Genomic DNA, 72,089 nt, shown 5'->3' on the forward strand with positions numbered 1-72,089 from the left:
TTCGTGAAGTAGTGTTGGTGTGTTGACACTACAATAGAGTCACAGTGAGTGTTCACAGAGAGAAATATTTCATGCATTCACTGGACTTTGCTTTACAAAAAACAAAGTGCAAGTGTCAGAGACAAGAAATATGCCACAGCCACATATACATACGTGTATGCTGTGCAGCGAATGTTCGTGGAGAAATCTATTGTGTGGATCGCATGTGGTTTAGGCAAATATATCGCAAGGAGAGAAGAAAAATACGCAGATGCCACAGACACACACACACACATGCACACACACTCACCCACACCCACACGCTCATTCACATGCACACGCACATGCTCACCCACACACGCTACCACGCTCACCCACACACGCACACGCTCCACACACTACATAACTCCTCATCTTCAAGCTACTGCCAGCATCTCAACACCTCTGAAGGAAGGTGAGTTATCTGTATTTTTGTTGTTCATGTATATTGACCTATTTCTATAGTTCAATATTTTTTACACAAATAAATAATGTTTTTTACATAAACACATATGAGATGGAAGAAAGTTCCCAGAAACTTCTTTGTCAGAACCAAGCAAAAAAGACTAGTGGTCATGTCGAGGTTTCTGACAGCACTATCCAAAAACCTTATGATCACTTTACGTGTATACTTTGAGTAAAAAAAGAAAATAATAAAACGATAACGAGCGAAAATATGTAGCAGTGGGTGAGGTAGGGAAAGAGTGTATTTTATCTCGCGTGCGGGTGGGGAAGTGTATTCTATGTTTGTCGTCCAATTACTCCAAACCTATTGGACGTATCGATTTCCCGTAAGAACCATGATAAAGAGCAGTAAATTCTACGTATGTTCATTTGCAGTATATAAGTTTCCTCTGGGAGCATTTTCTGTTGGAAAAGTTGGGGAACAAACTTTCGGTAAAGTCAAAAGTGCTTGGAGGAGTAATCTCACTTTGTCGGCCAATTACTCGAAAACTATTGGACGTATAGATTTCCTATAAGAACCATGATAAAGAGCAGTAAATGCTACGTATGTACACGACATAACAATGTAATATCTATGATAAGAATTCGTTGTTATGTAGGCGGGAATATTGCATATGCTGTGCGCACATCACAAAAGTGACGTAAGGACGTGAGTTCCCAGTCGTTTTTGGCGATTTACTCGAGAACTATGAGGCGTATGGAAACCAAGAGGTGCTCATTAGAAAGCTGGTGAAATTCTGCATAATATTATGCAATAAAAACATAACATCTGCGAGAAAATTTCCATATTAGAGTTCCTTGATTTTTTTTTTCAAAATGGCTTTCAGTTTTTGGCTATTTTCTTGAAAACTACAAATCATATCAACACAGGATTTGTCTCTCTAGAAAGCTGATGAAATTCTCTATCAAAACTTCTAATAACATTTTCCTATATGATGGAAAACACTCGAATGGTGATCTTGGGAAGCGAACGTGACGTAGCAAAATTTTATTCACGGCCGCCTAATGTTGTTATATTCATGTTTTCCTGTTTTTTTGTGGTGCTTATCAGCTAGAACAAACATCGACAAATAAGATGACATAGGTTTCATGGCAGTATATTGATGTTTGGGTGACGAAAATAAGGAAAGAATACGTGTTATTTGCTGCAACGGGCAGCCGGGTCGGGCGGCTTAGCAGATAAAGTCGTGTGCCGGAAAACTTACTGAAACTTATCGTGCACGAGAGGGTTAATATAATTACAATCAAAAGTTGAACAGCAATTCTTTACTATCTCCTTTTTGAAATGTAATGAGCCCTTTGGTGTTTATGGGTCCGGTGCAAATTTCAATTGCTCGTTACCAGATGACGCAGGCTGCGTCTGTGCACATTTCAATTGCTCGTTACTATTCGACGACAGTTGTGTCAAATAAAATGGCCCTTATTTTTTGGTAACAGAATGATTTTGGTCCAAGTCTGAGAGAGAACAATGAGCTACTTGAATCCCTGTGTATTCCTCCACCACGCTCAACCCATGCTGCAACGACCGTCACCTCACTGCCTCATCAGTGAGCTACGACCCTTGCTCTCGACCGTGTCCAGAAGTGTTTTTTGCTGCATCCTTGCAAGTATCCTGGCTGTTGTTTTCTGCGGTATTTTGGAACTATAGTTCACTGTAATTGTTAAACATTGTTCAGTCGATGTGCTGGAAGCATAAATTCCATAAAGAACAAAAATGGAAGGTGAGATGGAAAAGACAACTTCGGTTATGGAGAAGGTGGCAAGCACGAGTATTAGGTCTAAGATCATGAGTGGCAAAACGAGAGATCGGCCTGTGTATTTAACACAGTCTGTCCCCCTTTATAAATACAGAAGATGAAAAAACAAAATAAGTTTCAAAGAGAGCCTGAGGACAGTAAATCACCCATGGGGATGAGGATGGGTTCATGGAATGTGGGAAGTTTGAGGGGAAGAGCAGGGGAAGTCGTTGAGGCATTCAGCAGGAGGTGGGTGGATGTGGCGTGTTTGCAGGAAGTCCGGTACAGGGGTGGATCAGCCAGAAAGATTGTTGGGAAGGACTGTTGCTATAAGTTGTTTTGGCAGGGGGGGACAGACGGATAGGGAGGTGTTGGTGTGATGGTTGCGGAGAAATGGGTGGAATATGTTATGAATGTTTTGAGAGTAAGCGATAGGATATTGGTAGTGAAAATTCTGTTGGGAAGAAAGATAGCTGCGATTATATCGGCATATGCTCCACAGGCAGGATTGGATGAAGCAGAGAAAGATAGATTTTGGGATGATTTAATACGTGTAGTGGGTGGTATGCGGGATGATGAGATAGTGATTTTGGGAGGGGACTTAAATGGTCATGTAGGTGAAGCAGCACAAGGTTATGAAGGAGTGCATGGGGGATGTGCGTATGGTATAAGGAATGCAGAAGGGGAAAGGATACTCGAGTTTGGGGAGGCAACGGACATGATTGTGTGCAACACATATTTTAGGAAAAGAGACAGTAGGTTAATTACGTATGAGTCTGGGGGAAATAGCAGTCAGATAGATTATTTTCTGGTTAGGAGGGCCAATAGGAGGTTAGTGAGGGATGTTAAAGTTATAGGAAGTGAGGAGTGTGCAGCAGCACAAACTATTGATTTGTGATATGGTGCTTAAAGAACAAGTGATGAAAAAGAGGACTTATGTACCTAGGAGGAAAATATGGAAGCTGAAAAACCAAGTAGTAAGGGATGCCTTCTATAGCGAGTTGAGAGTGGTGGCTGAACAGGGAGCTGTAGACAGAGGCGTTAATGAACAGTACAGAGACCTCAAGAACAATTTCTTGAGAGTTACTGATGTAACATGTGGCTGGACAAGAGGACCACCAAGATATAAAGTAACCTGGTGGTGGGATGAGGGTGTAGAAGCTGCAATTAAGGAGAAAAGAAGGCTTTTCCGGGAATGGAAGAAGGGTGGTAGCAAAGAGGAATATTTGGCTGCCAAGCGTAGAGCTAGAAGAGAGGTATACAGGACAAAGTCTGAGTCACAGAGACAATTACTGTACTTGATAACCTAAATCATGGGGAAAGGAAAAATTTATTTAGGGTGGCAGGTCAGGTGAAGAGGGATAATCGGGATATCATAGGTGAGCAGTGTATGAAGAATGATGAAGGAAGGGTAGTGGTGAACAGTGAGGATATTAAAGATGCATGGAGAGAGCATTATAACCAGTTGTTGAATGAGGAGTTTGACTGGGACAGGGAAGGTTTGGAGCCAGCAGATCCAGTGTCTGGCCCTTGGCCTTTGATTGATACTGCTACTGTGAGTGAGGCAATAGGCAGGATGAGGGTGGGGAAGGCAGCAGGTGTGTCTGGGTTGACTGCCGAAATGTTGAAGGCCTCAGGCGATTTAGGGGTGAGTTTAGTCACTGACCTGATAAATAGAATTATATATGAGTGTGTTGTCCCAGATGATTGGCTGAAGAGTGTAATTGTAAATGTGTATAAAGGGAAGGGTGATGCCCAGGAAAGAGGAAATTATAGAGGTATAAAGCTTTTAGATCAGATAATGAAGGTAATGGAGAGAGTTTTAGAAGGTATGATTAGAGAAAGAGTGAATATTGATGAGATGCAGGTTGGGTTTATGCCAGGTAGGGGGACCACTGATGCCATATTCATTGTTCGACAGCTTCAGGAAAAATATATTGGTAGGAGAAGGGATCTTTATTTTGTTTTTGTTGATTTGGAAAAGGCCTTTGACAGAGTCCCTATAGAGGTGGTGAAGTGGGCAATGAGAAAGCTTGGCTTGGAGGAGTGGCTGCTTAGGGTGGTTATGGCCATGTATGTGGGTGCTCACACCCAGGTGAGAGTGAATGGAGATTTGAGTGATGAGTTTTCCGTGAATGTTGGTGTGCATCAGGGTCAGTCTTGAGTCCCATGTTGTTTAGCATGGTACTTGAAGCCCTTTCACGTGACTTTAGAAATGGACTCCCGTGGGAGTTGTTGTATGCTGATGATTTGGTGCTGATTGCAGAGAATGAAAGGGAGGCAGAAAGGTTTAGGAAGTGGAGAGATGGTATGGGGCAAAAGAGTTTAAGGGTAAATGCAGATAAAACAAATTGATGATATCTAGGGTTGGTGGCGGTACTGTCAAAGACGAGGGACAGTGGCCATGTGCTGTTTGCCACAAGGGCGTGGGAAGTAATTCCATCTTGTGCGGTGTGTGTGATAAATGGGTGCATAAGAGATGTAGTGGTATCGGAGGTAGACTGCGAGATAATGCTGATTTTATGTGTACGGCGTGCCGGGGTGAGCAGGTGGAGATTGTCAGGCGTGAAAGGATTGAACTTGCTGGTGAATCTCTTGAGTGTGTGGAAGAGTTTTGTTATTTGGGAGAAATGTTGTGTGCTGGAGGTGGGGCTGGAGCTAGCTCTGTGGCTAGGGTGAGAAGTGGTTGGAAGAAGTTCAGGGAGCTCTTGCCTTTCCTGACATTGAGAGGGCTCTCCCTACGTGCCTAGGGGTCTTTGTATGCAGCATGTGTTAGGAGTGTAATGCTGTATGGCAGCGAGACCTGGGCAGTGAAGGAGGAAGATATTCGCCGGCTCAGACGTACAGAAATGACAGTGATTAGGTGGATGTGCAGTGCGTCCCTGCATCCAAGCCCTGGAGGGGCTGGGTTTACAATGGAAGAGTTGAGAGGTAGGATGGGACTTCAGTGTATTGGTGTTGTGATGAGGAGAGGTAGATTGAGGTGGTTTGGTCATGTGGAGAGGATGCGGGATGATAATTGGGTGAGGAAGGTGAGAAGTGTTAATATTGGGGGTGGGGTTATGAGGGGTAGACCGAGAAAGACATGGGACGAGGTCATTAAGTGTGACCTTAGGGTTAAGGGACTGAACAGGGAGGCTGCAATGGATCGTGAAGCGTGGAGAGCCGCCATGAGGTGACCAAGGCCGACACATGCAAGCATGTTGGAGCCTTTAAAAACAAAACGAAAACGAAGTATGCAGCCTTACTGTATAAGGACAGTGACAGTGAAATGACCAGCTCGGAAAAGAGTAATGATGCGAAAGTGGCAAGTGCTGTGAAGCCTGGTAAAGTGAGGGTAGGAGCACAAAAAGGGCCTAAGGTGAAAGGCAAGTCCGCCAAGCTTGGCCGCAAGTGTGTGGTAAGTTCTGATGTTACCACAGCTAAAATGCATAATATTGTCAAAAAAGGTGATAGTGAATCTGATTCAGATGAAACACTGCTTGGGGTGAATAAGGAAAGTGATGCTTCATGCAAAACAGTGAAATTTCATATGTGAGGATTGAGTCACCCACTCTTCTCCATGGCGATATCAGGCGGCATGCCCAGCCTCACCTGCACCAGATCCCACCCTATTCCACCCCATCCCCCAGGGAATCCTCTCCCGCCACAAAGGCAGCACCAGGAACCCTCACTCTCTCCCTCTCACCATCTCCATCACGCTCATCTACACCCCGTGTGCCTCATTCACGCACACCGTCCCCACCACAATCTCCATTTTCTCCAATGTCATGGACAGAAAACAGGAGGCCACCACATCCCCATCGTTTCATTGGAAATCTTGGGTTGAAGGTCCCCTTTCCTGAGTCCCCCACAGAGTTCCTTCAACTGCCCCTGACCCAAGAGTTGCTTGAGTACCTGACAGAAGAGACATGTATATATGCCATGCAGCATATTGGCAACAATGAGCGACTAAGACATCAGTGGATTCATGTGATTGTGGCAGACATTGCTAAGTTTCGGGGACTCACAACTCCCACAGGAATTGTGAGGTTGCCGCGCCTTTCAATGTACTGGGCAGTTGGTGAACTGTACAACGTTGCCAACTTCAATCAGTGTACGACCAGGTCCAGTTATTTCTCCATCAACAGGTATTTCCATGCTTATAACAACAAGGCAATACCAAGGGGCAACACTGACAGGTTCGTGAAGGTCCGGCCTGTAATGGAATACCTGAGCAACAAGTCCTGGGAGGTTTATGTGCAGGAGAAGGTGTCAGTTGATGAGAGTGGTATGACATGGAAGGGAATTCTCAGACTTAACATGTACAACTCACATAAACCGGAGATATACTGTGTGAAAATGACAACTGCTACAGAGGCACTCACTGGGCACATGTTCAATTTCGAAGTGTACTATGGAATCGGAAGGAAGACACAAGACACCATCCTGTCCATCCTCCAACACAAGGAGGGCCAAGGTTACCATTTCTACATGGACAACTTTTATAATTTGGTTGACCTAGCTGAACTGCTGTATGACAAGCAGTTTCACGTGTGCGGTACCCCGTACCTGGTGCAAGGTGGTTTCCCTCCAGACCTCAGGTCAGCAGGCAAAAAGACGTTGCCCCTGGACACCACTCTGTTCCGCCGTAAGGGGGACATCTTTGTCATCCTGTGGCAAGATACCTGCCTTGTGTCTGTCATCTTCACTCTCAACAACAACACACAAAGAGTCGACCGATGAGTGAAAACCAAATCCCATGGTGTCACATCATTTTCCATGAGGGTGGGCAACAAGCCCTTGGCCACTGTCGAGTACAAGTATGTGGGTGGTGTAGATCTATATGATCAAATACTACCACTTTACTCGACGAACACTCAAGTGGACCATGAAAATGATATTGTATCTCCTGCAAATGGCCCTTCACAAAGCCTATGTCCTGTTTAAGAAATACAAAGGTGACCAAAAGATGGATCTGCTGAAATTCCATCATGAAGTTATCATGGCATTGGTGCACTTTAACCCAGATGTGTGGCCACAAGCTGGAGATAACATACCCCACGCTCCTGAATGGCACAGGATGAGCAAGAGGGCAGGAATGGTCAAAAGATGAAATGGGGATTGCAGTAATGTCACCTCAGCATCCTCCACCCTCACTTCATTCTCAGTCGCCTACCCCATCTACTGCCCAGGCAGGACCCTAGTCTTCCCAGCCTCCACCCTCATCTCCACCAGCTTGGCATTCATCATGAGCCAGGAAGCAATTATTCAACTCCCCAGAGGAGGTGGATGCTCCTGTAAGAACAGAAGAAGAGGAAAGGGAAAAGGCCATGGGTGAAATTCTTCCTCCACGTAAATGGCGGCTCACTGACCACCCCCCTCCACGTAAACGGCAGCTCACAGACCACCCCCATCGTCTCATGAAAGATCTTGACCACTCCTTGACAGTCATCAAGAAGAGGAGGCAGTGCCGTGTGTGCACCAAAAGTGGGAAGAAGAAAGACACAAAGTATGAGTGTGTCACCTGTAAAATTCCACTGTGTGCCACATGTACCAATGTTTACCATCATAAGCAGGGGTACTGGATGGCCTAACCAGGGGTCTCACACTTCCCATCCACACCGATCATCTTCAATGTTATCTTCGCATCTTGTGGAGGGGACATCATCATCATCCTTCATCATCATTAATGTCATCTACACTACCTTAACAAAAGCATGGAGCTACACAGTTTGGTGAGTACTAATTTATCTCTATTTATCTATAGCCCGACGCCCTAATCCCGCAAAGGGTGGCCGCAGACAAAATGCCTCCAAGTCACTCTGTCAACCACCATTTGACTACCCTCCCCCAGCTCACCCCCCTCCCTCATATACCTCTCAACTCCATCCCTCCACCTCATCCTCGGTCTACCCCTCCCGCTCCCACCCACCACCTCACCTACATACACCCTCTTAGTCAGTCTTTCATTCTCCATTCTCTCCACATGTCCAAACAACCTAAGTGTATTTCTCCTAATCTTCTCAACCACATCCACATCCACCCCGCAACGTTCCTTCACTTCTTCATTCGTCAGCCTGTCCCTCCATGTCACTCCACATGCTCCTCTCAAGTAACTCATTTCCACTGCTCTCACTCTTGACTTGTCTCTTGCAAGGTCCACGCCTCGCTTCCATACGTCAGGGTAGGGATCACAATACTATCATGCAGTGACTTCTTAACTTTCAACTGCTCTCACTCTTGACTTGTTCCCCTCTTGCAAGGTCCACGCCTCGCTTCCATACGTCAGGGTAGGGATCACAATACTATCATGCAGTGACTTCTTAATTTCCATACTCACCTCCCTATTCCTCATCACTGCTTTCAATGAACCAACAACCTTCCTTTCCTGCTGTACCCTTTCACACACTTCCTCCCCCAAAGTTCCATCCTTACTCATCACACTACCCAAGTACGTGAATGCACTCACATTCTCCATATCCTCACCATCCGAACTCACTGTACAATCTGTGACTTCTTTCCTCCTAACCACCCTAACTTTACTCTTGTTTACATTAACTTTCAAATTCCTCTTCCTACACACTGTCCCAAAATCATTCACCAAACCTTGCAACTCCCATTCATCTTCACTCAACAATACTGCATCATCAGCAAACAGCAACACCGGAATCATCCAAATCTCACCCTCATTCATTAGAGCCACCCCAACATCCACTGCCTTGCCTTGCACCACCTTTACAACCCCATCCATGTATATATTAAACAGCCATGGAGACATTGCACAACCCTGTTTCAGTCCAATACTGAGATCAAAGAACTCACTCAGCTCACCATCCACTCGCACCATAGCCCTAGTTCCTTCGTACATACTCTTCACAGCACTCAACAATTTCCCCTCCACTCCATATATTCTTAATACCTTCCCCATACCTTGCCTATCTATTCTGTCATAAGCTTTCTCCAAGTCCATGACGGCAGCATACACTTTCTTTCCCTTCTCTAGATACTTCTCCACTAAACATCTTAGAACAAATATCTCATCTACACACCCTTTTCCCTTCCTAAATCCCCCTTGTTCTTCTCCAACTAGCTCTTCTGTCATATGCCTAACCCTATCAATGAGTATTCTACCATATATTTTTCCAGTCACACTAAGAAGGCAAATACCCCTATGGTTACCACATACTTCTCTCTCCCCTTTTCCTTTGTATAAAGGAACAATTATACCTGATTTCCAGTCCTCTGGAACCCTTCCCTCTTCCCAGGCCAATCAACACAACTTCCATACTCACTCCACAACAATCTCACCCCCATACTTCAGCATTTCACCACATACTCCATCAATTCCTGGGGCTTTTCCCATCTTGATCTTCTTCATTGCTTCCAATACTTCCGCCCTACTGATCTCTTCCTTCCTCCTCTCATCTCTTCTTCTCCCACCCAGTCCCCAACCACTTATACTCACACTGCTCTCACTCTCTACATTCAACAAATCTCCAAAGCGCTCCTTCCATCTCCTCAATTTCTCTCTCTTCTCCACCAACAATCTATTATTCCTATCTTTCACTCCCCTACTATTTCCCCTTTCACACTGCCTTACTTTCTTTACCTCCTTCCAAAACAATTTTTTACTCTCCCTCCATTTCACACTCAGATTCCCCCCAAACTCTTCGTCCACTTTCTTCTTACTCTCCTTCACCAGTCTCTTCACCTCTCTTCTCCTGCTCACATATACCTCTCTCTTCTCTCTCTCTCATCTTCTCCCCTTCCTCTACTCGCTAACCATTCACTATATGCCTTCTTCTTTTGTTCCACAGCTTGTTTCACCTCATCATTCCACCATGCTGTCCCTTGCACACCCCTGCATCTCCTCCTCACTCCACAAACCAACTCACATGCTGCACCTATCTCTTCTGTGAATATCTTACATACATCTTCCACCCCTTCCATCTGCTCTAGCTCATACCTTCCCAATCTTTCTTCCACTATGCTCTTATACTCTGCCATTTTCTCACTCTCTTGCAACTTCTCCCCTCTTCTCACAGGAGCTGTTTCCTCTTGTCTTCCCCTTCGTCTCTTCAACCAATTTCTTTGCAGCTTTACCTCGGCCATCGCTAAGTGATGGTCCGAGACTCCATTCCCCCACCCTCTCCACACTCTTGCATCCAACACTTGTCTTCTCATTCGCTCAACCACACACACGTAGTCTATCATTGCCTTTCTTTCAACAAGTTCACCATCCATCCTCCTCATTACTCTCCATGTATACCGGTGGATCATCTTATGCTGAAAGTAGGTGTTGGCTATTGCCAACCCCTTACCAGCACAGATCTCCACCAAAGCATTATCATTCCCATCTACTTCAGCTGGCACACCCCACTGACCAACCACTCCATCCACTCGTACATTCCCAACTTTGCCATTCATGTCTCCAATCAAAAGCACTCTCTCGCTCCTCTCAAATTTGTCCATACATGCTTCTACTCTCGCCCAAAACTCATCTTTCACTCTTGCCACTTGGTCCCCTGCCGGAGCATACGCACATACAATCGCCCACGCCTGTATACCTACTTTCATCCTCACCCATACAATCCTTGCACCCACTGCTCCATACTCTCTTATATTCTCCTTCCACTTCTTGCTTATCATCAGACATACTCCCTCTCGTGCCCTCTCATTCTCGTTAACTCCCACACATATACCTAAACCATATTCCCATTCTCTCACCCTTTCACCTTCCCATTTAGTTTCAGTCAATCCACATATATCCACTCTTGCATCCTCAAGCACCTGCACAATCTCTCTCTCTTTCACTTCATCATTCATTCCTCTCACATTCCACGTCCCCACCCTCAGAATGTCCTTCATCCATTCTTTAGTTGTCAACGTATGGTCCGTCCTGGTCCAAGGCGCTTTTTTCGCTTGTTTAGTTGGTTCTTTTTACGGGGTGGGGCACTAACCCACCACCACTAATTTATAAAGTAATAAAATATATATGCAGTAATCTCTCTAATATCCGATGTAATACAGCCAAAGCCATGTCCGGGAAGAGGGCTTGTCCAGTTACTGGGACCGTGCCTCCTGGACTGCTACTTATGGACCCTAACCCAGCCTAATACAGAAAATCATCTACATAACTCCCTACTGGACATGCATAGCACCTATTTAAGACCCTATTCACACAAATAAGGGACAGAAAGCATGAAATAAATGAAAAGGAACCACTCACTAAGTGTAGTGGTGTCCTGTTTTTAGGGTGGCTCTACATCGAGTGGCAAGCCAAATGATTTCCTGTAAACCAGGAAATCATTTACAATGCTGGGTGGTAACTTATAACCAACCGGCACATGTTCCCTACCTGACAGCAAGTGGGTTGGTGGAGGGTTAGTGCCCCTCCCAAGAAAACAACTAACTAAAAATACAAACAAGAAGCCTCGGACCAGGACTGACCAAATGATGACGACTAAGGAACGTACAAAGGACATGATACGGATGGCAACCTGGAATGTAAGGGGTGCAAATGATGAGGTGAAAGAGAGAGAGATTGACCAGGTGCTTAAAGGTGCAAAAGTGGATGTCTGTGGATTAACTGAAACTAAATGGAGAGGCGAGAGTGTGAGAGAATGGGAGTATGGTTGGGGTCCCATCTCTACTGGGTGAAAGCAGCAGCCTGGGTTAAGAGCAATGACTGGCTTATTCCCTGATGGCAATAAAGCAAAGATGGTGACAGATGCCATGAAGCATTTACCCACTGAGCTCATCTCTGTAACTTGTTCCTTTGAGCCTCTGATGGGTTACTCACCACTGTAAAGCCAATGTGTCATCCAGGTTGCCAGAGTTAATTCTCCTAGGTGTTATCCTATGTACTCATTTACCCAACAACTGGATGGGTTGATGAACACCTGGATTAAGTAGTACCAGCATCCTCATCAGAATCTGAACCCTGGCACTAACAGGCTGGCAACTTTGTAGTTGGTTATAATTACCACTTGGCTTCATATGATCAAAAAACTTCCAAGAACTTCTTGTGGATCCACGCTATGTGTGGCAAGATATCACTTCAATTGGACAACTTCACTCCTCCTTCCCCTCATGTATCTGATGGTTTGCTGCCTTAAGCAAAGCAATTCTCCTACTGCACACCACCATCATCATCATCATCATATAAACCTCATTTCCCACCTTGGTGCAGGGTGAGGAGTAGCACCCTCCAGCAGCCTAAATTTGCCCAACCTAATGGGGCATGCTTCCATTCACTCATCATTCAAGCCCCCGGAATCCTGGCTCTATCTGATACGCAAAAAACATTCAGCACGTACTGCAGCTTCACATAAACGTATCCGATAGGGTCAATACAGACGCTGTCAAGTTAAAAAGGGGTGCCAAATCCCTGATCATGCACTTCTTCTCACAACATTCATCCAGCCAGCTCGATCTCTTGTCAGTCCCCCAGCTTCATTGACTTCCATACCTCTCTTTCTCACGCACTCATCCACCATATCCCTCCACCTTCTCCTTAGGCTACCTCGCCTCCTCCTTCCTTCAAATTCGCTCAGGTATACCTTTTTCACCACTCTATTGTTATCCAGTCTCTCCACATGACCATACCATCTCAATAAACTCTCTTCGATTCTGGTGTCCACAGACTTCCTCACTCCACATCTTTCACGAATCACGTTATTTCATATCCTATCCATTTTCTGTGTCCCACATACATTCCTCAGCAGTCCCATCTCCACTGCTCTCACTCCTGACTTCTCATTTTCATGCCACACCATAATCTCACATCCATCCATCATCCAATCCTATGTTGCCCCATGAGGAGCGTAAGAGCCCGGGGCTAGGCAAGTTGGTCCTGACATTTAAGATGACAATGACCAGCCTCACTCATCCCTGAGTGGCATTATGTGAACAATAACCCCAACCATCCCTTGGATATAAACCTTCACTGGCTCAATCTGACTGGAACGCTGCAATTACCCACTAAACTACCAGGCGCCATAATCTGGTTATATGATTACCACCCAGCATAGTAAATGGCTTCCTGGTGTAAAGGAAACCATTTGGCTTGTCATTCAGTGTAGAGTCACCCATAGGCTGAAAGAACAGGAAAGAATGAAGGAAAACAAGAAAAAAGAGGGAGTGTAAAGTCACCCTTAGGCAGAAGGACAAGGAAAGAATGAAGTAAAGAAAGAGTGATGAGGAAGGAAGGAAAGGACAGATGAAAGGAAAGGACAGACACGCGAAAGCAGCACTACATCGAGTGAAAGGATGGTACTCACATCCATTTATTAAAGTTGGCACTAACACTCCTTCATGTAAGCCTCATGCAGCTGCAACACTCAAGCCTCTCTTTCTTATCATGGCCTTCATAGCACCAGCTACTGTCCTTCCTTGTGTCACTCTACTTTCCACTTCTTTTGCACATTTTCCTCTCTATTCTATCACTGTACCCAGGTATTTGACCTCTCACCAATTCCAATCTCTCTCCATTCACTGTAATATCACACTGGGATTTCAGCAATACTAACCACCATCCATACTGAATACTGCACATGCTAAGACTGTCTCATACATATTGGTCAGTTTTGTGGATGAACAGTTTAGTCTGTTTAAACTAAATTCAGACAATCAAATTGTTCCCTGCCTAAGCCTGTGGTCAAACTCTCCAGATAAGAGGCAATTCTCTAACCACTGAACGACCACTTCCCCCTTTTTATGCCATGTTACTGTAATCAGGTAAAATCATCCTAAGCACACTTTTTCTAACCTGACAAATATCCCTAATCAATTTCAGCTCAAATGATGGCCACAATGTTGTCAGATTGGAGGGCTGATCTCACTAACAGCCAAGGAGAATCATTCTTATCCAATAACTAAGGCTTATGGATATTCGTGCAACCATGACTTACATCACAGTTGTGGGAGTGACTCAGTTCCATCAGGTGAAAACAAAGCAACTATGGACTACTGCACTGATGGCCTAAATACTGGTATAGGAAATTAAATTCTCTCTCTTTCTCTCTTTGCCACTGCCTGATGATGGCTATGATCCAGCTTTGTTGTGATCTGCAAACCAAAAATCAGAAACCATAGCAATGATTGCCTTGAGAACAACAGCTACATTCTTCATAATGGAGTAAAATCATCTGCAGGCAAGATTATCATCACTGCAACTCATATTCCCTCCTAAAAGATGGCATACAGTGGGATCTAGAAAATAAAAGAAAAGGAAGAGAAATCACAAGAACTGAACTATCAAACAGCAAGCCTAGTGAAATGCGCCACATACACTCATTCACATGTCATTAAAGCCATGGGAACAGCACAGAAACTCTCTTACCAATTCTGAGTGCTCCAGCTTCTTTTGCAGCTCCTTCACCTCTTCCCTTAGAGCAGCCTTGTCCTGCCCCATCACCTCCTTGGCTGCCTCACCTGCCTTCACCTCTGACTCCAGCCGCCTTATCTCAAGCTACAGAGGGAAATAATTTAAACTTATACAACAAATTTCTTTAATCATTCCCCAAAGCTCAGGGTAAATTAAGATACCGATACAACTTCTCCATTACACTTACACACACTGAACTATAATTAATTGTACAACATTCCCATATTATCAAAATATATTTCTTAGAATCCAGGGATGAAGAAACAGAATCCTGAAATACTATGCTGAGAGGACACTGTTCCATGGCTCTCTAGCTAAATGACAAATACATTAACATCACTGTATTCTGGCTTCTGAATCTTTCATATCATCCTGACTCTTTTCTGATCCTTGTTCCCTCCTACAAACAGGATGAGGCTGGATTAAGAAATCAAGAAATTTTTTGTCTGACCATTATCTAGTTGGTCCCGAAACCTATCTTCTCTTCTAGTATTCTATCATTCCTCCAGTTCTGTGAGATGGACGCCTTCAAGTGACGTCACTGACACAACCAGGTGATGATGCTACTCAGTCATATTAACTCAGCTTAATTCTCATCCTAATCCCTCAAAGGATAATGGTGGACTGCAAAAGAAGAGCAGCTTTAGCATGCAGTCCACCAAGTTCACATCCAGATGAGTCTGGTACTACTACTATTTTTCCATCCTTGGATTCTCCATAATCATAGCTTATAGTCTGGAACTCTGGGTATGCTGGGCATTTAATTATTATAATTCAGATATAACTTATTTATGAAAGAAGTGGAACAATAACTAAAATTACACAGACTTAAGCTAAAAAAAAATACAATAATAATTAGAAATAGTAAGGTAAGTGCTCCATGTAGCAATGGAGTGCTGGGAGGTCATTTTGCTAAAGCCATCTCTTACAGGATGAAGCACAAGCAACAGATATATACAAAACTGAGACTAATATTGGGTAGATATGATGGCATTGGTAATACATTATCAATTACAGAAAACAAATAACTACTAATGAGGTTATCCAAACAAAGGACTAACCTTTAATGTGTCTATCAATTGGTGTGCCTCTCGCACTTGCTTCTTGTGCTGCTCCAACGATCTGGACACCTCTTCAAGGCTGTTGATCTTGCCCTCCAGTTTTGCTATGGATGCCTGGAAAAATCATCATCAGTAACAATAACATCTAACCCATTTCCCATCATTTTTCTAACCTTTTTCTGACTGATAAGTGGGATACAAAAATAAAGCAGAAAAAAAAAACAGTTAACAGTGGTTCATAATCAAGAAATATTAGAAGAAGAAAAAAAAAAAGCAGTACTTCCTACTAACAAATACTAAGGAAACAGATATAGTATCAAGGGATTTTACTGAATGGTCGAGTTTCCCAAATGTATAAAAATTTTTCTTTTTCCACTGAATTTACAGCGAGGTTGGATGAGGGGGAAATGGAAAATGTGAGTGCATTTAAGTACTTGGGTAGTGTGATGAGTAATGATGGAAGTTTAAAGGGTGAAGTGCTTGAAAGGGTACAACAATGAAGAAATGTTGCTGGTTCTTTGAAAGCAGTGATGAGGAACAGGAAAGTGAGCATGGAAGTAAAAAAGTCACTGCATGACAGTATTGTGATACCTACCCTAATGTATGGAACTGAAGCTTGGACCTTACTGGAAGAACACATGTCAAGAGTGAGAACAGTGGAAATGAACTGTCTGAGAGGAGCACGCAGAGTTGCATGGAGAGACAGATTGATGAATGAGGAAGTGAAGAAGCATTGTGGTGTAGATGTGGATGTGATAGAAAGCGTTAGGTGAAATACATTGAGGTGGTTTGGCCAAGTAAAGAGGATGAAGAAAGAGAGACTAACAAGGAGAGTGTATGCGAGTGAGGTGGAGGAGGGGAGAGAGAGAGGGAGGATGAGGATGAGACGGAAGGATGGAGTGGAGAGGCATATGAGAGAGGGGAGTGTGAGCTGGGAGCCGGGCAATGAACTAGCACTGGACAGGGCGACATGGAGGCAATTTGCTTGTGGCCACCCCTTACGTAACTGAGGTGTCTGGCAATAGACAGACAGATAGATAGAATCATTTGCCCCTTTGACATCAGCAGTACTATGCCTTTCAGAAGACATTTCCATTAGCTTTTAGTAGGCCTTCCAGATCTCACTCAATTTTTCACACTTCTTGAATTTTAATATGATGTGAAGAATGTGACTGTGTTTATGAGATGAGTGGCAATTCACAGCTTTATACAACCTATGTCTCATGTGGTTCTGTCTGTTGTCCATTTCCTACCTGCTTTGGTACTAGCTAGCAAAATATGCTTTTATGGCCTCAAACAATCAAAAACAAGGTGACCAACTGTCACTACATGTGAGTGGTAGCACCCTGAGTCATCCAGCTTGTAATATTTACAAGTAGGAGTGGTTTACTGTTGTTATTTTATTTTTTTTTTTTAAACACAAGGAAGAAGGAATCAAAGGCCAGGGGCCTGCAAATTGCTCCCTCTATAAAAAAACAAAAGCAAGATAACAGTAAGCCAAATTCAAGATCCATTCATTTCGAGATGCCTGGACACACTGTATTAGAAACACTGGAGATCTAAGACAGTTGGAAAAACAGACAGAGGGAGACAGTTCCAGAGCTGACCTGTTGCATACATGAAGGCCTGGAAGTGGTGGTTAACTCTTGCATTAGAGAATTGGACAGAAAAGGGATGAGAGTTTGTTGCTTGATGGGTACTATGTGCCCACCGTAGTGGTGGAGGGATGCATGCAGACAGTTTAGAGGTGCAGTGACCACTGACCTAGTGACAGAAGATAGATTAAGAAGCAACCATGCAGCAAAGAGACAGCTTGAAGGGAGCCGGTATGAGGAGAGTTAATGAGACGAAAAGCCTCTGACTCCACCATATTGAGAAGAGCTGTGTGTGGGCCTCCCAACACATTAGAGTTGTACTCTACAAAGGGGCAAATAAAACCCGTGTATAAAGTAAAAAACTATGCAGGGATAAAGAAGGCACGGAGTCAGCTTAGCACATCTAATCTCTTGGAAGCAGATTTTACAAGGGAGGCAATATGTTCCTTCCACGACAAATCCTGAGAAAATGAAACCCCATGTATGTTTAAAGATGATGCAGGACTGAGCTGGATATTGTTACAAATAGACAGTACTCCTGTGGAAGATTTTGTCAGGTTGAGAGATGAAAGAACTGAGTTTTTTATGCATTGAAAACAACAAGGTTATTTTTACCCCAATCAGAGATATGAGGCAAGTCCGACATTAGGTGTGCCATAGCCTAATCCCCTGTCTGTTGAACTAACTGCTGATATGGACGCTGTGGGATGCGAATGGAAAGGTGAAGGGTGGATTCATCAGCGCATGGGTCGATAGGGTTTAATGTACAGCTTAGAAGATATTGATGAATAAAAGGAAGAGAGTTGGTGATAGGAAAGAGCCCCTGAGGAACAATACTATTAATAGCTCTAGAAGAACAGTAGCCATTTGCAACAGCACCAATAGAATAACCAGAAAGGAAGCTACAGATGAAGGCAGAGATAGAGGGGTAGAAACCATAAGAGGGAAGTTTGGACATTAAATATTTATGGTATGCCAGACTCGATCAAAAGTCTTTCAGATGTCAAGTGAAGTGGCAAAGCTTTTGCTAAAGTCCTGAAAGGAGGATGACCAGAAGTCTGAAAGGTAGGTGAGATCACCAGTGGAGCATCCCTGGCAGAACCCATACTGACGATCAGAAAGAAGGTTGTGATAGGAGAGACGCTTTAAAAATATGTTTGTTAAGAACAGACTCAAAAACTTTTGAAATAAAGGACGTTACAGCTACTGGGAGATATTTAAAGGACCGGAAATGGTCACCCTTCTTTGGACAGGCTGAATGAGAACAAACTTCCAGCAAGAACGAAAGGTGCAAATTGATAGACAAAGATGAAAGAGTTTACCTAGGCAGGGTGTAAGCACAGAAGCACAGTTCTTGAGGACAACAGGAGGGACCCAACGAGCTCCATATGCCTCGTTAGTATTGAGGCCAGTGATGGCAGAAAATACTTCAAATGAAGACATTTTAATGGCAGCCACGAGGAAGTCAGAGAGGGGGAAAAGATGCAGGAACAGCGCCAGAATTGTCTAAGGTGGAACTGGAGGGGAAAGTCTGAGTGAAGAGTTCTGCCTTATCAGAAGAAGAAATAGCTACAGAACCATCTGAGGGGAAAACTGGAGGGAAGGATGATGAGATAAAGAATTTAGAAAGGTTTTCGGCAAGGTGCCAGAAGGAGCAGGAAGAATTGAGTTGGAGAGTTCAGAACATTTAGTACGGATTAAATTGTTTTGTGCAGAGAGAAGAACAGACTTCCAAGAAACATAAAAAAAAAGATGAGATTCAGGGGTAGGTTGGCTCCTGTACCTTTTGTAGGCCTTCTCCTTGTTGTGGACAGCATTAGAACATGCGTGATTGAACCAAGGTTTTTTGCATTAGTCAAAGGATAAGAGAAAGGAATGTATGCTTCCATGCCAGAGAGAATAACCTCTGTAATGAACAAGGTTGAGTCCTGGAGGATTGGAAGTCAGGTATAATTACTCCCCTGTACAAAGGAAAGGGGGAAAAAGAAGTGTGTGGTTATCATAGGGACATTTGTCTTCTCAGTGTAACAGGAAAAGTGTATGGTAGGATACTTATTGACAGAGTTTGGGAAATGACAGAGGAATTAGTTGGAAAAGGACAGGGAGGTTTTAGGAAGGGCTGTGTAGATCAGATATTCATTCTTCGATCTTTTGTGGAAAAGTTTCTAGAGAAGGGAAAGAAGTTGTATGTGACCTTCATGGATTTGGAGAAAGCATATGACTGGGTGGATAGACATGGATTGTGGAAAGTACTAAGAATATCGAGAGTAAATGGGACGTTGCTGAATGCTGTGAAGAGTATGTATGAGGGTGCTAAGGCTGCAGTGCATGTGGATAGTGAACTGATTGGATTTTTTTATCTGAAGATTGGATTGAAACAGGGATGTGACATGTCTCCATGGCTGTTCAAGCTGTATAAGGATGGGGTTATAAGAGAGATACGTGATAGGGCAGTGGATGTTGGAGCAGCCCTAATGAGAGAGACAGCAGTGTTTGGAAACTCCATGTACTGTTGTTTGCAGATGATACTGTGTTGTTAAGTGAAGACAAACGGGAGCTGTAAGGATTGGTGGATGTGTTTGGGAGTGCGTGTAAGAAATGGAATCTAAATGTGAATGCAGGGAAAAGTAAAGTTATGGTCTTCAAGAGAAATGAAGTCAGTGAATGTACAGTCAGGCTGGATGAAGAGGAAATGGAAAATGTGAGTGCATTTAAGTACTTGGTAGTATGATGAGTAAGGATGGACGTTTAGAGGGTGAAGTGCTTGAAAGGGTACGACATGGAAGAAAGGTTGCTGGTTCCTTGAAAGCAGTGATAAGAAACAGAGAAGTGAGCATGGAAGTGAAAAAGTTACTGCATGACAGTATTGTGACACCAACTCAAACATATGGACATGAAGCTTGGACCTTGTTGGAGGGACAGAAGTCAGGAGTGAAAGCAGTGGAAATGAGTTATTGGAGAGGAGCATGAGGAGTCACATGGAAAGAGAGACTGACAAATGAAGAAGTGAAGGAGCGTTGGGATGTGCATGTGATAGGAAGCGTTAGGAGAAACACACCGAGATGGTCTGGCCATGTGGAGAGGATGGAGAGTGAGAGACTGGTGAAGACTGTATGTGAGTGAGGTGGAGGGGGGAGAGAGAGGTGGATGCCAAGGATGAGACAGAGGGATGGAACAGAGAGGTATACGAGAGAGGGGTGTGTGAGCTGGGAGCAGGGCAGTGGAATGGCGGGGGACAGGGGGACATGGTCTCAGCCAGGATGCAATAATCATTCCAGGGAAAATCAAAGTAGTACTGCCTGAGGGCCTCCCAATCAGCAGCTCCAAAGGGCCACAACCAATGTTTCTTTGGAAGGTCCACAGACCATACTGAAGCAATAGGACAGGTTAAGGTAATAAGACTGTGATCGTAGGAGCCCAACAGAGAGGAAAGATTTACAGCATAAGCAGAAGGATTAGCTGTAAGGAAGAGGTCAAGTATGTTTGAACTCTCTCCACGGCAGTCAGGGATACAGGTAGGGTGCTGTACAAGCTGCTCTGGGTCATTAACCCTTGGCCAGTGGTGGAACTATATACAGACTATGTAAAATCGACTGGAAAAATGCGGGGAGACTATTAATAGATGCTACCCCAAACCTGTCCCCTGTAAATCCTAGCAGAGACTATATACAGACAGTAATGTGTCAAGTGCCCTAGAGCCTCAGATATCCCTACCTGGCAACCTTACAGGTAGCGGGTGGCCTATATAAGGGTGTGCACCTTGTGACTACAAAAAAATAATAAAATAAAAATTATTACAGTATATATATATATGTACGTGTGCATGAAAGTGTGTATGTTCATATGCATGGATGTATGTATGTATGTAAGTATGTATATATATATGTTCGTATATATATGTGTATATATGTCAATATATATACATATATATATATATTGCCTTAATGACCAGGGGCTCCGGCCCCAATGGTCGATAGGCAAAAAAAAAAAAAAAAAAAAAAAAGGACTCAATCAGTCTGTTCTCAGCTCCTATAGGGGATGCAGTACTCTTTTATTTCTCCTGTATAACTCAATTTATGATTTTCGTTTGATATATTAATGCTTTTCTTTCGATATTTGGATGACGTACTCAGAATCATATACCACAGTAGGAGATGAAAAGAAAAATGCCATAAGATGCAACAATTAAAGGTTAGGTTAGGTTAGCAAAAATTTAGTGAGGGAGGGTGGAGGGAAACCACATCCAGGTCACAAGTCTACGACACAGCTTTGCCTGTGGGTGTGAGTGACTCCATTTATCTTACTTTTACAAATATGAACAAAAGCTGCTAACAGAATAAAGGTTTTAGTATTATAAGCATCTCTGCTATGATAATGAATTGTAACAACTGTTCCACATTGCGGCAGAATTTCTATATTGATTATGTTAAAGCTTTATATTGCGGTAGAGTCCATATATAGATTACGTTAAAGCTTAAGTGCGGTACAGTCTATACTGTATATAGATTATGTTAAAACTTTCCATAATGCGGTATAACTATATTCATATTCCAGATCTGTGGTCGGGGTCATCTATATAAAAACATTTTTTTTTTTTTAGGTGCTTCTCACCAACTGCTGCTGCCGGCTAAGGGCAGTAGAAGTAAGATAGTTGAGTTTTTCATAGTCAGCAGAATTAGGGGATAAGTAAACAACACAGATATATTTAGTCAGAGAATGACAATATATACCCCCTGGGTATATGTCACCCAGAGTAGGGGGGTTTCAAGAATACTCTCCCAGTAATCCTGCTTGTCGTATGAGATGACTAAAAGGGGTGGTGGTGGGTTAGTGCCCCACCCTGTAAAAAGAACTAACTAAACAAGCGAACAAAGCACCTCGGACAAGGACGGACCATGCATTGACAACAAAGGAACAGACAAAAGACATTCAAAGGATGGGAACATGGAATGTGAGAGGACTGAATGATGAAGATAAAGAGAGAGAGATTATTCAGGTGCCTGAGGATGCAAGAGTGGATGTATGTGGATTGACTGAAACTAAATGGTAAGGTGAGAGGGTGAGAGAATGGGAGTGTTTTAGGAATATGTGCAGGAGTCAATGAGAATGAGAGGACAATAGAGGGAGTATGTCTGATGGTAGGCAAGAAGTGGAAGGAGAATATAATAGAGTATGGAACAGTAGGTGCAAGGATTGTATAGGTGAGGATGAAAGTAGGTATACAAGCTTGGGCAACTGTATGTGCATACGCGCCGACAGAGGACCGAGTGGCAAGAGTGAAAGATGAGTTTTGGGTGAGAGTAGAAGCATGTACGGACAAGTTTGAGAGAAGCGTGAGTGTTTTTGATTGGAGACATGAATGGCAAAGTTGGGAATGTATGAGTGGATGGAGTGGTTGGTCAGTGGGGTGTGCCCCCCTGAAGCAGATGGGAATGGTAGTGCTCTGGTGGACATCTATGCTCGTAAGGGGTTGGCAATAGCCAACACCTTCTTCCGGCATAAGATGATCCATAGGAATACATGGAGAGTCATGAGAAGGATGGACAGTAAACTTGTTGAACGAAAGGCAATGACAGATTGCGTGTGTGTGTGGATGGGCGTATGAGAAGACAAGTGTTGGATGCAAGAGTGCGGAGATGGTGGGGGAATAGAATTTCCGACCATCACTTTGTGTGAGGTAAGGCTGCAAAGAAAAGGGGTGAAGAGACAAAGGGGAGGACAAGAGGACACAGCTCCTGTGAAAAGAGTGGAGAAGTTGCAAGAGAGTGAGAAAATGACAGAGTATAAGACCATAGTGGAAGAAAGATTGGAATGGTATGAGTTAGAGCAGATAAAAAGGGTGGAAGAAGTATGCATGATATTCAAGGAAGGGACAGGTGCTGCGTGTGAGGTGGTTTGTGGAGTATGGAGGAGATGCAGGGGTGTGCAAGGGACAGCATGGTGGAATGATGAGGTGAAATGAGCTGCGAAACAAAAAAAGAAGGCATATGGTGACTGGCTAGTGAGTATAGGTAGGGGAGAAGATGAGAGAGAGAAAAGAGAGGTATATGTGAGCAGGAGAAGAGAGGTGAAGAGATTGGTGAAGGAGAGTAAGAAGAGAGTGGATGAAGAGTTCGGGAGGAATCTGAGTGTGCAACGGAGGGAGGATAAGAAATTGTTTTCGAAGGAGGTAAAGAAAGTAAGACAGTGTGAAATGGAAATAGTAGGGGAGTCAAAGATGGGAACAACAGACTGCTGGTGGGGAAGAGAGAGAAAATGGGGAGATGGAAGGAGCACTTTGAGGATTTGTTGAATGTAGAGAGTGAGAGCAGTGTGAGTATAAGTGGCTGGGGAATGGCTGGGAGAAGAAGAGATGAGAGGAGGGAGGAAGAGATCAGTAGGGTGGAAGTTGTGGAAGCAATGAGGAAGATCATGATGGGAAAAGCCCCAGGAATTGATGGAGTGTGTGGTAAAATGCTGAAGTATGGGGGTGAGATTGCTGTGGAGTGGATATGGAAGTTGTGTAGATTGGCTTGAAAAGAGGGAAGGGTTCCAGAGAACTGGAAATCAGGCATAATTGTTCCTTTATACAATGGAACAGGGGAGAAAGAAGTCCGTGGCAACCATAGGGGTATTTGCTTTCTTAGTGTGATTGGAAAACTATATGGTAGAATACTCATTAACAGGGTTAGGCATATAACAGAGGAGCTAGTTGGAGAAGAACAAGGGGGATTTAGGAAGGGAAAAGGGTGTGTAGATCAGATATCTGTTCTAAGATGTTTAGTGAAGAAGTATCAAGAGAAAGGAAAGAAAGTGTATGCTGCCTTCATGGACTTTGAGAAGTCATACGACAGAGTAGATAGGCAAGGTATGTGAAAGGTATTAATAATATATGAAGTGGATGAGAAATTTTTGAATGCTGTGGAGAGTATGTACAGGGGAGCTAGGGCTATGGTGCAAGTGGATGGTGAGCTGAGTGAGTTCTTTGATCTAAATGTGGGACTGAAACAGGGATGTGTGATGCCTCTATGGCTGTTTAATATATACATCGATTGGGTTGTAAAGGAGGTGCAAGGTATGGCAGTGGATATGGGCGTGGCTCTAATGAATGAAGGTGATGTGTGGAAGATTCTCGTGTTGCTGTTTGCTGATGATACAGTATTGTTGAGTGAAGATGAATGGGAGTAAGGTTTGGTGAATGAATTTGGGACAGTGTGTATGAAGAGGAATCTGAAAGTTAATGAAAATAAGAGTAAAGTTATGGAGTTTGAGAGGAAGGAAGTCACAGAATGCACAGTGAGGTTCGATGGTGAGGATATGGAGAATGTGAGAACATTCACGTACTTGGGTAGTGTGATGAGTAAGGATGGAGGTTTGGGGGATGAAGTGCTTGAAAGGTTACGGCTGGGAAGGAAGGTTGCTGGTTCACTGAAACAGTGATAAATAATAGGGAGGTGAAAATGGAAGTTAAGAAGTCACTGCATGATACTACAGTATTGTGATCCCTACCCTGACATATGGAAGCGAGGCATGGACCTTGCTAGAGGAGAACGAGTCAAGAGTGAGAGCAGTGGAAACGAGTTATATGAAAGGAGCAAGTGGAGTGACATGGAGGGACAGGTTGATGAATGAAGAAGAGAAAGAATGTTGTGTGGTGGATGTGGATGTGACTGAGAAAATTAGAAGAAATACACTGAGGTGGTAAGGACATGTGGAGAGAATGGAAAATGAAAGACTGACTAAGAGTGTGTATGTCGCTAGGTGAAGTGGAAGGAGGGAGAGGAAGGAGGAGACCGAGGATGTCGTGGAGGGATGGAGTTGAGAGGTATATGAGGGAGGGGGAAGAGTTGGGGGAGGGCAACCAAATGGTGGGTGACAGAGGCGTTTTGTCTGCGGTCACCCATTGCGGGATTAGGGTGTTGGGCTATAGATAGATAGACAGACTGACAGACGACAGGAAAGCCGAAGGCAGAGAGTAAAGAATTCAGAAGAATCAAGTTCGGGAACACAAAAGCAAGATAAATCATTGCGTACATATAAGCAACAGCCACCTTTGGCTTTGAAATGAGTACAGAGAAAGTACGAGGATACAGAAAATGGTTTATCGTTTGCTTCAGACAGCTGAGTCTCAGTTAGGAAGAGAAGGTGAAGTTTAGAGGAGGAGAGGTGGTGCTCAACAAAAAGAAAGTTAGAGGAAAGGCTGCGAATGTTCCAGAAATGAAGAAGTGAGTCAGACAGTGATTTCAAGCATCTTGCCAAGACATTACTGGGAGAGCGGAGGATGAAGGGGGCATTTATGGCCCACCCCCTGGGGATTCCGAGGCTTGGTTAGAGGACGCGATTTTTGGTTAATTTTGAATAGGAAGTGTGCTGTGTAATGTGCATGTGATTTGGTGTTGACAGAGAAACTTGTATTGGAGAGTATGCTGGAATACTCTGTGTTACTGAAACACTGAAAAAGTTCAGCAAAGTGGGGATGGTCAGGAGCTGGTCCTGAGGGCTGATGAAACAGGAGTTCCAGCTCTCCCTGTCACCAGCTTTCCATCCACCTTGGGAGCACTGCCCTGCTTGACTGGTAATACAGTCTACTCCTGCACTACTGTACATACCAAGTATTTCTATGAAAAGTCCTGAAGTGAAAATGGTCAAGTTCTCTCAAAACTCCCACACCACAGACATCCATTCTGACAGGTGTGCCACTGCCTGGAAGTTAAAACTGTAACGCTTCATTAACACTACTCCCTCTCTCTCTCTCACACACAAACAAACACACATATGGGAGATGATAAATACAAACTGTGGAGAAGAGACAGAAAAGAAAAAACGGGAGAAGGAGTGATGATAGCAGTGAAGAACAACATAAATGCAGATACTGTGGAAATGGGAGAGGGAAGGGCTGAAGTGATAAATATGAAACTAGAAACTGGAGAGAATGGTGGGAGAGATATGGCAGTAGTATATCTTCCCCCTAAGACAAAAGCATGGAATGATGATGAATACCAGGAGAAGTTGCCAGACATGGCTAATTATTTACAGAAAGTGATTGAGAAAAGCAACAATATAATTTTAATGGGGGACTTTAATTGTAAAGAAGTGAACTGGGAGGAGTGTGACTCGGGAGGTGGTGAAGATTTGTGGGGCACTATATTGTTAAATATATCAATGAACAATGTGATGATGCAGTGGGTCCAAAAAGAGACAAGGTTCCGAAGTAAGGACACACCAGCAAGATTAGATTTACTTCTAACCATAGAACACGATGTAACAAAATCCTTGAAATATCTTTGTCCTATAGGAAAAAGTGATCATGTGGTCATTGAGTTCCAGACGATAATAGAGAACGCAGTGCCAAGAGATGATTTTTATAGGCAGGGAAGATACAACTTTGGGAAAGCAAACTTTACAGGATTGAGACAATTTTTCAAAAATGCGGATTGGAGAAAATTCAGAGAAACAAGAGAGATACAGAGGAAGTGGGAAATCTTTCTAGACCTCTAGAATTTGGGAGTGGAAAAATATGTGCCAAGAGTAAGGGGGAAAGAAAACAGGAAAAAGGAGTGGTTTAATAAAAGGTGTATGATAGCAAAAAAAAGAGGGGGACATGGTGTGGAACAACTGAAGGAAGAGAGGTAATAACAGAACAAAGGAAGAATATAAAAGAACTAGAAGTGAATATACAAGGATGCATAGAGAGGAAAAAGGGAACTTTGAAAAAAGTATAACAGACAAATATAATGAACCCAAACTATTTTATAGATCTGTCAATGGCAATTTGAAACAAAAGGAAGGAATCACTAAACTGAAACTAGATGGAGAGGTCTATAAAGATGCGGAAATGCAAGCAGAAATAATGAACAAACGTTTCCAGTCAGTTTTCACCAATGAAAGTGAGTTTGTGGAAGGGGAGGGTGTGACGAGAAATGTGGTGATAAAAGATATAAAAGTGGAAGTACAGGAAGTGTATAAATTACTGGAAACTCAAGATGTAAGGAAAGCCCCAGGACCAGACGGACTCTCTAATTGGGTACTGAAGGAATGTAGAGAACAACTGGTGGATAAGATTCACTGTTTAATTGTGCGTTCTCTGGCAGAGGGGAAAGTGCCTCAAGAATCGAAGAGGGCAAATGTGGTGCCAATTTATAAGGGAGGAGACAGGGAAGAACCCCTGAATAATAGATCAGTGTCACTAACCAGCATGGTTGCAAAATCGTGCGAGAGAATCCTGAAAGATAGATGGATGAAATATCAGGAAGAGATGAATATTTTGGCTGATAGTCAGTTTGGATTCAGAAGTGGAAGGTCATGTGTTTCCAACTTGTCGAGCTTTTACTCAAGAGCAATTGACGTGCTACAGGAGAGAGATGGTTGTGTGGACTGTGTGTATTCAGATTTGGAGAAGGCCTTCGACAAGGTACCCCACAAGAGACTATTGTGGAAACTAGAGCATATAGGAGGACTGAAGGGAAACCTCCTGGAGTGGATGAGAGACTTTCTGAGACACAGACAAATGAGGACAGTAATAACGGATAGGATGTATGGACGGAGGGAAGTAACAAGTGGAGTCCCACACGGCTCGGTGTTGGTGCCAGTAATGTTCCTGATTTATGTAAATGATACGGTAGATGGAGTGAACAATTATGCATGTCTGTTTGCTCATGATGCAAAAGTCCTGAGGATGGTAGAGGTTAAGGAGTATTGTAAAATGCTGCAGGAGGATCTGGATGGGATACACGATTGGAGCCAGATGTGGGAAATGAAATTAAACGCAAAGAAATGTAAAATATTGGAAATGGGTAAAAGTACCAAGAGGCCATCACTGAATTATTTGATGGGTAATGAACCAATCACAAAAGCTAGAGAAGAGAAAGATTTGGGAGTGCTGGTCCAGGATAGTTTGTCACCTGAAAAATTTATTAACAAGACAGTTAGAGAGACATAAACTCTTGACTAACACAGGAGCAGCATTTCATTATATGGATGAGATGATGAAAAAACTGATAGTGGCCATGATCCACCCCAGTTTAGAATATGCAGCAGTAGTGTGGTCCCCACACAAAAAAAAAGATATAAACAAGATTGTGAGAATACAAAGAACAGCAACCAAGATGGTCTCCAGTCTGGCAGTTCTGTCATAGAGAGAGGCTGGAAAAGCTGGATTTGCCTTCCTTACAGGAAAGGAGAAAGAGGGGCGACATCATTGCAGTGTTCAGGACCATGATGGGAGTAGATAAAATTGACGGAGAAGATCTGTTTGTAGGGGATACGAGAATAACAAAAGGACACGGAATGAAACTGAAGAAGCCAAGCTGCTTGATGGATATCAAGAAATATAGGTTTCCTTATAGATGTATAGACCTGTGGAATAGCCTGGACAAAGAGATCGTCCAGTCTAAAAACTTAAATGAGTTTAAAGCTAAATCTAACTTATTGAGAAACAGACACGGGGCCCCATGGGCGTAGCTCATTTCCAGTATATCACAATTAGGTAAAAACACAAATACACACACACACACACACACACACACACACACACACACACACACACACACACATACACAAACACACACACACACACACACACAAACACACACACACACACACACAAATACACACAAAATCAAACAACTTTATGCTACAACAATTTGACTTATGAAACATTTTTACACCCTTACCTGATGTTCAGATCTCTGCTTCTCCACGTCCAGCTCATGATTCTTCAGCTCCTTTTCTTTCTCCTCAATAGTTTTGCGGAGTTCAGCCTCAACCTCTGCAGCTTTCTTGATGGCATTCTAGCTCCAACAACACAGGAAAAAGTACATTAAAATCACCATCACCACCTACATACTATTTCCCAAACAAAAGTCAACGGGGTGAGTTGTATTCACAAATATGGATAGAAATGCAATGTTTCTTCTTATGCCTACTTCACTTCCATGAATTTTTTTTACCTGAAGGGAAGAATAACCATCATCATCATCATATTTTACACTACTAAACTGGGTGGGCTGGATGAGAGAGAGGAAAATTAAACCACAAAAGTATGACAGCTTTGTACAAAAAAATTTTAATACTGAATACCTATGAATTATTATCACTATTATTACTTTGGTGGTAGGTGGTTGATGGTGGTGACCATCATCCACCCACTTGCTGTAGTGCTGCCTACCTCTTCCTTCATCTTTATCATTCTTTTTTCTGTGTTTGCCCTCCTCTCTTCTCATTTCTCCTATCTTTCCTGTCACTTTTATTACTCTTCTTTCCTTTTCAAGTAGCTTTACACTAAGTGACAAGCCTAATGGTTTCCTGTAAGCCAGGAAACCTTTTACAATGCTGGGTAGTAACCATATAACGAACCTATAATGTGTTCCCTGCATGTCAAAAAGTGGGTTGGCAGAAGGTTTGCACCCCTCCTCGTAAAACTGCTAACTCAAAGTCAAATGGCCACCCTTTAAGGGATTACGGTGTCTGGCTACAGACAGACAGATTATTTTGACCCATAATCCAAGCACTGCAATTTACATCACTCAATGCCCAGTGAGAAAATGCGACAGATGTCATGAGCCAAGCTAAATACTGATTTTTCTGCAAAAAGTTTTCACCAAATTGGTAACTAATAACGATACAGATAATGTGGAGGAATCTAGAACCTTTCTTCAGCTACTCCTCTTCTTCATCTAATCCCCTTATTCATGCTGTGTTTTCACATACAGCAGCCAAATTAGGAGCAGTTCGGTCATCTGTCTTTCCCAAAAGATTTTTAAACAAGGCTCTGTCCTGTAAACTTAGTGATTTTAGGAAAGCCACACACCACAACACACGATAGCATGCAAAATCACCCTCCCACATACACCACACCACACCCTGGACATTGACTAAATCTGGAGTTCTCAAACTGGGGGCCCCAACTCTTGGAGGGATCACTAGATGATTTTCAGGGGTCACAAAATGATATCTAGCAAGTGAAAAGTACTAGAGTATCACTGGCCATTTTTTAATCAAGGAGCTGGCTTCCTTCCTGCATATAAGAATAATGTGCAATTCAGTGACTGTGATCTGTTCTTAAACCAGCATGCATACAATATCTTAAATTAATAACAGATCAGACTATAATACAGTCATTGGTAACTTCTTGTCTTTTTCTTGTGCATGATTCGCCACTGAAACTTAACTGTATATGAGTATTGATGGAAGCTATTAGTTTCTCTACAAAATGTACTTTTGGCAGGTTACTCAACAACATCTGATATTCCACTCACATATTATCATATTAATATCTGCTTATGATAAAGGGAAGAGCCACATGAAAAACCTGACCAAATATGTAGGCGAACACTGTTTAAGATTGAGAATTCTCCCGGACTCTCTCTCCCACAACCTCATCATCAGCATCACTCTCACTCACTCATTACTTCTGATAAACTCCTTAGGCACACATGACTGGGTTGGCAGACTCAGGAAACTACATAACCAGTTCACCAAATAATTCTGTATTTCCAAAGTTTAGCATGTTTTTTCCTTGATATCTGAGAGCAATAGATGTTTAAATGTCAGAACCTATGCTTTAAAGTGAGTGTGTGATACCAGAACATGGTCCTTGCTGTCCACTATACTAAAAGTGGCATTTGCTCAAGGCAACACGGTGCAAGAGGCACATGAATCGTTAGTGACAGTTTAAAATCTATTGGATTTCTGTGGTCAGTGAGTGCACAATTTTGCACTCTAGTTGCACCATATCTGTAACATAGAAAGATGACTAGTCCTTAGGTTAACAAACAAGGAGAAGGGATCTAATAATAAAAATATCCCTGAAGCAACATTACCTCTGAAATGCTACCTATTTGTAATTCAAATTAGGGGCATAACAAAGCCAATGATGAATCCCCTCAGACAGATCAGTAAGAAACAATGGTAATATTGGGGGTTACGTTCCTGGACTCTGGGAAAGCCTACCCATTTGGGGAGTTATGCTACTCTAAACTTAAAAGCAACAATATTAATTTGAAGGAAAAGCCACGTAAAAAACAAAAACAGTATATCTGGGGAGAAATAAACAAAATCTTAGCCCTAGTTGGGCCGAAGCGGTTTACTTCTCTCCAAATACATACTGTTTTCGTTTTTTACGTGGATTCTCTTTCAATTCTGCTTGATTCACGGCATTGTGAAAGTTCCTCAACATTATTAATGCATTAGTAGGTCATAAAAACACTACAGTAAAAGCAACATTTTCATTACAGTAAGTAGTTCACAAACAGTACCAACACACAGCCTCACTTCATCTATGCATCACTCGTCGTCTGCTGCTGTCCCTCCTTACCCCGCTACCCCACCTCCCACCGCTCCCCACCCTAAATTTGTTGTCCCTCCTCGCTCTGCTGTCCTTCCTCTTCCTCTGACTCCTGTGCTACTGGTGATGAAGATAACTCCCTTAAGTTTTCTGCCTTCTTCATAAAGAACTGCTCTATCTTGGTCTGAGTGGTTTTCTTCTTTCTGTTCTGCAGCATCAAGCTGTAACAGTTTAGATCTACCAGCACTTTCCTGGCCAAATTTTGTCCGAAAATGAGCCAAATTGCTCAGAATGGGGCCAAACTTCATTTTCAAATATTATGGTTCGAATAAAGCCAGTTTAAGCAACATACAAATAAAAAATTGTATTTATGCATAAACTGCCACACACGGTCCATCAGCTCGGGACTGTCCAAGGCGCATGCAGCTAATTTGAAACCATCACGTACATGCAAAGTAAAATTAAATCGAGAAACCCTTATTAGTTAAACATATTTCCTTAAATATTTGCTCGTGTTAAAACGAAAACGTGTTTTTTTTTTTTTAACTCGTGTTAGTTGAGAAGTAAGTGTATATATATATATATATATATATATATATATATTTATTTATTTATATAATATATATAATATACTATATATATATTTTCACTAGCCTTTATCATTCTTTTTCTGTGCCTGCCATCCTCTCTTCCAATTTCTCCCATCTTTCCTGTCATATATTGCTTTTCTTTCCCTTACATGTGGCTTTACATCGAGTGACAAGCCAAATGGTTTCATGTAATCCAAAAAATCATTTACAACGCTGGGTGGTAACCATGTAACCAAACCATACGTGCTCCCTACATGTCAACAAGTGGGTTGTTGGAGGGTTAGTGCCCCTCCCCGTAAAACAAATAACTCAAAGTCAAATGACCACCCCTTATGGGATTATGGCATCTGGCAATAGATATATATATATATATATATATATATATATATATATATATATATATATGTGCTCCTTACGTGTGAACAAGCGGGTTGGTGGAGGGTTAGTGCCCCTCCCCGTAAAACAACTAACTCGGGGTCAGGTGGCCGCCCCTTAAGGGATTGTGGTGTCTGGCAATAGATATATATATATATATATATATATATATATATATATATATATATATATATACAGTATATAGTAATCCCTTCAATATTCAATGTAACAGAGCCAAAGACATGTCCGGAAGGTGGGTCTGTCCGGACAGTGGGCCCCTGCCTCCTGGACTGGTACTTATGGACCCTAACCCTGCCTAACTTTGAAAACCATATAACTAACTCCCTACAGGCCTGGGCCCAAAATGTCCGGGCAGTGGGGAGTCCGGATAGTGGGCATCCGGATAATAAGGGGATTACTGTGTGCATATATATATGCCGGTATATATATATATATATATATATATATATATATATATATATATATATATATATAAATAAATATATATATATATATATATATATATATATATATATATATATATATATATATGCAGTACAATCCCTGCTATCCGGTATCCAGACAAACGGAATACTCAGAAAAACGGGAAAATTCAAGGGCTGGTAAAAACTTCAGTAAGTTATAACTGTGTGCCATTTTGAATGGACTGCCAAACCGCCGTTTTATCGTGTCACGCGAGGCTGGGTGAAGTCGGACTAAGCGAGGTGAAGGCATTTCTGGCTAATGTAAATCCCTAGTAAATCCTCTTAACCAGCCCTCCTCTTCCCTCTTACCCATACTTGAATTCAGTCATCCTCCACACCCTCCACAATTTCCACAAATCACCAGTCTGCTTTTTACCACCAGACAGTAAACAAGCTCTCTTGCTGTTGTGTTGCTCTGATGGACAGTAATTTCAACACCCCAAAATGCCTAAAGAGCAAACTAAACGTAAGCGTGTCGTGCTTACCTTGAAACAGAAGCTGGACATATGCAACAGACTTGAAGAAGGCAAACATTATAAAACACTGATGACCAAATATAATGTAGGAAATCCAATGATTTATGATATCAAGGCCCAAGCATCCAAGCTCAATGAATTTTTCATGAAAAGCGAGACAAGTAAGTCCATTGAAAAAAGGCATACTCTTCATCGTTCGAGTGGTTTTGCTTAGAAAGATCTAGGGGAGCACCTATTTCTGGTCCTCTTATACAAGAAAAAGCAAGAGAGTTTCACAGTAAAATGAATACAGAAGTCGAATGTGATGTCAGTGTTGGATGGTTAAATCATTTCAAAGACAGGCATGGAATTTGTAAACCAGACATCTCGGGAGAGAGCAAATCAGCAAACGCTACTGTTTTTCTTCCTAACGGACCGACTCTAACTTGCACCACATAAATTCATCTTAGAATGCATGTATGCTGGCAGGGATGAAAAAAAAAAAAATGTTAATAGGAATGAAGGTTTACTTTGTTGGAAGAAAAAAAATATATATGCTTGCACTTCATATGTACATCATGTATTTTATATTGTGCAAAACAGCTGATTGGCGGCGGGTGAAGGGTGGAATGGTGGAGGTCAGTTGGGGCCGGGACCGTAAACAAAGCTTGTGAGGGGGCACAGGTGTGATAATTCTACAGTGCAGTCTTAACATCAGTTTACCAATAAATGTTCAAGATTTTATTTCTTTATTTTTCCACTTTATGAGTACAGTACATACAACGAATACTTCGGTAGTTAACAGAATGGTGCAAAACAGTGGCGGTCAGTTGGGGCCGGGACCGTAAACAAAGCTGATGTGGGGGCACAGGTGTTGTGATAATTTACCAATAAATATTCAGGATTTTATTTCTTTAGTTTTCCACATTTATGAGTACAGTCGTCGTTTTCGTTTTTAAAGGCTCCAACATGCTTGCATGTGTCGGCCTTGGTCACCTAATGGCGGCTCTCCATGCTGCACGATCCATTGCAGCCTCCCTGTTCAGTCCCTTAACCCTAAGGTCACACTTAATGACCTGGTCCCATGTCTTTCTCGGTCTACCCCTCATAACCCCACCCCCAATATTAACACTTCTCACCTTCCTCACCCAACTATCATCCCCCATCCTCTCCACATGTCCAAACCACCTCAATCTACCTCTCCTCATCACAACACCAATACACTCCAGTCCCATCCTACCTCTCAACTCTTCCATTGTAAACCCAGCCCCTCCAGGCCTTGGACGCAGGGACGCACTGCACATCCACCTAATCATTGTCATTTCTGTACGTCTGAGCCGGCGAATGTCTTCCTCCTTCACTGCCCAGGTCTCACTGCCATACAGCATTACACTCCTAACACACGCTGCATACAAAGACCCCTTAGCACGTAGGGAGAGCCCCCTCAATGTCAGGAGAGGCAAGAGCTCCCTGAACTTCTTCCAACCACTTCTCACCCTAGCCACAGAGCTAGCTCCAGCCCCACCTCCAGCACACAACATGTCTCCTAAATAACAAAACTCTTCCACACACTCAAGAGATTCACCAGCAAGTTCAATTCTTTCACGTCTGACGATCTCCACCTGCTCACCCCGGCACGCCGTACACATAAAATCAGCACCATCTCGCAGTCTACCTCTGACACCACTACATCTCTTATGCACCCATTTATCACACACACCGCACAAGATGGAATTACTTCCCACGCCCCTGTGGCAAACTGCACATGGCCACTCTCCCTCGTCTTTGACAGTACCGCCACCAACCCTAGATATCATCACTTTTGTTTTATCTGCATTTACCCTTAAACCCTTTTGCCCCATACCATCTCTCCACTTCCTAAACCTTTCCTCCGCCTCCCTTTCATTCTCTGCAATCAACACCAAATCATCAGCATACAACAATTCCCACGGGAGTCCGTTTCTAAAGTCACGTGAAAGGGCTTCAAGTACCATGATAAACAACATGGGACTCAAGACTGACCCCTGATGCACACCAACATTCACGGAAAACTCATCACTCAAATCTACATACAAGAAATTATTCGGTAGTTAACAGAATGGACTTGTTCATTTTGCAGTACTGCAAGGCATTGCATGCACATGCATTATGACCATGATGTGTGTTTACAGGGCAATATTTCAGGTGGAATCTTTTAGTGTGCCCCCTGATGTGAGTGGTGAGTACCTGAATCGTATTTACTGCTGTGATAATTATCACCTTTGTATTGATTTGAATATCAGAACTACGGGAAAAATCTTAACCGGGAAGGTAAATTCCCCAAGCTGCCCAGTTAACTGGGATTATACTGTGTGTATATATATACAGTGATCCCTTCACTATCCGATATAACAGGGCTAAAGGCATGTCCGGAAAGTGGTCCCATCTGGAAAGTGGGCACCTGCCTGCTGGACTGGTACTTAAGGTCCCTAACCCAGCCTAACTTTGAAAGCCACCTAAATAACTCCCTTCCGGACATGCATAGCACCTATTTAAACCTATTCAAGACCCTATTCACACTAATAATGGATATAAACCATGAAATAAATGAAAAGGACCCAAAGAATCAGGAATCTGAAGTGACTGTACCTCAGCCAAGTAGTTACAGCACGTCTATGACCGCCTTCTTAAGGTTTTGGCAGTGGTGAAAATGCTCTTGAACCACGTGCAGTACTCCAGTGTTGTGCTGCACTTACAGTAATTCTTTGCACTGTGAGTTATAATTGTTTAACACTACTCACTGTTAATTGTACCACGCCAGTTTCAACCACCAGTTTGCACTCCACAGTTAAACCTTTGCACTCTAAACTCTAATTTCTTAACACCGCACAACACTGTAAATACCCGTGTGGTCTACTGGCGAGGTATTGCAGTTTATTCACTGTTTATTCACAAAAAAAAACAAGCACGTGTGGCATCCACACTGATAGGCATCCACTCGCGATCGAAGTTAAGCAGTAACTGTTAAGTGTTGGTGACGGGGAAACAGAGTTGCCAGATCGCAACAGCCACATTACCAAACTCCTCAATTTTCATCACCAAATTTAACTTTTCATTACCAAATTCGTAAAGCTAGCATTTATTCTTCATTAATTATGTATACATTGTGGTAGGTGGGGGTGCTCACCATCCACTCACTCGATGTAGTGCTGCTCTTGGGTGTCTGCCCTTTCCTCTCCTCCATCCCTCTTCCCTTCCATCCTCTTCTGTCTTCCTTTCGTTCATTCTTTCCTTGTCCTTCTGCCTATGGGCAACTTTATACTTCCTCTTCTGTCTTTGTTTCCTTCATTCTTTTCTCTTCCTTCAGCCTGTGGATGACTCTACACTAAGTGACAAGCCAAATGGTTTCCTGTACACCAGGAAACCATTTACTAAGCTGGGTGGTAACCATATAACCAAATTTTGGCACCTGGTGGTTTAGTGGGTAATTATTGCGCTCCAATCGGATTGAGCCAGTGAAGGTTTATATCCAAGGGATGGTTGGGGCTGATTACTCGTGTAATGCCACTCAGGGATGAGTGAGGCTGGTCACTCTCATCTTAAATGTCAGGACCAACTGCCTAGCCCCGGGCTCCTACGCTCCTCATGGGGCAATGTAAGATTGGATGATAGATAGATAGATAGATAGATAGATAGAATTATGTATACAAGTAGAAATACATGTAATCACTCTCTCTATAATTAACAGCATGTTGATTGTTTTCATGCTATGTAGGCCAGCACATTAATCAGAGAAAGCAGACAATCCACCATCTCCATCCTGTGTATCCTCATGCATGTGAAAAATCCATTTGTTAATGCACTATTCTGATTCATTACCAAACAAATTTTTCATTACCAAACTGGCCCACGTTTGGTAATGAAAAATACCAAACGGCAACCCTGACAGGGGAGGGGGGAGGGGGGAGAAACGAAGGGGTAAAGGGGCCATGGTGTAAACAGCTGCTCGGTGCCACGCGGCAATTTCAAATTACGAGAGGGGGGAAAAAAATCGTTTTTTTGGGGGGATGGGGAGTTTTTCTTTTTTTGGCCATTTTTGGCTTCTGAAGGTCCAGGTCCACAATGTCCAGTAAGTGGGCGTCCGGATAGTATAGGAATTACTGTATATATACCTGCTCCCAACTCACGCCCCCCTCTCTCATATACCTCTCCACCCCATCCCTCCATCTCATCCTCGGCCTCCCCCTCCCTCTTTCCCCCTCCACCTCACTCACATACACTCTCTTCGTCAGTCTTTCACCCTCCATCCTCTCCACATGGCCAAACCACCTCAGTGTGTTCCTCATAACGCTTCCTATCACATCCACATCCACACCACAACGCTCCTTTATATCCTCATTCGTCAGCCTGTCTCTCCACGTGACTCCACAGGCTCCTCTTAACCCGCCCAATCCCGACGTTTCTAGACCTTTTTTTTTTTGGCTCAAACATCCGCTTTTGGTGAGAAACATCAAAAATTCATAGAGAAATTGCTCACCTGAGGTTTAAAATACCCAATTTAGGCACGAGTGCTTCCTTACCTGACTGGGTTTTCAAACAGGCTAGCACCAAAGAAAACAAGTTCTATGGGAGGGTAACTGTTTTATCCACTCATAAACAGTATTTATTTATTTACTTGGTACGAATATATATGTAGTACAAGAGTATATTGGTTTTCAAACAGTAATATGGGCATTATAAACACTGATTCACTCACTAACTCATCACCATTCATGACCTTTTTTTTCCCACATTACCTGATCATCATTTCTGACTGTTTCTTCCTCTAATGCTATGTAAACTTTGTCCACATTGTCATCGATTGGGGAATCACTCTGGCCCTGAATGTCTTTATTGGCCAGGTCACTGGTAACAGGTGAATTGCCGAGACAATGGCATGTGGGGGGGGGGGTGTTATGCGGTGTAAGGCATTGTTCCTGCTTGGCATCTTGTAGAGGAATAGAGGAAGGTGTCCCGTGTATACGTGCCAAAAATCACTCGCGAAAATTGAAAATTGTGCAAATTAGGGACCTTGCAATGTTGCCGCGTTAATTCACGTCGCCGGGACAGCGCAGGTTAAATAACTCATTTCCACTGCTCTCACTCTTGAATTGTGTCATTCCAACAACGTCCAAGCTTCACTTCCATACGTTAGAGTTGGTATCACAATCCTGTCATGTAGTAACTTTTTCACTTCCATGCTCACGTCCCTGTTTCTTATCACTGCTTTCAAAGAACCAGCAACCTTTCTTCCCTGCTGTACCAATTCAAGCACTTCACCCTCCAAACCTCCATCCTTACTCATCACACTACCCAAGTACTTAAACGCACTCACATTTTCCAATTCCTCACCATCCAACCTCGCTGTACATTCACTGACTTCACCTCTCTCAAAGACCATCACTTTACTCTTCCCTACATTCACCTTTAGATTCAGTTTCTTACACACTCTCCCAAACTCATCCACCAAGCCTTGCAGCTCCCCTTTGTCTTCACTCAACAACACAGTATCATCTGCAAACAACAGTACAGGGAGTTTCCAAACACTATCCTCTCTCACCAGGGGCCACTCCAACATCCACTACCCTACCTTGTACCTCTTTTATTACCCCATCCATGTACAGATTGAACCACCATGGAGACATGACACATCCCTGTTTCAACCCAACTTTCAAAGAGAAAAATTCACTTAGTTCACCATCCACACGCACTGCAGCCTTTGCACCATCGTACATACTCTTCAAGGCATTCAACAACTTCCCATCTACTCCATATATTCTTAACACTTTCCACAATCCTTGTCTATCCACCCTGTCATATGCTTTCTCCACATCCAAGAAAGCCGCATACAACTTCTTTCCCTTCTCTAGAAACTTTTCCACTAAAGATCTAAGAATGAATACCTGATCTACACAAACTCTTCCCTTCCTAAAGCCTCCCTGTTCTTCTCCAACTAATTTCTCTGTTCTTTCTCTAACTCTGTCAATAAGTATCCTACCATACACCTTTCCTATTATACTAAGAAGACAAATGCCCCTATGATTACCACACACTTCTTTTTCCCCTTTTCCTTTGTACAAGGGAATAATTATACCTAACTTCCAATCCTCAGGGACTCTACCTTCCTCCCAGGCCAATCTGCACATCTTCCACATCCATTCTACTACTATCTCTCCCCCATGCGTCAGCATACATACATCTATCTATCTATCTATTGCCAGACGCCTCAATCCCGTTTGGGGTGGCCACAAACAAATCGCCTCCAAGTCGCCCTGTCCCCCGCCATTTCACTGCCCTGCTCCCAACTCACACCCCCCTCTCTCATATACCTCTCCACCCCATCCCTCCATCTCATCCTCGGTCTCCCCCTCCCTCTTCCACCCTCCACCTCACTCACATACACTCTCTTCGTCAATCTTTCACCCTCCATCCTCTCCACATGGCCAAACCACCTCAGTGTGTTCCTCACAACGCTTCCTATCACATCCACATCCACACCACAATGCTCCTTTATATCCTCATTCGTCAACCTGTCTCTCCACGTGACTCCACAGGCTCCTCTTAAATAACTCATTTCCACTGCTCTCACTCTTGACTTGTGTCCTTCCAACAATGTCCAAGCTTCACTTCCGTATGTTAGAGTTGGTATCACAATACTGTCATGTAGTAACTTTTTTACTTCCATGCTCACTTCCCTGTTTCTTATCACTGCTTTTAAGGAACCAGCAACCTTTCTTCCCTGCTGTACCCTTTCAAGCACTTCACCCTCCAAACCTCCATCCTTACTCATCACACTACCCAAATACTTAAACGTACTCACATTTTCCAATTCCTCACCATCCAACCTCGCTGTACATTCACTGACTTCACCTCTCTCAAAGGCCATCACTTTACTCTTCCCTACATTCACCTTTAGGTTCCGTTTCTTACACACTCTCTCAAACTCATCCACCAAGCCTTGCAGCTCCCCTTCGTCTTCACTCAACAACACAGTATCATCTGCAAACAACAGTACAGGGAGTTTCCAAACACTATCCTCTCTCACCAGGGCCACTCCAACATCCACTACCCTACCTTGTACCTCTTTTATTACCCCATCCATGTACAGATTGAACAACCATGGAGACATGACACATCCCTGTTTCAAACCAACTTTCACAGAGAAAAATTCACTTATTTCACCATCCACACGCACTGCAGCCTTCGCACCATCGTACATACTCTTCACAGCATTCAACAACTTCCCATCTACTCCATATATTCTTAACACTTTCCACAATCCTTGTCTATCCACCCTGTCATATGCTTTCTCCAAATCCATGAAAGCCGCATACAACTTCTTTCCCTTCTCTAGAAACTTTTCCACTAAAGATCTAAGAATGAATATCTGATCTACACAACCTCTTCCCTTCCTAAAGCCTCCCTGTTCTTCTCCAACTAATTTCTCTGTTCTTTCTCTAACTCTGTCTATAAGTAACCTACCATACACTTTTCCTATTATACTAAGAAGACAAATGCCCCTATGATTACCACACACTTCTTTTTCCCCTTTTCCTTTGTACAAGGGAATAATTATACCTGACTTCCAATCCTCCGGGACTCTACCTTCCTCCCAGGCCAATCTGCACATCTTCCACATCCATTCTACTACTATCTCTCCCCCATGCTTCAGCATTTCACCACACACTCCATCAATTCCTGGGGCTTTCCCGATTTAACTTTCTTCATTGCTTCCACAACTTCCATCCTACTGATTTCTTCCTGTCTTCTCACCTCCCTCCTTCTCCCAGCCATTCCCCAGCCACTTATACTCGCATTACTTCCATCCTCCACGTTCAACAATTCCTTAAAGTGTTCTCTCCATCTGCTCACTTTTTCTCCCTTCTCCACTAGTAATCTACCATTTTTATCTTTCACTCCCCTGCTAACTTCACTTCCACCCTGTCTTACTCTTTTCACTTCTCTCCAGAACATTTTCTTACAGTCCCTCCACTTTACACTCAAATTCCTTCCAAATTCCTCATCCACTCTCTTCTTACTCTCTCTTACTAATCTTTTCACCTCTCTCTTCCTTTCCACATATAACTCTCTCTTCCGCCTCTCAACTTCTTCCACGCCCCTATTTCTCATCCATTCATTGTATGCTTTCTTCTTTTGTGCCACAGCCTGTTTCACCTCTTCAGTCCACCACGCTGTTCCTTGCACCCCCCTCCGTCTTCTCTTCCTTCCACACACCACATCACATGCTGCACATATTTCTTCTGTAAATATCTTACACACACCTTTCACGTCTCCCATCTGCTCCAATTCATATTTGCCCAATCGTTCCTCCACTTCTCTCTTATACTCTGCCTTTTTCTCATCCTCTTGTAACCTTTCCACTCTCCTTGCAACTACCCCTTCCTCTCGTCTTTCCCTTCTTCTATTCCTCCATCTTACTTGCAACCTAATTCTGGCCACCACCAAGTAGTGGTCAGAAAGTCCACTCCCCAAACCTCTATACACTCTTGCATCCTTTACACATCTTCGCATCCTTTCATCCACACACACATAATCAATCATTGCCTTCCTTTCATTCAGTTCACCACCCACCCTTCTCATCACTCGCCATGTATACCTGTGGATCATTTTATGCCTGAAGAGGGTATTGGCTATTACCAACCCTCCCAGCACAAATGTCCACTAGCGCACTCCCATTCTCATCTATCTCAGCAGGCACACCCCACTCACCAACTATTCCATCCACCTTCACATTACCAACTTTACCATTCATATCACCAATCAAAAACACTCTCTCACTCCTTCCAAACTTTTCCATGCACACTTCCACATTTGTCCAGAACTCTTCTCTCACTCTTCTAGCACGATCTTGCGTTGGCGCATACACACACACAATCGCCCACATTTGTATTCCAACTTTCAACTTTACCCACACAATCCTTGACCCAACTGATCCATACTGTCTTATGCTCTTCTTCCATCTTTTACTCACAACTATACACACTCCTTCCTTTGCCCTCTCATTCTCATCTACTCCTGCACATATACCCCATCCATACTCCCATTCTCTCACACTTTCTCCTCTCCATTTTGTTTCAGTTATTCCACATACATCCACTTTCGCATCCTCAAGCACCTGGACAATCTCTCTCTCTTTCACCTCATCATTCGCTCCTCTTACATTCCATGTACACATTACCAAGTCCTTTGTCCGGTCCTGGGTCGTCAACGTTTGGTCAGTCCTTGTCCGAGGCTTCTTGTTTGTTTTTTTAGTTAGTTGTTTTCCGGGGAGGGGCACTAACCCTCCGCCAACCCTTTTAGTCGCCTTTTACGACAAGCAGGGATACTGGGGGAGTATTCTTGAAAACCCCCCTACCCCCAGGGGTATATATACATATATATTATATATACATATATATATATTATACATATATATATATATATATATATATATATATATATATATATATATAGTATATACATATGTTATATAAAGTCATTTCATTACCTAACAGTACAAAGTTTAAAATTTTTTATTCCTCATCATTTCTTCAGCTTCACCATGTACATACCTCACTTTCTCAAACATTCATTTTCTATACCTATGTCCATTGTTCTTGGTGTACCACACCTCCTACCATCTTTAAACTCGCTCACATATACTAGTAGCACCGCCCTAACTACGGTATATCCATTCTCTCCATATGACCATATCAGACTTGCAAAATACTGTATGAATTTGATAAAACTGTATAAATTTAAAACAATACAACAGCATGGTATATTCATCAGTCTAGGTTAACATAATTCTCCATACTTACAAAGGAGTAAATATGATCGAGAACAAAAGCACTCGAATATATAACCTATAAACAAAAATCCCTAGAATATTCCCACACTACTGAAATCTTAAAAACATTCCTCATCATAATTCAGTTTTACTAACGCAGACTATCCAAGGAAATAAATCTCACTAAGCATGCACTGACAGCATGACACAATTTTACACCCTGCACTCCCTTCCTGAGATATTAAAACACTGCCAATATTTAGAAGATTTTGTTAAATCATTTGGTGACTGGATATCCTCTTTGGCATCACTCACTCATACTTGACATGTATAAGACTTGTACTCCTTCCAGTGATTGTGTTTTAACATACCAGACCACAGCAGCTAGCACACCTTGCACGATCACCACCACCACCACCACCATCACCATCCCAGCACTAAAACCCTTCTAAAACATGAAGTGAGGTACAATCAAGCAACAGAGAAAGAGAAAGTACAAAAGTCCATAAATTATAACAAAAGTTACCCAGTGAATACCAGTAATACTAAAGAATTAATTACAGTATCAATGAGGATTACCACAACAAGGAATGGAGTACTACATAAGGGAGGGTAGCTAGTTATGACAGGAGGAAGAAGTGATAAGTGGTCATGACAGAGAGGCTGGGAATATTTATGGGCCTAAGGGCCAATCTAGCTAGTCTTACGGTATGTAGCAATTGACTGTGGACATTTTCACTTTAATATTTTTTCTGACATAATTTTCAAAAATAACAAAAGAGAATATTAACATGCCCTATGCAGAAATAATCTGGTAAGGAGAGTTCTGCAGTCTGTGAGAATACAGAGACATTATTCAATGCAGCCACCTTGGATCGCTTGGTACACAACTGGCCACTGATAGATGCATACTAAATATCATAACAGGTAACCAGTGAACAACACAAATTTTTTAGAAAATTAATGATAAATCCCCTCAGTGCAAACTGTAATTTGAATTCTATTTTAGATGCTATTAGATGAATTCAATAGGAATAAAAGAACAAGTAGTATTAGTATTACCGTAGCAGTAATAGTCATAGTAGTAGTAGTAGTAGTAAAAGCTGTACCTATAGTAATGGTGGCAGTAACAGTTCCTGTAGTAGTAGTAGTAGTAGTAGTAGCAGTAGGCAAAGTTATAGTGCTACTCGGTCATAACAGTGTCATAGTCGTGGTAGTAGCTGTAGTTGTAATCTAAGTAGTAGAAGAGTAACCCAGGTATGTTTGGTATAGCAGACCCATCAACCACAGGCAAGCAATCACATCTGCTAGGCCATCCTATGCAGTGAACCGTTGTTCCCTTGCTAGGTGTTGTAAGCCCCTTCCAGTAAATATTTTTGACATCAGGTCATTATGTGACCACAAGCCGTGGGTAACAGATACCAGTGCATTATTCAAAGGTTCAGGATACAGTACTTTCAAAGGTTTCCCTCATTATCAATGAAGATTACACTCTTAAGATGCCACTGATATGTAAATCCCATCAATGTCGCTTTTCAAATGGATGCCTTCATATAATCGTTAAATAATTCTCATGCGGTCACTCTATGTTATGTTAATGTGATTTTCAATTATTAAAAAAGTGATTCCTTTATGCATAAGAAGTCTGTCCAAAAAGAAACCAAACTTTATATATTGCACCAACTAGCAGGTAAAGCATGATCGCAATGGAAGTGCTGTGTGGCAGCGACTTTTATCTTCAATCTAACACTAGCCCGCAACTCGCCACATCACTTAGTCATCAAGGTACACATTCTTGAATGAATGCGCGTTTAGTGAACTTGGCAAATTTTCTTCTATCTCTTCTATCAACTGAAATCAGCAACCTTTCAGGATGAATTTCAACTGGGGGAGGAGGGGGGGCAGCAGGGGCAAAATCAGAAGAGTAGGGCAGCATGAGGAAGTCACCCTGTGCTTTGCCAAAAAGTCACAGATATAGGACAACATGTGAGCAGATGTACTGTCATGGTGCAGCATCCAGGCCTTGTATGTCCATCCCTCAAGCCTCTTCCTTTGCACTGCCTCCCTCAAACACTTTAGGACTCCCAAATAAAACTCTTTACTGACTGTCTGACCACGTGGAACAAACTCATGATGAACGATGCTCTTTCAGTAAAAAAAAAAAAAAATCAACATAATCTCATTTGAGCGACTCTGACGTGTTTTTTTGGTCACGGTATGATGTTCCAACTGACACCAACAATTAACCTTTTTTGTTTCGACACCATAGCATTACACCCAGGTTTCATCGCCTGTTATGGCCTTTTCCAGAAAGTTATCATTAGCATTCAAACAATCAAACAGCTCTTGACTGACTGTGACACAGTTCTTTTTTTGCTCATTTGTACGCAGACATGGAACAAATGTTGTGACAACATGATGCATCTTCAGAATTTGAATTCAGAACTGAATATGTTCATTTTACATATTTCTTTTTGTACAAGCATTTCAGCAACATCTCAGGTGTTCTCATGGTGAATAAATGGATATAAAACCTTCCCTTCCCCTCCCTTCACACTAATTCCCTCGTTTGAGATGCTAATCTCAGATCGTATCGAATCTTGGCCAAGATGGTTTGCCCTTTACACACACAGCAGAAACAGAGTAAAAATAGCATCCTTATTCTCACTTTCCATACAAATTAGCCTACCCATAGTAAGAAAAAAACAAGTCCATGCTGGAATAAACATCATAAACAAACAGGAAAAAAAAAAAAAGGGAAAACATTCATAATTATGATGCAGTACAGTATTTCTATTTATTAGTACAGATGTACTGAATTTGTTTACTTTACATATTTCTTGCTTTGCACAAGCATTTCAGCAACATATGGGGTGTTCTTGTGGTGAATATATGGATGTAGCACCATCCCTTTCCTTCACACTAACTCCCTCAAGCGAGGTACTAATCATGAGTTGTACTGAACTTTTGATGCTGTGGTTCGGCCTGTTCACACAAAGGAGGACCCTTATCTGGTTAGCGTCTAAAAATATCATCTCTCGTCTCACTTTGAACACAAACTAAACCACCCAGACAACAGAAATAACTTGATACTTGCATAAACACAAAAAACATTAAAAAATGAAAAAAAAAAATCACAATACTGTAATTATTATTATTTTTTTTTTATGAAACCTCCCATATTATGTACTGAATTTGTTTGTAATACACATATCTAGTCATTTCTAACCATTTCAGCACCGATGAAATTTTTCGGAGGTGAAAATATGGATATTTCTTAGTGCGATTTTTTTTTCACTCCTCTACAAAGTCTTTGAGAGAGGTGAAGTTAGTGAATGTACAGCGAGGTTGGATGGTGAGGAATTGGAAAATGTGAGTACATTTAAGTACTTGGGTAGTGTGATGAGTAAGGATGGAGGTTTGGAGGGTGAAGTGCTTGGAAGGGTACAGCAGGGAAGAAAGGTTGCTGGTTCTTTGAAAGCAGTGATTACAAACAGGGAAGTGAGCATGGAAGTGAAAAAGTTACTACATGACAGTATTGTGATACCAACTCTAACGTACGGAAGTGAAGCTTGGACACTGGTGGAAGGACACAAGTCAAGAGTGAGAGCAGTGGAAATGAGTTATTTAAGAGGAGCCTGTGGAGTCACATGGAGAGACAGGCTGACGAATGAGGATATAAAGGAGCGTTGTGGTGTGGATGTGGATGTGATAGGAAGCGTTATGAGGAACACACTGAGGTGGTTTGGCCATGTGGAGAGGATGGAGGGTGAAAGACTGACAAAGAGAGTGTATGTGAGTGAGGTGGAGGGGGGAAGAGGGAGGGGGAAGCCGAGGATGAGATGGAGGGATGGGGTGGAGAGGTATATGAGAGGGGGTGTGAGTTGGGAGCAGGGTAGTGAAATGGCGAGGGACAGGGCGACTTGGAGGCGATTTGTTTGTGGCCACCCCAAACAGGATTGAGGCGTCTGGCAATAGATAGATAGACAGATACAAAGTTTTTACCTGAATGTATGTAGTCATTTGGTAAAACTTTTCACACTTCATTGTGAAGCACAGGATGGGTTTAGGAAGCTAAAAATTGCATTGCAAGGTGCACCAGACACCAGATGTTTCTCTTCAATATGCCATTAAAAAAAAAAAAAAAAAAAAAAAAAAAAGGCCCTTGGGTTGGCCAGTGGGTGTGACAAATTCCTCATGGTCGGCCACGGAGGGTTAAAAAGTTCGGTTTACTCTTGGATAGACCTTGTACTATTCCACTATAGGCTTGTCTCATCTGCACTAAATACTTCTTCAGCTACAGGCACTAAGAATACTGTTATTTATTAAAATTGAGTTAGATGAGCAGATGGAAATGAGTAGAGACAAAAGTAGGTAACGAGCAATGTAGCTGTGTAACACACAGGAAACAGGCAGGGACAACCAGCGTGCATATTTATATAAACATTTTATTATTATCCACAGAAGGAGTAACAGGTACTAAGAATATTTTGCTATTTATTAAATGTGAGAGTGAGGTGTGTAGATGGAACGTGTAGAGCCGAAAGCATGCAACTATGTCTGTCTATTTTATGAAGCACGTTTAGGCGTTGTCCCTCTTGGGAATTTCCTGGGCCGCCTCTCTGCCAAACATGCACACCTCTCTGTCTCATGTCAGCTATTTACTACTTATAAATGAAGTTTATTTACAGTACATATATATATATTTAATTCTCTAATGTGACTATATAATGTTATAAATGTCTCTTCTTTTCTAATAATAACAATGACTTTTTATAAATACCACAACGCTTGGCAACGTCGGAAAGCAACGTTGCCACGCTTGTAAGAGTAGAGTGACCGTGTTAATCCAGGTCATTTCCACTCTGGCCACCACCTGAGATGGATGCTCCTACTCCTGCTACTCGCTCTCGTGTGCTCCACAGTAGAGAAAAGAACTTATTTACAACATAAATAAGTATTTTTTAGAAGAAAACAGAGGACCTATTATTGTTCCCTCAAAAGCTGTTGATTAGGCCTCCTGGGGAAAACCTCTATTAAAGAAAACACACACTTTGACTTTTACCTCAAAGGTAGTGTGGAAAAAAAGTCAAAATTATAAAGAACAAATAAAACATCATACTTTAAGGAAAGTATCACATTCATAAGAAAGACAATGTTGACAGACAGGCAGTAACAGAGAGAGAGAGAGAGGAGGGAAAGGGAATGGAGATAAGGGGGATAGGCAGACAGCGAGGGAGGGAGGTTGGAGAGGCCAGAGATAAGAGAGAAAAGGCAAGATGGAGGGAAGGAGGGAGGGAATGTGGTGGAAATTGAATAGGAGCGCAACGAGAGGTGGTGTGGAAAATAAATCAAAATTATAAACCACAAATAAAACATCAGACTTTAAGGAGAAAATCACAGTCATAATAAAAAATAATGTTAGAGAGAGAGAGACAGACAGTCAGTCAGGAGGCTTTTCCTCAAATTTTAATAATTTATAAAAACGTAAAGACTTTTTATAGAAAGAAATCTACAAAAAATCCAATTTCTACATGCAGAGAGAGAGAGAGAGAGAGAGAGAGAAAGAGAGTGGTGTGCTGGGAGGGAGAGTTGTCATTTGCGCCTTTTCTCTAATCCGATTAAGTTGCCCAGTACAAAGTATGGCAACACTGTGGGACGGGGACTCCCCAAGAGGGGCAACGCCCAAATGCTCTTCATAAAATAGACGGACCATAGCTACGTAGCAACAAAACACAAAAGAGACAGGTTGGGATCACCAGCAAACATAATTTTGTAAACATTTTACTATATTCCACAGAAGGAGCTGCACACACTGAGAATATTTTGTTATTGTGGTAGGTGGGGGTACTCACCATCCACTCACTTGATGTAGTACTACTCTCAGATGTCTGCCCTTTCCTCTCCTCCCTCCTCCTTTCCGTCCATCCTCTTCTGTCTTTCTTCCCTTCGTCCTTTCCTAGTCCTTCTGCCTACAGGTGACTTTACACTCCCTCTTCTTTCTTTCCTTCATTCTTTCCTTTTCGTTCTCCCTGTGGGTGACTCGACACTGAGTGACAAGCCAAACGGTTTCCTGTACACCAGGAAACCATTTACTATGCTGGGTGGTAACCATATAACTAAATTTTGGAACCTGGTGGTTTAGCGGGTAATTACAGTGCTCCAATCAGATTGAGCCAGCTTATATCCAAGCAGTGGTTGGGGTTTATTGCTCACATAATGCCAATCAAGGATGAGTGAGGCTGGTCACTCGTCTTAAATGTCAGGACCAACGTGCCTGGCCCTGGACTCCTACACTCCTCATCACTCTTGTCTTAAGTGTTAGGACCAACTTGCCTGGCCCAGGGCTCCTACACTCCTCTTGGGGCAACGTGGGATTGGATAATGGATGGATGGATGGTTAAAAGTGAGAGTGAGATGTGTAAGTTACAGTAGGGCTCTGCAACTAATGTTTTTTTGACTAGCAATTTCAAGTCAATTTGTACATGGATGGGGTTATAAAAGAGGTACAAGGTAGGGCAGTGGATGTTGGAGTGGCCCTAATGAGAAAGAGCAGTGTTTGGAAATTCCTTGTACTGTTGTTTGCAGATCATACTGTGTTGTTAAGTGAAGATGAAGGAGAGCTGCAAGGCTTGGTGGATGAGTTTAGGAGAGTGTGTAAGAAACAGAATCTAAAGGTGAATGTAAGGAGGAGTACAGTGATGATCTTCGAGAGAAATGAAGTCAGTCAATGTACAGTGAGACTGGATGGGAAGGAGATGGAGAATGTGAGTGTGTTTAAGTACCTGGGTAGTGTGATGAGTAAGGATGGAAGTTTAGAGGGTGAAGTGCTTGAAAGGATGCAGCAGAAAAGAAAGGTTGCTGGTTCCTTGAAAGCAGTGATAAGAAACAGAGAAGTATGCATGGAAATGAAAAAGCTACTACTGTACATGACAGTATTGTGATACCAACTCTAACATATGGAAGTGAAGCTTGGACCTTGTTGAAGGGACGGAAGTCAAGAGTGAGAGCAGTGGAAATGAGTTTTATCAGAGGAGCCTGTGAAGTCACATGGAGAGACAGACTGACAAATAAGGAAGTGAAGAAGTGTTGTGGTGTGGATGTGGATGTGATAGGAAGCGTTAGGAGAAACAAATTAAGGTGGCTTGGCTATGTGGAGAGGATGGAGAGTGAGACACTGATGAGGAGAGTGTATGTGAGTGAGGTGGAGGGGGGGATAGGGAGGGCGAGGCCAAGGATGAGATGGAAGGATGGAGTGGAGAGGTATATGAGAGAGGGGGTCTGAGCTGGGAGCAGGGCAGTGAAATGGGTGGGGGACAGAGCGACATGGAGGCGATTTGCTTGTGGCCACCCTTTACGGGATTAAGAAATCTGGCAATAGATAGATAGATAGATAGATAGACTTGAAGTCTAGAGATAGAATACAAACTGTCTTCAGCTTCATAACTCGTGACAAAAACCTCAAAACTAGCGACTCTGCGGCAATCATTGTCTAGAGAGTGAGCCACAAGGCACATTTCGACTCGTTTTCCTAGCGAGCGAGTCTCGTCTAGCGAGTGAGCTGCACCTAGCGAGCGAGTCATATGACGTGTTTCGATTCAGTGTTGCCCTGCCCATCGCTACGCTAGTGGAACCTTGCCCTTTTTCTATACTTGGCTACTCCCATTGTTCACTGTTATTGCTAGCCTCATGGCTTCTGTGGCTGATGGTAGAAATGGTGGTGAACTTAACAACTATGAAGGGTTTGAAAGTGATGATGAGATACTACAGGAGATATGGAGAAAGGCTGATGCTCGAGAGGGTGGCAATGGTGGTGGTGGCACTTACTCCCAGTAAGCGAGTGCACTCCCAACTCCCAACTTTTTCTTTCAATAAACTGCATTCTAAGCATTTAATGGTGACTTTTTGTTGCTTTGTCCTATTAATTATTATAAGTACTGTATATAAAAATGTGACTACTTAGTGAACAATAATGGAAAAATAGTTGAACTTTCTAAATATTCCAGTCTATTTTTATTTTTTGCTATACTGTATAAAGTTTGCCTCCAAACTCGTGGTTTCACGACTAGCAGGGTTTCAAAAGTCACTTAAGATCACTAGTTCCGAGGCCCTACTGTAGAAGGAAATGAGTGAGCCAAAAGCTGGCGACTGGCTACGGAAATATGGTAACAAAGGAAATTGCCTGGCACTACCTGGTGCATATTTACATAAACATTTTATTACTGTATTCTCCACAGAAGGACCTAGAGACACTAAAAATATTTTGTTATTTATTAAAAGTGAGACTGAGACGCATAAGTTAGATGGAAATGAGTAGTGCTGAACGCAGGCCATTAGCAACATAAACAACAAATGAGACTGGCTGACAATGAGTGTGTGTATATCAGGTATTTCCAAAAGCTATCTATCTATCTATCTATTGCCAGACGCCTCAATCCCGTTTCGGGTGGCCACAAACAAATCGCCTCCAAGTCGCCCTGTCCCCCGCCATTTCACTGCCCTGCTCCCAACTCACACCCCCCTCTCTCATATACCTCTCCACCCCATCCCTCCATCTCATCCTCGGCCTCCCCCTCCCTCTTCCCCCCTCCACCTCACTCATATATACTCTCTTCGTCAGTCTTTCACCCTCCATCCTCTCCACATGGCCAAACCACCTCAGTGTGTTCCTCATAACGCTTCCTATCACATCCACATCAACACCACAACGCTCCTTTATTTCCTCATTCGTCAGCCTGTCTCTCCATGTGACTCCACAGGCTCCTCTTAAATAACTCATTTCCACGGCTCTCACTCTTGACTTGTGTCCTTCCAACAACGTCCAAGCTTCACTTCCGTACGTTAGAGTTGGTATCACAATACTGTCATGTAGTAACTTTTTCACTTCCATGCTCACTTCCCTGTTTCTTATCACTGCTTTCAAAGAACCAGCAACCTTTCTTCCCTGTTTTTGTTGATTTGGAAAAGGCCTTTGACAGACTCCCTAGAGAGGTGGTGAAGTGGGCAATGAGAAAGCTTGGTTTGGAGGAGTGGCTGGTTAGGGTGGTTATGGCTATGTATGTGGGTGCTTGCACCCAGGTAAGAGTGAATGGAGATTTGAGTGATGAGTTTTCCATGAACATTGGTGTGCATCAGGGATCAGTTTTGAGTCCCATGTTGTTTATCATGGTACTTGAAGCCCTCTCACGTGACTTTAGAAACGGACTCCTGTGGGAGATGTTGTATGCAGATGATTTGGTGTTGATTGGAGAGAATGAAAGGGAGGCGGAGGAAAAGTTTAGGAAATGGAGACATGGTATGGGGCACAAGGGCTTAAGGGTAAATGCAGATAAAAGAAAAGTGATGATATCTAGGGTTGGTGGCGGTACTGTCAAAGATGGGGGAGAGTGGCCATGTGCAGTTTGCCACAAGGGCGTGGGAAGTAATTCTATCTTGTGTGGTGTTTGTGATAAATGGGTGCACAAGAGATGTACTGGTATCAGAGGTCGACTGCGAGATAATGCTGATTTTATGTGTACGGTGTGTTGGGGAGAGCAGGTGGAGATTGTCAGGCGTGAAAAGATTAAACTTGCTAGTGAATCTCTTGAGTGTGTGGAAGAGTTTTGTTATTTGGGACAAGTTGTGGGCTGGAGGTGGGGCTGGACCTAGAAAGATTAAACTTGCTAGTGAATCTCTTGAGTGTGTGGAAGAGTTTTGTTATTTGGGACAAGTTGTGGGCTGGAGGTGGGGCTGGACCTAGCTCTGTGGCTAGGATGAGAAGTGGTTGGAAGAAGTTCAGGGAGCTCTTGCCTCTTCTGACATTGAGAGGGCTCTCCCTACGTGCTAAGGGGTCTTTGTATGCAGCATGTGTTAGGAGTGTAATGCTGAATGGTAGTGAGACCTCGGCAGTAAAGGAGGAAGATATTCGCCGGCTCAGACGTACAGAAATGACAAAGATTAGGTGGATGTATAGTGCGTCCCTGCGTGCAAGGTCCGGTGGGGGCTGGGTTTATGATGGAAGAGTTGAGAGGTAGGATGAGACTGGAGTGTATTTGTGTTGTGATAAGGAGAGGTAGATTGAGATGGTTTGGACATTTGGAGAGGATGGGGGATGATAATTGGGTAAGGAAGGTGAGAAGGGTAATATGGGGGGTGGGGTTATGAGGGGTAGACCGAGAAAGACATGGGACGAGGTTAGTAACCCTCTCGCGCATAATATGTTTCAGTAAGTTTTCCGGTGCACGACTTTATCTGCGAAGCCACCCGGCCCGGCTGCCGGCGCGCGGCAAATAACACGTATTCTCTCCTTATTTTCGCCACCCAAACATCAATATACTGCCATGAAACCTATGTCATCTTATTCGTCGATGTTTGTTGTAGCTGATAAGCACCACAAAAAATCAGGAAAACACGAATAAAACAACATTAGGCGGCCGTGAATAAAATTTTGCTACATCACGTTCACTTCCCAACATCACCATTCGAGTGTTTTCCATCATACAGGAAAATGTTATTAGAAGTTTTGATAGAAAATTTCATCAGCTTTCTAAAGAGACAAATCCGGTGTTGATACGATTTGTAGTTTTCAAGAAAACAGCCAAAAACTGAAAGCCATTTTTGAAAAAAAATCAAGGAACTCTTATATGGAAATTTTCTTGCAGATGTTATGTTTTTATTGCACAATATTATGCAGAATTTCACCAGCTTTCTCATGAGCACCTTTTGGTTTCCATACGTCTCATAGTTCTCAAGTAAATCGCCAAAAACGACTGGGAACTCACATCCGTACGTCACTTTCGTGATGTGCGCACAGCATATGCAATATTCACACCTACGTAACAACGAATTCTTATCATAGATATTACATTGTTATGTCGTGTACATACGTAGAATTTACTGCTCTTTATCATGGTTCTTATAGGAAATCGATATGATCAATAGTTTTCGAGTAATTGGCCAACAAAGTGAGATTACTCCTCCAAGCACGTTCGACTTTGCTGAAAGTCTGTTCCCCCAACTTTTCCAAGAAAATGCTCCCAGAGGCTTTTATTCTGCAAATGAACATACGTAGAATTTACTGCTCTTTATCATGGTTCTTATGGGAAATCGATACGTCTAATAGTTTTGGAGTAATTGGACGACAAACGTAGAATACTCTTCCCCACCCGCACGCGGTAGAGAGGTGGCCTGCAGTCCTACCGGACCCGGGTTCAAATCCCGGCTGGGGCAGGGAACAGTTTAAAAAGTTGAATTTCTTAAAATCAGACTTTACTGATCTACCAGAAGACCCGCCAACATGTCATAAAAATACCCCCGCTAATACCAATACACCAGTCCTGTGTGAGACAGCCCTAGCATGTATTCAATATGGACGCTGGGTGTTACCGCCGAAGTGGCGACATGTAGAGGTGTATGGTATGTAGGAGGACTACTGGGCCTTGAGAGCAGGCTGTGAAGCCTATGCCCAGAGTAAAAAAAAAAAAAAAACACCCACGGCTACATATTTTCACTTGTTACATTTTATTATTTTCTTTTTTTACTCAAAGTATACACATAAAATATCGTAAGGTTTTTGATAGTGCTGTCAGAAATTCGACATGACCACTAGTCTTTTTGCTTGGTTCTGACAAAGAAGCTGAACTTTCTTCCATCTCATGTGTGTATGTAAAAAACATTATTTATATGTGTAAAAAATATTGAACTATAGAAATAGGTCAATATACAGATCAACAAAATATGGATAACTCACTTCCTCCAGAAGTGTTGAGATGCTGGCAGTAGCTTGAAGATGAGGAGTTATGTAGTGTGTGAAAGTGTGCGTGTGTAGGTGAGCGTGTGCGTGTGTTGGTGAGCGTGTGCGTGTGGGTGAGTGTGTGCGTGTGGGTGAGCGTGTGCGTGTGGGTGAGCGTGTGCATGTGGGTGAGCGTGTGCATGTGGGTGTGTGTGTGTGTGTGTGTGTGTGTGTGTGTGTGTGTGTGTGGCTGCGGCGTATTTTCTTCTCTCCTTGCGATACATTTGCCTAAAACACATGCATTCCACACAATAGATTTCTCCACGAACATTCGCTGCACAACATATGTATGTATATGTGGCTGTGGCATATTTCTTGTCTCTGACACTTGCACTTTGTTTTAGCAAAGTCAGTGAATGCATGAAATATTTCTCTGTGAACACTCACTGCGACTCTATTGTATTGGCACACACCACACTCCTTCACGAACACCCGCAGCATGTTTGACGTATATTTCACACAATTCCATACGCATTTTCACTATCAGAATCACAATAATTCCATGACTAAACACCTCTAATTCTTCCTTCCCGACTATAAAAGCTGTATGTGATGCCTGCCCCATTCCACACTATGGTACCATAATTTCACCAAGCCAGGCACAATATCTTCCACACATAATACACTTTAGGCATTGGCTTCATTATATATGTATTTGTAATCACGCCATGGGCCTTGGGGAGGGCGAGAGGCAAAACCCCGCAACAGTGAACATGCATATCGGCTCGTAGGCCTAACGATTCATAACGGACACAATTCCTTTTCGTAACATATCTATGTTCCATCGACAATATCACATACAAATATTCTCATAAATATTGCATTATCACACTGAGTCCATAGGGGCTTCGGCTCAGGAAGGAGGGAGAGAATTAGTAGGTGTTTATAGGGACTGAAGACACAACGCAACCCACCGCCTGGCTGCTTGGAAGAGACTGAGGTATACTGCTACATGGTGGGCCCAATGAGGCAGCTCAGTGTTGCGAATGCCTTACCATTGGAAAGCGCTATACTCGCTACAATTCGTCAAAATTTGACGCGATTTCGCCAGAAACTTAATTGTGGGCTATTTTTTTTGTGCTTAAGAACTCGATTCGAGTGACTGTGCTTTTTCAGCATGCACACCACCTCACGCGAAGCGCGTGACCATGCCTGAGGGGGTTAAGTGTGACCTCAGGGTTAAGGGACTGAACAGGAAGGCTGCAATGGATCGTGTAACGTGGAAAGCCACCATTAGGTGACCAAGGCTGACACATGCAAGCATGTTGGAGCCTTTAAAAATGAAACGAAAAATGAAACTATTACTAAGAGTGAGAGTGAGATGCATAGACGGAAATGGGTAGAGCCGAAAGCAAGCAAATGGCGGGTTGGTGAGGAGATGCTAGTTATACCTGCCTTGGAAATAACTTCAGTAATAAATATTTGTGGCTTTAAAAAAAAAAAAAAAAAAAAAAAAAAAAAAAAAAAAAAAAAAATGCCGGGACCGGTAATCTTTTTTTTTTTTTTTTTTTTTTTTTTTTTAAGTAGCCCTTCGATAACGGGGAGGTGTATAATTTTTTTTAAAATTGTTTTTTCTTTTAACTAGGGTGACATCTTCAAAGCATCCCCTAAATCACAAGCTCAAATGATGATCTGCCTATCTACCTTAATCCCATAGGGATGGCCCCACACAAATCATCTCCATGTCACCCTATCTCCTGCCATTTCACTGCCCTCCCCCCAGCTCACACCCCCTCTCTCATATACCTCTCCACTCCATCCCTTCATCTCATCTTCGGCGTCCCACTCCCTCTCCCCTTCCCCACATCACTTACACACTGTCCTCATTAGTCTCTCCCACTCCATCCTCTCCTAATGGCCAGACCACCTCAATATATTTCTCCTAATGCTTTTTGTTACATCCACAGCCACACCACAACACTCCTTCAATTCCTCATTTGTCAGTCTGTCTCTCCATGTAACTAACTCCATATGCTCCTCTCAAATATTTTATTTCTACAGCTCTCACTCTTGACTTGTGTCCTTCCAACAAGGTCCACGCTTCCTTTCCATATGTAGGAGCTGGTACCACAATACTATCATGCAGCGGCTTTTTTACTTCCATGCATATTTCTAACAATCTTGCAGATGAGATTTAAAAATAATAATAATGATAACAATAATAATAAAAAGCATGTTTCAGGTGTTTCCATCACATAAAACCACACTACAGAATGAGGTGAAAGTAGGTATTAAAAAAAAAAAAAAAAAAAAAAAAAAAAATCGTCATATGATAAGATTTGGGATAATATTACAAACCAAGCAACTGATTCACCTTGACATTGTGATGATCATCATTTAAAGGTTGCACATATGGATAACTCTCCTAACTTTGAAGATAATAATGATTACATTTTTGTTCACTTTCTGAAGTATAAATGTATCCCTCAAAACATTAATGTGCACATCTTATTTAAGGGTATTTTTTTATGACCCATGGTGAATCCTCTGGCACAGTCTACTTCCATGGGTCATCACTGCATCTGAGAGGATAAAACCCCCCCAAACCCACTGCACTTCAAACACTGCCAACCAGCACTGTAAATGGTTTCATGGGTTACAGGAAACCATTAAACTTATCACTCTGTAGGGGGATGAATATAGTTTTGAATGGTGAGTTGCTTGAGGAGGTACATTGTTTTAAATATCTAGGGTCACATGTTGCTGTGGATGGAAGAATAGATGCAGAAGTGAAGTTTAGAATAAATGAAGTAGGAAAGGTGCTGGGAGGAATGAAAAAAGTGTTTAAATGTCATTCGCTTAGAATGGATGTAAAGAGAAGGCTGTATGAGGGTGTTGTGGTACCGACTGCGTTATATGGGGCTGAAACATGGAATATGGGTGTAGCAGAGAGGAAAAGTTTGAATGTAATGGAGATGAGATGTCTGAGGAGTATGTGTGGAGTGACGCGTATGGATCGAGTGCGAAATGATGAAGTGCGAAGGAGAACTGGAGTTGTTCGGGAGATGGCTGGTAGAGTTGAGCAGAGGGTGTTGCAATGGTTTGGGCATATGGAGAGAATGGATAATGAGCGACTGGTGAAAAAGATAACTAGATCTGATGTGAGAGGTGTAAGACTGAGAGGAAGACCACGAATAGGATGGATGGACAGTGTGAAGAGAGCGCTGGATGCGAGAGGGATGTCTGTTGAGCAAGGAAGAGTGGCTGTGCGTGACAGAAATAAATGGAGAGAAATTGTGAATGAATAAGTGATGACGCAGCCCTGAGGGGATATTCTCCCGCATTTGGTCTGATCAGCTAGTCAGGTCAGGTGCGGGTAAGGGGATGGGTCTGTTATGATGTGGCAGGGGTAAACCAGTTCTGCTGTCGGGCCCTGCTGTGGATGTCACTGCTTGCATTGCGCAGTTGACCCTTGTGCGGTGTGATGCGGTGAGGATCTGTCCGTTCTCCCCTTTGGGGCTAAGATGCGAATGAATGTGTTTGAATGGATGAGTAAATGGAGAGTGAGTCGTCCTGTCTCGGCTACCTCCCTTTCCTTGGGGGAAGCAGCCTAGGTATATAGATAGATTCACTTAATGATGTAGGTTTCAATACATCAAGTAAGTGGATGACAGTCACCACCACTTACCACTGGCACCTACCAAGTGAAGTAGTTTACCCACAGAGTGCAATCAACAGCCCAGGCTGTGACCTAGACAACTACACTTTAAATTTGCCAACCATAACTGAAGAAAGCACACATTTTCATTTCACAGTAACAGACCTCCTCTTATCAAACCACCAGCCTCTCAGTTTCACCCTTAATGCCATGGCGGGTGGTAACTCATCATCCTCACATGATGATGTCACACCTTTTGTACTCACTTAGCACTGCCTTATTTTTTCTACACTGCCATATGACCTGTGTATCTATCATTGCAATGATAAAAAACTTGAACAAAGACATGTTTATTTAGGTCAATTTTTGCACACTAGGGAAGTTCCTAGGATAGGCAATTGCACATTCCATGGGTTAATGATAGCTACATCAAACTCCCTCACTTTAGTGTGAAAAATGTGTTTCCTAAGCCAAAGAAAATTTATTGAATATAGCAAAAAATAAAATACAAAATGTCATGGGATTGAAGGTGTTAATTGATATGCATACTGACCTCCTTCTCTTGTATTAGTGTGCGCTGTTCCCGATTCTTCTCCCTAAGGAATGCGATGGTGTCCTGGGTGGACTTGGCCTCACGCTCTGCAACACGCAGGTCTAGCTTGCTGTCAGACAACTCTTGCTTGGCCTGAAAGAAATGTATGGGCTGTAACAACATTTATTTCATCTCTTAGCTATCCTCATTCCAACTCAATTACCTTTTTAAATCAACAGGGAGGTGGCTATTAAACACAGCTCAGAAACAAAATATATGTCGTACATAATTATAGTGACTGGTTTACACAAAAGCTTGAAAAGAGGCAATTATACATTTCACATTCAAGTTTGTAACAGTCCTATATGGCAGCAACTAATCCACAAGTATCGCTTTCTGTAGCTGGAGAAACAATTCATGCAGTGTACATATGCAGGCAAGTGCACACACAAACACAATTACTCTACACAAATACTGTATGCATAGCACAATTCTAAGTACAGTAACTAGCAGACCTTCCCAATCACTCCTTCATTCCTTGCCCACTTCTAGGGACAAGACAAAACCTTACCACTCTAAGCTCTTCAGACAGCTTCTTGACCTTATCCTTCTCTTGGGCATGAGAAGATCGCACACTCTCCAGTTGTGTCTCCAAGCACTGCAGTTTGGTCTGGTATGTCTCAACCTGGCTTGATGACCTCTTGCTCTCTAAATTCTTTACTGTCTCATCCACTTTGGCTAGAAGTAGTTCTAGTTCAGATATTTTGGTTTTATGTTCACCTGTAAAGCAAAAAAAAATAGGAAAGCAGGGTTAATTTGAGCTTAAGCTGCAGCATAAAGGTATTTTTTACCCAACCACCTGGCCCATAACCCCCCACTCCCCCCCCCCACACAATTATAACTCATACAGAATTAAAAGCAAAATGGACAGAACTTGAAAACATTACAGCAGAAATTTTGGGGATGGAAAAGACCATTATGGAGATAAAATAGATGTAATAGTATTTCATATGCCCTCTCAAACTAGGACATGGAAAAAAGATTATGAACAACTGATAAGAGAATCCATTGTACAGATAAAGATGTCCACTGAATGAAGGAATGGAATATTAATCGTGGGAGATTTTAATTGTAGAGACGTTGACGGGGGAAATATGGATGCTGGGGGCAATGAGGAATCGTGTGGCAGTAAACTGATGGAAATGGTGATGGAAAATATGTTAACTCAATTAATTTTTTAAAAATACAAGAACTAGAGGAGACGACAAAACCATCAAGACTGGACCTGGTATTCATGAAGGACCCAAACAATGTGATGAATATAACCTATCAATGCCTGCTAGGTAAAAGTGACCACCTGGTTACTGAGATGGAAGTGGTGGGAGTAAGGGAAGGTGAAAGAGATGAAAAACCCAGATAGAACATATATAATTATGGAAAAGCAGATTTTGCTTCCTTAAGGAACTAGTCCAAAATATACGCAGGAGTGAACTGGATGCAGTAAAAACTGTTGATAAGAAGCATGAGTTTCTGATGGAAGTGTACAAAACAGGAATCAGTAAATGTCCCAAAATTCTCCACAGCAATGGAAAAGAAGGAAGAGTGGTGCAACAACGGGTGAAGAAAGGCACTGAGGGCAAGAAACAGAGCATGACATTAAGTGAGAAGAAGGTATAGTGAAAGGGCATGGAGGAATACAAGAAGGTCCGAGATGAACATGTAAAGATACAGAGAGAAGAGGAAAAGAAGTAAGGAAAAGCTATTGAAGCTAAATGTAAAAAAGAACCTAAGCTATTATATCGATTTATAAATGGTAAAATGAAAGTTAAGGACAGTGTAGAACGACTGAGAGATGAAGCTGAAACTGATGAAAGAGATTATTTGTGTGAAATAATGAACAACAAGCTGCAGTCAGTTTATGTACTGGAAGAGGAATTTAATGAACCTGAAACTGAAACCAGGATGACGAGAATGGCTGATATTACAGTTGACAAGAATAAGGTGCTGCAGATGATGAGGGATTTGGATGTGCAATGGGACCGGATAACGTGGCTGGATGGATCCTGAAAGAATGTACTGATCAATTAGTGTGGCCTGTTTACGTCATCATAAAGAGCTCTCTGGAAAATGTGCAGATACCTAAAGATTGGGAAAGAGCAAATACCGAGCCAGTCTTCAAGGGAGGACAAAGGGAAGATCCACTCATCTGTACACTTGTATCACATACTCATGTTGTTTGTAACATCTGTGGGAAAATCATCAGAAAAAGATGGATTAAGTATTTAGATGAAAATGAAGTGATAACACCATGACAATTCAGTTTTTGGGAAGGAAGATCTTGTGTTAGCAACCTACTAAGTTTCTATAGTAGAGTCATAGATATCATACAAAAGAGAGAAGGGTGGGCAGACTAGGTCTACCTAGACCACAGGAAAGCATTTGACAGGGTGTCCTATACGATACTGATGTGTAGGCTGAAGACCTTCGGAGGAGTACATGGGAAATTATTAAAGTGGATGGAAGATTATCTGGTAGGAAGGCAGATCAGAACAGCCATAAGAGACGAGGTTTCACAATAGAAAGATATGACTAGTTAAGTGCCCTCAGATATCTGTCTTGGCTCCAATAATGTTTCTCATATACAGTATACAAATGATTTGCCAGAAGGTTTCAATAGTTACATGCGTATGTTCACAGACAATGCTAAAATCATGAAACAAATTAAATGTATTGATAGTTGTAAGGGGCTGCAAAAGGATCTGAGCAAATTCAACTGGAAAGCCTGACTTGAAAAATGGAGTTCAATGCCAAGAAGAGTCATGTGTTACAAATGGGAGTGACTGAAAAAAGACCAAACTGGATATATAAAATGGGCATTGAGATAATTAGCAGAGAGAGAGAGAGAGACAGGGGGGGGGAGTGATTATACAAGATAACCTGTCACCAGAAAAGCATATAAACTGAATCATTGGAGGCATATATGAATTACTAACTAACATGAGAGTTGCTCTTAATTATATGGATGAGAAAATGCTGACGGAGTTGATAGTGTCCATGACAAGACCAAAACTAGAACATGCAGCTGTAATATTGTCACCTCATCTGAAAAAACATATTGACAGGATGGCTACGACGATGATACCACGCTTAAGGGAATCGACCTATGAGAAGAGACTGGAAAAAATGAAGTTACCAACACTGAGTACGAGAAGGGAAAGAGGAGATTTGATTACGATGTTCAAAAATTTATGAGGTCTGGAAAAAGTGGACAGAGAGAATCTTTCTGTATTGGATGATGAAAGAACATGAGGTCATGAATTTAAATTGAGGAATGGGCAGATGTCTTAATGATCTTAAAAGGTTCAGTATCCCAAACATATGTATAAGTACAATAAAAGTCCTGTAATCCGAATGGAAGGGGACCAAGTGTCTTTCGGACTATTGGTTTTTCGGACTATTGGGAGGGATCATTGAAAACATTAGAAATATGTACATGGCCATTAAATAAATACTTAAAATGATATGGGTTATTGTTTTATTCACAGAAAATGCATGGAAGTGTGATGAATAGTTGCAGGCAAGTACATCCAAGCCCAACAGCAAGTCCATGCCAGAAAAATCCTTTGATGAAGCCCAGAAAAATAAAAAAAAATTTGCCTTGAAACATTTGGAGTATTGGGGCGCTCACCATCCACTCACTCAATGTAGTGCTGCTCTCAGGTGTCTGCCCATTCCTCTCCATCCTTCTTCATTCCATTCTCTTCTGTCTTTCTTCCCTTCATTCTTTCCTTGTCCTTCTGCCTACGGGTGACTTTACACTCCCTCTTCTGTCTTTCTTTCCTTCATTCATTCCACTTCCTTCAGCCTGTGGGTGACTCTACACTGAATGACAAGCCAAATGGTTCCTGTGCACCAGGAAACCATTTTCTATGCTGGGTGGTAACCATATAACTAAATTTTGGCGCCTGGTGGTTTAGTGGGTAATTATTGTGCTCCAATCGGATTGAGCTGGTGAAGGTTTATATCCAAGTGGTGGTTGGGGTTGATTGCTCATGTAATGCCACTCAGGGATAAGTGAGGCTGGTCACTCTCATCTTAAATGTCGGGACCAACTGCCTAGCCCCGGGCTCCTACGCTCCTCATGGGGCAATGTAGGATTGGATGATGGATGGATGGATGGACGGGATATTCACATTATTGGTAGTTGGATTGGAGGACTTTTCCTGTACTTAGAACAATCTAGACAAGGAGGTGGTGACAGCAAAAACCTAACTAGACTGGATAAAAGTAGATATGGATACAGGACAATATGAGCTTAGCTCAATTCCTGTATACTACATATAGGTAAACACACACACACACACACACACACCAAGTAATGGAAACCACCAGAAAAAGAGGACATGATGATCCATCAGTACTAGGTCTTATATCTACTAGGCAAGAATCTGATACTGAGAATATAATATATCACCCTCCATTCGGTAAAAGTGACCATGCAGTAATAAATTGCAACTTCAGGATTGCATATGACATAGGTACCAGTAATGAGAGCTACAAAAAGTCTAAACTACAAAAAGGGCAACTACCATGACCTGACGAGGCACTTCTTAGAAAAAGACTGGGAAATGGAGCTTTGAGGACATGATTTAATTATTATATACAGGAAATGCTGCAATTTTTACGATATAGGAGTCTAAAATTACATCCCCTCAGCACAATGAAACAGAAATTATAACAAAAAAATGGTTTAATACAGAATGTAAAAAATCAAAAGAAAACAGAGATTTGCTGTGGAATAGATACAGAAGACACAATAGTAAGAGGACATATAACAACTATAAACAGGCAAGACATGATTAACCCAACAGCTGCCACGTACAGCACATGAAGAATAGCGTGCGATTGCTACATACATCATATGATCCATTTTTTTTTTTTTTTTTTTTTTTTTTTTTTTTAGGCGCACTACATTTTTCACCCAAATGTCCATAAATAGTGTACTGTGGCCAAACTAAGGTAAATAATGAACTCATATTTGGTTTTCCTATTCTTTTCCATGCACTCTTTCATTTATAAGAGCAAAAGTTATTTTTGAGGGGAAATAAAAAATCCCATTTTTTTGAGCATTGGGGGATCGACCATGACACCTATTGCTGCTGTTAACGGGTTAAACAAAGATTTGGAGGAAGGCTCAAAGACAGTCTGAGGAAGACATTATAAATAAAAGTAGTGATCAACCAAAGCTATTTTACAGCTACATCTAAAGCAAAACCAAAGTCAAAGATAAAAATCAGTCCATTACGAACGAGGGGATCATCCATACTCAAGAGAAAGATATTTGTGAAGCAATAAATAAACATTTCCAATCAGTTTTAACAAAAGATATATATATATATATATATATATATATATATATATATATATATATATATAAAATATATTATTGTAGGGAAGAGTAAAGTGATGGTCTTTGAGGAGGTGAAGTCAGTGAATGTACAGCGAGGTTGGATGGTGAGGAATTGGAAAATGTGAGTACGTTTAAGTACTTCGGTAGTGTGATGAGTAAGGATGGAGGGTTGGAGGGTCAAGTGCTTGAAAGGGTACAACAGGGAAGAAAGGTTGCTGGTTCTTTGAAAGCAGTGATAAGAAACAGGGAAGTGAGCATGGAAGTGAAAAAGTTACTACATGACAGTATTGTGATACCAACTCTAACGTATGGAAGTGAACCTTGGACGTTGTTGGAAGGACACAAGTCAAGAGTGAGAGCAGTGGAAGTGAGTTATTTAAGAGGAGCCTGTGGAGTCACATGGAGAGACAGGCTGACAAATGAGGATATAAAGGAGCGTTGTGGTGTGGATGTGGATGTGATAGGAAGCGTTATGAGGAACACACTGAGGGGGTTTGGCCATGTGGAGAGGATGAAGGGTAAAAGACTGACGAAGAGAGTGTATGTGAGTGAGGTGGAGGGGGGAAAAGGGAGGGGGAGGCCGAGGATGAGATGGAGGGATGGGGTGGAGAGGTATATGAAAGAGGGGTGTGTGAATTGGGAGCAGGGCAGTGAAATGGCGGGGGACAGGGCGACTTGGAGGCGATTTGTTTGTGGCCACCCCAAGCAGGATTGAGGCGTCGGGCAATAGATAGACAGATAGATTTTAATAACAGAACGGAGGAAGGAAAAACAAATGAATAAAAAAAATAATCCATAAACCAGATTACTGGTATCCTCTGTTCATAAAATATCTGTAACAGTTAGACTTGAACAGCTGTGGGTTGAAATTTGGAAGGAAACAACTCTGGGGACGGGAGCTCCAGAGAGATGCAGTTCGGGGAATGAAAGAATTCTGATAGGCAGAAGTTCTGCAATATGGCTGAGTAACATTCCAGTCATGAGCGCTACCAGACGCCCGTGTAGCATGAGGGAAGGCATGGAGAGGTGGCACCATGGATGCAACTTTGTCTGAGCATTTGCCATAAAAATATCTGTAAAATAATGCGAGATAGGCAACATTCCTTCTTACTTGCAGGGGAGGTAGTTTATTTGTAATGGCAGGGTTGTTAATAATTCTAACAGCTTTGTTCTGAATTTTGTCTAGTTGTTTTAATGCAACCTCTCCACATCCATTCCACAAGGGTGAGCAATATTCAAGCTGAGAGTGCACATGACTCTTACAAATTATAGCTAACTGCTCATCAGCGAAGAAGTTACGGACTCTGTACAATAATCCAAGTTTCTTTGAGGCGGTTTTAGCAAGTGATTTGACATGAGAGGTCCACCTGAGGGTATTGTTAAGTGAGACGCCAAGAATTTCAATACTTTTGGAGATGGGAATATTAGTAGCACTGATGGTAATGTACGAATCTGGCAATACCTGTCTATTAGGAAATTGTATATATTTAGTTTTACTAGCATTAAAAGTGACAAGGTTCTTTTGTCACCATTCACTGACCATAGATAGGTCTTGATTAATGGAGATGGCTGTACTGAGCTGAGAGGTAGAGATACTAGACTCTGTAAATGGGTGTCTGAGTGTGAATGAACTATGTTGAATCATCTGCGTTTGAGTGGATGGGATTGTGGGTGACAGATAAGAGATCATTAATATGAACCTGGATTAGGGTTGGCGCCAGAACTGATCCCTGCAGCATGCTGGCGTTAACCCCTAAACCGCGGGCTTGTTTTGCTTTGACTTGCAGCTCCTGCGGGCATATTCGCGCTCCGACAGACTTTCTAAAAATATTTGCCAAAAATTAGTTATTAGTCCTAGAATATTAAAATTACATATGCATATGGCACATACCTTCAGCTTTCTCCTGGGATGTTTGTTTAGCCTTCGTCAAGTACTGTAGGACTCGTGGAGACCTCTGAAGTTGGGTAACGAAGTCTCCACTTTACACTTCCCGACAACCCGTAATATGATATCCACAGCCTGATATTATCGCTAGAAACACTATTCTATGATTCTCAAATAGTTTGGAATCCATACTCCAAAAAAAAAAAAAACTGTGAAAGCAATGAAAATTACGAGGGCGTATGACCTTCCAACTTGCGATCATTCGCCGCTGGTGTTCTGTCATTTATTATTTATAAAAACCCTCACACTTTATATTTCTATTAATATATAACACTTATATATATCTACAGTCTTTATTCATAAGTTTCCTTCAGTAATAGTAGTTTATTGTCACTGTAGGCATTCAATTTCTCTTTCCGTAAAATACGTAGCATTCACTTTCTCGTCCTGTATACTAGCGTTGAGATTGAATGTCACTTTCACCTTCACTTTCATAACTCATAGTATTCATACATGCTAGAGTGAAACTTTCACTTTCATTACTCCTAGTATATATACTCGTATTCTTATAATACTACTCATTTATATTTCTATTTACATTCTCTATTTTATTTACATTTCTGTTTTATTTACACTGTTAGGCACTGTCACTTGCAGTAACTTATAAAACTATTTTCCACTGTTCACTTATATTTACATTCACTGCTTTCACTTGCTGTTTACACATTATTTGCACATTATTTACATTTCCACTTGCACTGTTTAACTCACCAGAAAGATCATAGTCACTCTCTATCATTTGTCAGTCCTTTACCTCTTTCCACAGGAGGTTCAGTAGGGGATAGAGGACAAAGGGTCCTTTGGATAGGGCTAAAAAGTGGTGGAATTTGACATGCGCAAATCCAATGTACTTTCATCTTGAAAGACGACAGTAAACTGATACTGGTGGCCTGCCTAGGGGGAGTGCAATACTGCCAATGTCAGCCTTGTGACAGCTGCTAATATATAGCTACGAAATGACTGGCAGGAAATCTAGACAATACATAATAAATTAGGTAGTTCCAGGTGAATGTAAATATCACTTAGGCTTCTCCCTTCCCTTCTTATATATACAGTATTTTTATTACGAGAATAGATTATATGGCATATTTCAAGGGGAAATAAACAGCGAAAATTAGCGAACGAGTGCACGTAAGGTGTTGTCAGGTGATAATTAGCCAATTCCAGGTGTATGGCACTATCACTTACCGTATTTCTTTTTTTATTATATTATTTGGTATAAGAATAGGGCATAGGGCTTATTTCAATGGATGAAATCAGTGGAAAATTCCAGGGAAGATTTACTTAGCATAGAATACACTGTGGTGGCCTGTAATAATTAGGTTGTTCCAGGTGAATGTAAATATCACTTAGGCTTCTCCCTTCCTTTCTTATATATATTTTTATTACGAGAATAGATTATACGGCATATTTCAAGGGGAAATAAACAGCGAAAATTAGCAAATGAGTGCACATGAGGCGCAGTCAGGTGATAATTAGCCAATTCCAGGTGTATGGCACTCTCACTTACCTTATTTCCTTTTTGTATATATTATTTGGTATAAGAATAGGGGATAGGGTTTATTTCAATGGATGAAATCAGTGGAAAATTCCAGGGAAGATTTACTTAGTGTAGCACGGCCGGGCAGGCGAGAGGAGAGGGTAATGGAGGGGAGGTAGGGAGGGGAGTCAAGAACAGGGAGAAATGGCTAAATTGTCAACAATGGATGGGAGTACAGATGAGACTTGGAGTGCTGACTAGTGTTGGACATTGGCAGTACTGATAGATGATACAAGCCACCACTTGAAAGCCCGGGCGAATTCAAAATAACACAGAATCACAAAAGTGACACCCCGGGGTATGATCCCTTGCTTCCAAGCATCACGAAAATGACACCCCGCGGTTAAGGGGTTAATTGAGTGGAAATTGGAATATACATCATCTACTTTTACTCTTATTTTCCTGTCGCTAAGATATGAAGAAATCAAAGGAACAAAAGACATTAGTCCATAGCGAGGGAGTTTGGACAGCAGGGAATGGTGCCATACTCTGTCAAAAGCTTTAGAAATATCAAGAGCTACTGCATGAGTTTCTCCATGTAGAGCAATTGATTGATGGATGGTATGAGTTAGGAGATTGAGTATGTCAATGGTGGATCTTTCATGGAGAAAACCATACTGTCTATCACTAATTAAGTTGTTGGATTCAAGATGTTTAACAATGTGCTTATTAATATACCTTACTAAGAGAAGACGTGACAGCTATTGGTCTGTAATCAAAGGGGTCAGACGAACTACCTTTCTTCGGAATTGGGTGGATATTGGCTTCTTTCCATGAATTTGGGTATAAAGAAGTACGTATGCATAGTCTGAAAAATTTAGCTAGAACAGAGGCAAGTTCAGGGGAACACTTTTTCAAAACAATTGATGGAATTCCATCTGGGCCTGGAGTTTTGCTGGTAGGTAAATTGTCTAGGATGGATTTTACGTATCTTGTCTGTATTCTAAGTGGGGCAATTTCGGGAGAGTCAAGTTCTGTTACTGGGATATTCTGGCTGGTATCGTCTATGGTAGAGTTTCTGGCAAATGTACTGGCAAAAATATACGCTTTCCCACGTGGGTCATTTGTAATGTTGCCATCCGAAGATTTTAGTGGGGGAATGGAAGATGACTTGTTAAAGTTATTATTGAAAGAATTAGGTGTTGACCAGAATATTCTATTGTCATTAGGGTTGTTAGGTAATTTTGATGCTAGGTTTTGAAGAAAGTTTGATTTAGCTAGATTTAATACAGTTTTTGCATGATTTCTAGCAATTTTAAATTGAGAGAATGATTCAGATGTTTTCGATTTTAAGTAAGAGTTATATGCTAATGACTTTTGGGCTGTTGCTCTGGCACAGTTGCCATCAAACCATTTTGGAGAGTTCGATCTTTTACTGAACTGTTGACTTGGTATGAATAAATACATACCAGCTAGTATTAAGTCGCAAATGTGGGACTGGGTAGAACTGGGATCACTAGAGAAGAATGACTGCCATGGAATGTCAGCAAGATAATTTCTAAATCCATCCCAGTTTGCCCTATCAACGTGCCATCGGGTCACCCTGACAGGTTCAGAATGGGGAGGTGTGGGGGGTTAACTAATGAGTCTTTGATGAGATTGTGGTCAGAGGATCCAAGTGGTGACTGTACCTCTATCCTGTGTTGATCGGGATTATTTGTCATAAATAAATCCAAGAGATGGGCATTATGGTCAGGATTATCAGGTATTCTGGTTGGTTGCTTTACCAGCTGGGTGAGATTAAACGATCCTGCAAACAGCTCGCACTCTAGACCAGCGTCGTCAGTCCTGGCAGAATGCAATAACCATTCAACATTATGTATGTTAAAATCACCCAAAATGGTAATTTCAGTGTTAAGGGCAAGGTTAAGGTTACTCAACTGTGTGGATATGGAATCAAATACACTGGGTTCTGAAGAAGCATTGGGGTAGTGATAAACTACACAAATATACTTGGTAATATTTTGACAATTTAGTTTATATAATGAGTAATCAAAACTGGATGAAGTGAAGTTTAAAATAGTGTCAACTGCATATTGGGATTTGATATAACAACAGGCGCTGCCCTTGTTACGGAAGTTTGTAAGATGGTAACCGGGAAAACAAAATGGGGATATATCGGTAGAGGGTGAGATTTGTGGTTTTGTGAGGAAAAAGACCAAAGGGGATATGGACTGAAAGAAAAAATGAACTGAGTTTAAATTTGTGGTAAGGCGCGGATGCTGGTGAAGAATAAGGCCGCACTTTCACTTCTTCACTGACGAGCATTCCCGGAAATAGCAATGGTCGCTACCAGCACAGTCACTTGATGGCGACCAGGGGGATCCTGTGCCCCCAGCCCTACCCTGCTGGTGGTGGCAATCCGAGGTACCACCTCATTTGATAGTAACATTCCAGCGGCCACTACTAAAGACAGTGAATAGAAGGTGTGATATGTTATGCGCATGTAGTGTGGTGTAGACAGTTGAAGGTACAGGTATTATGAGAGCCGGCTGGCCTACTCTCTGTGTAAATGAGTGCACTGAAAATGTTCAGCAAAGGGAGATGGTCAGGATCACGTCCTGAGGGCTGGTGAAATGGGAGCTCCAGCTCTCCCTATTACCAGCTTGCCATCCACCTCACGAGTACTGCCCTGTTCGACTGGTGCTACAGTCTACTCTGCCAAAAGAAAACAATAAGTGAAGAATAAATGCTTCCTTTAGGAATTTGGTAATGAAAAGTTAAATTTGGTAATGAAACCTGAGGAGTTTGGTAATGTGGCCGAGTTCACATCTGGCAACCCTGTCCCCAGTTACTGCCTAACCTTCGTTCAGGGAAGACGTCCATCGTAATCGATGCTGCACGTGCTCGTTTTTTGTGAATAAAGTGAATAAACCGCAATACCTCGCCACTAGACCACATGGAAATTTACAATGTTGTGCAGTGTTAAGAAATTAGAATTTAGAGTGCATAGGATTAAGTGTGGAGTGCAAAGTGGTGGTTGAAACTGGCGTGGTTCAATTAAGAAGAATGTGCAGTGTTAACCCGCCCGATCCCGACGTTCTCTGGGCAGTGGTACTTCCCAGTCCTGACATTTTTGGATCTTTTTTTTTTAGGTTCAAACATTCGCTTTTGGTGAGAAACATCAAAAATTCATAGAGAAATTGCTCACCTGAGGTTTAAAATACTCGATACAGGTACGAGTACCTCCTTACCTGACTGGGTTTTCTAACAAGCTGGCACCAATGAAAAAGAGTTCTATGGGAGGGTAACTATTTTATCCACTCATAAACAGTATTTATTTATTTACTTGGTACGAATTTAGATGTAGTACAAGAGTATGTTGGTTTTCAAACAGTAATATAGGCATTATAAGCATTGTTTCACTCACTAACTCATCACCATTCATGGCCTTTTTTTTCCCACATTACCTGATCATCATTTCTGACTGTTTCTTCTTCTAATGCTATGTCAACTTTGTCCTCCACATTGTCATCAATTGGGGAATCACTCTGGCCCTGAATGTCTTTAATGGCCAGGTCACTGGTAACAGGTGAATTGCCGAGACAATGGCGTGCAGGGGGGGGGGGGAGGTTATGCGGTGTAAGGCATTGTCCCTGCTTGGCATCTTGTAGAGGAATAGAGGAAGGTGTCCCGTGTATACGTGCCAAAAATCACTTGCGAAATCACTCGCGAAAATTGAAAATTGTGCAAATTAGGGACCTTGCAATGTTGCCGCATTAATTTACGTCTCCGGGACATGAGTGCACATCATGTGAGGAAGTGAATTCACGTCTCTGGGACGGGGCGGGTTAAACAATTATAACTCACAGTGCAAAGAATTAAGTGTAGCACAACACTGGATTCCTGTATGTGCTTCAAGAGCATTTTCACAACTACCAGAGCCTTAGAGAGTTAAAGGAGGCAGCTACAGACGTGCTGTAAGTACAGTACCCTGTACCCTGCTAGGCCTAAGTATTACCATACTTACTTCTAATATTCATTCTCCGGTTCCTTTTCATTTATTTCATGCTTTATGTTCATTATTGGTGGGAATAGGGTCTTAAACAGGTTTAAATAAGTGCTATGCATGT

Source organism: Coenobita brevimanus, chromosome 110 (genome assembly GCF_032717465.1).
Source record: "Coenobita brevimanus isolate Jiangsu-jjx chromosome 110, ASM3271746v2, whole genome shotgun sequence".
Lineage (NCBI taxonomy): Eukaryota > Metazoa > Arthropoda > Malacostraca > Decapoda > Coenobitidae > Coenobita > Coenobita brevimanus.